The 70537-nt window shown below is 33.6% G+C and overlaps 8 protein-coding genes across 22 annotated transcripts in view; 5 read left to right on the top strand and 3 right to left on the bottom strand.

Annotated features, from left to right (window-relative positions):
* LOC128195988 (UDP-glycosyltransferase 92A1-like) overlaps nt 1–4102 on the top strand; it is a 4483-nt gene extending 381 nt beyond the window's left edge. Inside the window, exons 1-3 of one of the 4 annotated variants that reach the window (XR_008248017.1) lie at nt 1–1407; nt 1821–1888; nt 2026–4102. The exon at nt 1–1407 is cut by the window's left edge and continues 340 nt beyond it. Coding sequence is in view for 2 of the 4 variants with exons in the window: in XM_052875305.1 (XP_052731265.1) it covers nt 865–1407; nt 1821–1835 (558 nt within the window). In the remaining 2 variants the exon portion in view is untranslated. The other 3 variants (XR_008248016.1, XM_052875305.1, XM_052875304.1) reach the window with 3 other exon arrangements.
* Nucleotides 4103–4648: 546 nt separating this feature from the next.
* Nucleotides 4649–6771, top strand: LOC128195856 (pleiotropic drug resistance protein 1-like). The gene is made up of 4 exons (XM_052874549.1): nt 4649–4695; nt 5469–5753; nt 5845–5965; nt 6059–6771. The coding sequence occupies exons 1-4, from the start codon at nt 4649–4651 to the stop codon at nt 6296–6298; spliced, it is 693 nt and encodes a 230-aa protein (XP_052730509.1). The 3' UTR covers nt 6299–6771.
* Nucleotides 6772–18890: 12119 nt separating this feature from the next.
* On the bottom strand, nt 18891–21649 carry LOC108325079 (ribosome production factor 2 homolog). Its single transcript, XM_017558081.2, has 6 exons — nt 21472–21649; nt 21176–21379; nt 19874–20119; nt 19547–19789; nt 19391–19456; nt 18891–19238 (listed from the first exon to the last, which is right to left on the bottom strand). The coding sequence occupies exons 1-6, from the start codon at nt 21538–21540 to the stop codon at nt 19119–19121; spliced, it is 948 nt and encodes a 315-aa protein (XP_017413570.1). The 5' UTR covers nt 21541–21649; the 3' UTR covers nt 18891–19118.
* Nucleotides 21650–34409: 12760 nt separating this feature from the next.
* On the top strand, nt 34410–43398 carry LOC108325913 (polyadenylation and cleavage factor homolog 4). Of its 10 annotated transcripts, none has more exons than XR_008247528.1 (11): nt 34410–35241; nt 36767–36868; nt 37057–37311; nt 37808–37939; nt 38010–38468; nt 39218–39589; nt 39770–40954; nt 41252–41306; nt 41873–41928; nt 42424–42506; nt 43222–43398. XR_008247528.1 is itself a non-coding variant. In XM_052874072.1 (10 exons), the coding sequence occupies exons 1-9, from the start codon at nt 34846–34848 to the stop codon at nt 41261–41263; spliced, it is 2814 nt and encodes a 937-aa protein (XP_052730032.1). In that variant the 5' UTR covers nt 34410–34845; the 3' UTR covers nt 41264–41306; nt 41435–41796. The 10 variants fall into 10 exon arrangements, 6 of the variants coding, with proteins under 6 accessions (XP_052730032.1, XP_017414542.1, XP_017414539.1 ...); XR_008247530.1 differs by having other exon boundaries at nt 41831–41928; XR_001831912.2 differs by lacking the exon at nt 42424–42506.
* Nucleotides 43229–44017, bottom strand: LOC108325914 (putative phytosulfokines 6). The gene is made up of 3 exons (XM_017559054.2): nt 43861–44017; nt 43709–43782; nt 43229–43434 (listed from the first exon to the last, which is right to left on the bottom strand). The coding sequence occupies exons 1-3, from the start codon at nt 43994–43996 to the stop codon at nt 43327–43329; spliced, it is 318 nt and encodes a 105-aa protein (XP_017414543.1). The 5' UTR covers nt 43997–44017; the 3' UTR covers nt 43229–43326.
* Nucleotides 44018–53184: 9167 nt separating this feature from the next.
* On the bottom strand, nt 53185–54111 carry LOC108324538 (uncharacterized). Its single transcript, XM_052875350.1, has 2 exons — nt 53520–54111; nt 53185–53240 (listed from the first exon to the last, which is right to left on the bottom strand). The coding sequence occupies exons 1-2, from the start codon at nt 54090–54092 to the stop codon at nt 53199–53201; spliced, it is 615 nt and encodes a 204-aa protein (XP_052731310.1). The 5' UTR covers nt 54093–54111; the 3' UTR covers nt 53185–53198.
* Nucleotides 54112–55623: 1512 nt separating this feature from the next.
* Nucleotides 55624–58577, top strand: LOC108324974 (peptidyl-prolyl cis-trans isomerase FKBP17-1, chloroplastic). Of its 3 annotated transcripts, none has more exons than XM_017557937.2 (4): nt 55624–55981; nt 56292–56414; nt 56677–56793; nt 58391–58577. In XM_017557937.2, exons 1-4 carry the CDS (start codon nt 55655–55657, stop codon nt 58436–58438), a joined length of 615 nt encoding a protein of 204 aa, XP_017413426.1. In that variant the 5' UTR covers nt 55624–55654; the 3' UTR covers nt 58439–58577. The 3 variants fall into 3 exon arrangements, with proteins under 3 accessions (XP_017413426.1, XP_017413427.1, XP_017413425.1); XM_017557938.2 differs by having other exon boundaries at nt 57795–58577; XM_017557936.2 differs by having other exon boundaries at nt 55626–55981; nt 57784–58577.
* A 10405-nt stretch (nt 58578–68982) lies between these two features.
* Nucleotides 68983–70537, top strand: part of LOC108325605 (fructose-bisphosphate aldolase 6, cytosolic) — a 1710-nt gene continuing 155 nt past the window's right edge. Inside the window, exons 1-3 of the mRNA XM_017558699.2 lie at nt 68983–69085; nt 69241–69468; nt 69568–70537. The exon at nt 69568–70537 is cut by the window's right edge and continues 155 nt beyond it. Coding sequence (XP_017414188.1) covers nt 69058–69085; nt 69241–69468; nt 69568–70385 — 1074 coding nt within the window. The 5' untranslated portion in view covers nt 68983–69057 and the 3' untranslated portion in view covers nt 70386–70537. The remainder of the gene's footprint in view (nt 69086–69240; nt 69469–69567) is intronic.

Below are 70537 nucleotides of genomic sequence, written 5' to 3'. Positions count from 1 at the left end.
ATACCCTGTACTTAAACCAGTGCATTTACATAATGACATTTATTTTATATAACTAAAATGTACTGTTATATATTTTAAATAATTTTGCCATATAATTGCTTTTATATATTTACGTTAAATAATTTATATTATGTTAGAATTTTACCTATTTATTTTTATCAATTTGATAGTTTCTTCTATCAAATATTAAAATTGAAGTTTAAAATAAAGATGAAAAAAGATACGTCACAAGCAACGAAAGTAAATAATTATATCAGACGTGACAACTCTTGATTTTTAAAAACGCCCTTATTATTGGAGAAACTTATTCAAATTTTTTAGGGTTAAATATGTTTTTAGTTCCTAAACTATTGATCATTTCTGGTTTTAGTCTTTCTTTTAAAATAAGGTACAATTTGGTCCTTATTCTTTTCGAAACTTTGGTTTTAGTCCTCTAAAACTAACACCGTTAAAAATTAGCTGACGTGGCTAACGGTATACTGACACACTATTTTTTTTTAAGTGTTTCTCACCATTTCTCCCTTTCTCTCTCTCTTCCTTCCATCTTCCACCCAACTTCGTCTTTCACAGCATCTCCGATCACATCTCTAACGTAACCAACTTTCTTCCTCATGGCAATCCCTTTCTTTGTCTCCTCCATCACCAAAGCAATTTTTTCCAAGTCTGCATGTTGGTTGTTTCATCATCAACAGAAACAGAAACGAAATCACGTTATTATTTGTTGCCGTCAATTGTTAATATTGATTAATAGTAATGTTATTATTATACCCAGATTCATTGAATATATGAGGGCCATTTTGTTCATAGAAGTCTACAATTTGTGCAGGAGTTAGGCTGTAAGCTCTGGCCAACATTTGTTTAATAATGGTACATGCATGTATCCTGCAATCGGGTTGTGGAAAGAGTTTCATCTGGGTTGTGAGACCACCAATCGGGTTGGGCATAAATTCGGAGTTCAGAGAAGATAAATGGTTGCCGGAGGGTTTTGTCGAGAGGGTTCAAGAATCGGGGAAGGGTTTGGTGGTTCGCGATTGGGCGCCCCAGTTGGAGATTTTGTGGCATTCTGCGGTTTCGGTGTTTCTGAGTCACTGCGGGTGGAACTCGGTGCTGGAATCACTGAGTCAGGCGGTGCCTATTCTGGGATGGCCAACGGCGGCGAAGCAGTTTTACAACTGCAAGTTGTTGGAGAAAGAGGTTGGGATATGTGTGGAGGTTGCAAGAGGGAAGAGTTGTGAAGTTAAGTGTCATGATATTGGGGAAAAGATTGCTTTGGTGATGGAGGAGACAAAGAAAGGGATTGCCATTTCCATGAGAAAGAAAGTTGGTTACGTTAGAGATGTGACCAAGGATGTTGTGAAAGATGAAGTTGGGTGGAAGATGGAAGGAAGAGAGAGAAGGGGAGAAAAGGTGAGAAACACTTGAAAAAAAATCGTGTGTCAGTCTACCGTTAGCCACGTCAGCTAATTTTTAACGGTGTTAGTTTTAGAGAACTAAAATCAAAGTTTCTTTAAGGAAGAGGACTAAAATGTACCTTACTTTGAAAGAGGAACTAAAACCAGAAACGGCCAATAGTTTAGGGACTAAAAACATATTTAACCAAATTTTGTAAGGACCTTAAAAATGGGTCAAGAGCAGTTGGGCTTTATGTTGAGGTAGACATGCCCGTAAAACTAAGGACATCATGACTTTAGAAGGGACCTTTCAAAATCTAAGTTCATTAGTCAACTTTTCCTTCTCTCTCTAAAACTCTTATTTTCCCTAACCTTGCTCTGTCTTCTCTCTACCATTCCCTCACATTCAGCCGTTGCATTGTTGATTAGGTGGTGCTCAGGTGACCGCGGTGTTGAGACCTTCGCAACCATCCGAATAGATTTTTATTTTTCAGCGGGTAAGTAGCTTTTCACTGTTCTCCACTGTTTGGGACTTAAGGCAAGTTGCATGTGCCTAGTGTACCCTTCTTTACGTTTTTCCTCTGTTCGTTCTAGCTCTAAGAGCTGTTTCTATCGCCACTTGGGTGATTTGTAGAGTGGGGTTGTGCCCTTGCTGTGTGAGGTGCGGTAGAGAACAATACTGTAAGCTGTGTTGTGGAGTTTTCCAGGTAAGGGGAGCTAGATATTGTTTTCAATTTGCTTGCAATATTTGTATGTATGTTAAATTCCTTAATGGGTGTGTTGTTTGGTTTGCTTGTTTGAGCTCTAAAGTAAGTGAAATTATGGTGTTTTAGGTCACTTTGAGAGGAAGTGAGGTAGTGATTTTGGGCATTTGAGGTCTAAAGTGCAACTGGGCTGTTGGGGCAGTCTTAGCAAGTGGATTGTGACTTGTTTGAGTCACTAAATTGATCAAAATAGGTGCAAAGCAGTAGGATTGGGTTTTGGATCCCTAAGTTGGGAAAATTGGTGTTTTAGAGTTGAAATTGAGTCTTAATCACTTTAGAATGGTAGTAGGAATGTTTAGAATCATTTAGATGAGTTTAATTAAGTATAAAACAAGAATTAAGGGTGTTAGAAGTTAGTAAAAATGGTTAGGAATGGTTATGTTAGGTGCTGTTCATAATTCTGCAGAAATTCTGCAGAATTATGCAGTTTCGCCGAAAGCGAACTAATAACCGTTCGGTCATGCGCTGTTGAGTGTTCGGTCTTAGCGTTCGGTCGTAGAAGCGTTCGGTCTTAGTGGGTGGTCTTAAATAGCGTTCGGTCTTAGTGTTTGGTCTTAAGTAGAGTTTGGCCTTAGTGCTCGGTCTTAAATAGCATTCGATCTTAGTGCTTGGTCTTAAGTAGAGTTCGGCCTTAGTGCTCGGTCTTAAGTAGCGTTCGATCTTAGTGCTTGGTCTTAAGTAGAGTTCGGCCTTAATGCTCGGTCTTAAGTAGCGTTCGATCTTAGTGCTCGGTCTTAAGTAGCGTTCGATCTTAGTGCTCGGTCTTAGGTAGCGTTCAATCTTGATAGTGCTCGGTCTCAAGTAGCGTTTGGTATCTTAGGTAGCATTCGGTCTTAGGGAGCGTTCAGTCTTGATAGTGCTAGGTCTCAGGTAGCGTTCGGTATCTTAGGTAGCGTTCGATATCTTAGGTAGCGTTCGGTCTCTTAGGTAGCGTTCGGTCTCTATGGTAGCGTTTGGTCTTGATAGTGCTCGGTCTTGGGTAGCGTTCAGTCTTAGTGGGTGGTCTTAAGTAGCGTTCGATCTTAGTGGGTGGTCTTGGTAGCGTTCGGTCTTAGTGGATGGTCTTAAATAGTGTCCGACCACTTCTTCAGTCTTACCTTTTATGGACTGTTCGGTCCAGTCCTTTGGGAAGTGAGATACCAGTTCGGTCTCCACCATTCACAAGGTGTTCGGTCTTGCTCATTATGTGTTGATGTTTTCTGTTAGGCCTGTATTCCTATTTATTCCAATATGCTATTTTACTTAATTGTTCCAGTTGCTTTAAGGGCTTATGTGTGCATTATCATGTTGATGTTAAGGTGAAAAGTATCAGTATTGAACGTAATTCCATGATCCTCAAGGGGGATACATGGTGGTGCCCTTAGTGTTTAGAATGATTTGCATGGTAGCTTAGTCTTATGGGTTATCTTGAAACTACAATGGTCAATCATTCTCAAGTAGAGAGGATTGAATCATGTCGTGAGTAGTAGCAGGAGGTCCTAGTTTTGGGTGCTTCTAGTATGGCCCAAGGTGAGTGATAACGGACCAACCTCGTGAGTGTGGTAGGGTGAAACTCATTGGCAATGGCTTTGCAAAGCAGTAGAGGCCACCACGAGTGCATGACCCGCCATAGCTCGACAATCATTCTATGTCCGGACGAGTCAAGTGTAAAGTGTAACAAGTGGTGTTATATGGTTCATTGACTTTGAATTAAACTTGCATGTTGTATGTGATTGTTATAACATGATTTTCGTATATCTAACTTACCCTTGCTTGTGTGTTTGTGTTTGCTTGGGTATGCTTTCTTTTGCAATGATCATCACTTGGATGTGAGCAGAGATGGATGAGGTGCCTCTGGAGCAGACTTTGGAGGAAGATGATGCTGCTGCTTAGTCTCCTTAGGATTATATCAGTTATTCCTTATCTTTTGAAATACTTTAGTATGCTTAAGTTTTAAATTCTGACTCCTTATCGGATGACTGTAAGCTTAACAAACTTTATTTACAGTCTACTTTAACTGTTCTCTTTATTTAAATGTGGACTTACTATGTTATATGCTTCTATATGATCTGGGATGTTACATAATTTGATACTATATGTTAAAAATAAAATAGATGAAATTGAAAATACAATAGAAAAAAATCAATAATATTTAAAAATTGTCATACGAATTAATGAGTGAAAATAATATTTAAAATAAATTGTAAATCCTCAATTTTCGTTCTTTTATTATTGCTATTTTATCTTAATATTCACATTTTTTAGGATATACAATTATAAAAAATAGTTAAATATGTTTTTAGTCTCTAAACTATTAAACGAATTTGTTTTTAGTTCTTCTTTTTAAAGTAAGATAGATTTTAGTCTTCAAAACTTAATTTTTTTTTCCTTCAAAACTAAGATCGTTAAAAACACAGTGACACGTTGGAAGAGTCTTGCAAGCGAGATGGCGAAATTGTAGAACTTCTCCGGCTTGAGATTCGCGTCGGAAGTTATCTCCGATAGGTACCATCGATGAGTTTTCCAACGAGCATCAGCGCCGGCGACCTCACTGCTGCGGGGTCTTCGTTCGATGCGGCGTTTCTTGCCTCTAAGCTTTCCAGAAAATAACTCAAAATCCTCTCCACACACACGACGTCGTAAAGCGTTTCGTTCAGGTAGGAGTAACTCGGCACGAGAAGGTCGTCGAGCGTGGCTTCTTCGAGCAGCAGTCCTATCTTCTTTTCCAACGCGTCTCTGAGAAATGTCCTCCTCTTCTTTAGGGTAGAGAGATTGAAACTTTCCTTTCAGACTTGGAAATTTTCCAGTGCGTCATGTCTATCAGCTAACAACTTTTTATTATCATTATTATTAATTAAAAAAAAATTATTATAATTTTTTTCCTTTTATTTGAAGAATATATATTGTACAATATAATTTTTGTTTTTCCGCAGCTATAATTGTATATTGTTAATTTATTGCATTAATTTATTTTTACAAACTCAAGACAATGTTTTCTTACAAATTTTCTTTCTTTCTTTCTATATGGTTTTTCTTACATTAAACAAAAACAAAAGCAAAAACCAAAGCGTATGATTCTATATTTACGTTTGGCTCTTCAAGCTCCGCCTGCTTTTTTCTCATGCATGTATAAATACAGACATGTTTGTGAGGAAGAGAAACCCAAATACTCCTTCATTTTTTATACAAGCTTTTTCATTCTTTAGCATTTAGTTGCAGACGGAAAGAGTAGTGCTTTGATTGGTTTAGCTATATTAGCTTTTTCTACCTTCAAGTAGGAGAAGAAGAAGGGGAAACAAGGGATAAAGGAAAACATGTAGGGAGATATTTACAGAGCAAGTAAAAGTTTACGTGCCAGAAGTTCAACCGTTTGGAGGAACAACAAGTCTTCACGTGAAGAGGATGACGAAGAAGCTCTCAAATGGGCTGCTCTCGAGAAGCTCCCCACCTACAACCGTCTAAGGAAAGGGTTGTTGACAACATCACATGGAGCTGCAAACGAAATCGATGTCACTGATCTTGGTTTCCAACAGAAAGCAAATCTTCTTGAGAGGTTGGTCAAAGTAGCCGAAGAGGACAACGAGAGGTTCTTGTTGAAGTTCAGGGAGCGTCTTGACAGGTATATTATATTACCTCTTCTTCACTATACTGGTAGGATTTTTGTTGAGTCTCATGTTTTTCACCTCTCGCTTGGTTTGTTATTGTTATAGAGTTGGGCTTGATCTTCCAACCATTGAAGTTCGATACGAGCACTTGAATATTGACGCAGAGGCTTTTGCGGGAAGTAGAGCCCTGTCTTCTTTCATCAACTCTGTTACCAATGTCATAGAGGTAGGGAAGGGCTGAATCTACTGTATATGAGCTTGGTTTCTTTGTTTTCTTTTGTTTTTTCAATTAGTCTCATCATGGTATTTGGTCTTGCAGGGATTTCTTAACTTGCTACATATTGTCCCAAGCAAAAAGAAACACGTTACCATTCTTAAAGATGTCAGCGGGATTATTAAACCTTGCAGGATGACACTGCTTTTGGGTCCTCCCAGTTCAGGAAAGACCACACTCCTCTTGGCCTTGTCTGGAAAGCTTGATGAAAGTCTTAAGGTTAAACCACTTCTTAAGACCAAACTCCTCTTGCTAACACTTTTCACCAAAACAAGCTCTTTTTAATCTGTTTTTCAGTAAAATAGGAAAACCAAAACAAAATATATATATATATTCTATCTTTGGATTGTATTTGATTATATCGGAAGCGCTTAGAAGATTCGAAACCAGCGTCTCCAGAAGCTCCTTCTCAGCGACAGATCTTCAAACTAAGAATCGTCGTGATCGGCGCCGGCCTTTCTTTCCTACACCATCAATTCCATTCCAGAGGACCTGTTTGGAAGCAGTAGTGGCGTCACTCACCGGCCATCCGAACAATGCAGGATCCGCGGACGAAGTTCTGGAAACCATCTAATCAACGCACTTCTGCGTGATTTCGATCGTTTCCGACATAGGCATCAAGGAGTCACAAGATTTTAGGGTTTTGACGGAGTCCTTGAGGCTCTTAAGCACGTGCTACGAGAGGAACCTCTTGGTCTTGGAAACGAGGTTGTATTTGTTAGCAAAAATCAAAGATGAAGTTTTGATGATGAACAGATTTGCACAAGTCCAGATCCATAAACACAAATTGAAGATCTCTGTATTTTATAAAGCTTTTATAATAATCAAAGTTGATGTAATAGTGCTCAAATATGTATTAGAGTTGATTCTTGTAATTTATATTTGATTTATTTACTGTTGAGAATCATCCACAAGCTGTTTTAATCGATTAAACCCAGTTTTAATCGATTAAAACGAGGCTGGCACTGAAAACCCAATTGCCCCTGTAATAATCGATTAAAGCTAGTAATAATCGATTAGTTAATCGATTATTCCTGAGAATAATCGATTAACACTAGCCGTTGGGGGTTTCAGATTTGAAAAACTAGCCGTTGTACTCATTTTAATCGATTAATACTTGTGTTAATCGATTAAATGCGTTAGATGGCCCGTTTTCGAAGAATGGAAGGGTATTAGGCTGAGTCTATAAGATGACTCACTCTTCATCTCAATAACAACTCTTCCCTTGTGCTAAAGACCTCTGAACTCTTTGAGAACTCTGTTGAAGCTAAGGAAACTCTTGTCCGCAAAGTCCTGAAGTGCTACTGCGGTGACAGAGGAATAACTTGTTCATCCTTGGTGTATCCGAGGAAGTGCCTGGAAGAGAATCATCCTTCGTGAAGCATTCGAAGGAGGTGGTCATCCTTTGTGAAGATTCAAAGGAAGTGTAAGTTCGTCTCTTGTGGTTTCAAGAGAGGTGGTATTTCTAAACTCTTACAAATTGTTTTTCTTTGTAATTAATATTTGTAACTGTTTTGTGTTAGTGAAAAAGGTTTATCTTGTTTGAGATAAGCGACTGGACGTAGGATCCAAGTGATCTGAACCAGGATAAAATCACCTGTGCAATTTTTCTCTTTCCCTTACTCTGTCATTTATATTTAATTATCTGCTCAGTAAGAAAAATTAAGAGAAAAATAATAAAAGGCAAAATAAAAGTATATAACCAATTCACCCCCCCCCCTCTTGGTTTGTTCCACGCTAATAATTCCGTTGCAGCGATTCTAACAGTATTTGGAGTAATCTTCTGTCATTTCGAGAAACTCGCCGCCACATCGGAAGGCGACTACATTGGACGGGGGAGAGGTCAATCTTAATTTGGCGGCCATCGAAGGCCTCAGAGCCGCCGGAGAAGCGCGTGATCGTTCACTTTCTACCAGTGCCAAGAGTTAGAAAAAGCTCTAAAAATAGGTGGCCAAACCTCAGCCACATCAGCTGGTTTGTAAGCTGTTAGTTTTTGAGGACCAAAAATTAAGATTTTTCTAAGGAGGAGGAGTAAAATTGAGAGACTAAAAACATATTTAACCCTAATATTAACACATTTATCGAAACTGCAATATAAACAAGCAAAATTAAATATTTCACTAAATTATGATTTTTCTGAAATCTGAAAACTAAAGTCATGGAAAAAATAGAACTAAAATAATCGAATAGAAATGGTTCCGATAGGGATTAGTTCAGGACCGAGACTAACCTTTTTGACTTGTTCGTCTTGATTGTCTGGATCGCTCGCTTTCAGTCTGGATCGCTCGTTTGTCGACTGCTCTTCTCGATCGTCATCGGTTCCGATCGATTGTACTCTTGACCAGAGGGGGAGTTACCTGCAAAAGGCACTCTGATGCTCAAGTTAGGCATGTGATTTAAAGAGCTTCTACTCACGAATATTCAGTGAACTGTTATCACTATTGAGTAATTGGACGTAGTGGAGTGTGGGTAAAACGTAAGTAGAATGTAAGTGGAACGTACCTGGCTTTTGGATCTGTCATTGTACTTATAAATGTTTCATAGACTAAATAATAACAAACTTACCTGGAGATTCGGTTCGTTATTCATCAACGGCTTTATCAATATCTTCAATCAGATATCTTTGGTTATTTTAACCGTCTGCTGGACTTTTGGCCCAATAATGATTTAAACAGTAATAACTTAAACGTCGGCCCAATTATGGCCCAACATTGATGTAGTGGATGGACCGAACGATACTTAGTGTTAACCGTTCGGTGTTGAGTGTATACCATACATATGCGCCTCAAGTCTGAGTTAACCACAATTAACTATAGGACTTATGATAAGGTATTTGGGGAGGCTGTGTTCGGTGCTCCTTAAGCTTTCATTTATCCCTGTATCGGGAAGCAGACTCTAGGAGTTTACTTAGAACATTATGTAGGTCAATGAATCTTGGGTGAGAGTTCACAGAGAATGTTCCTCACTGAACAGTTTGCTTAAAGTTGGCGAAGTCGTTTGTCCTGCACACTAAATAGAAATCGAATTTGAACTGTTAAAAACAAGAATGGAGACAATTAGACTAACCCGTTTTATAAGGCCGGATTAGATTCCACAAAGAACGTTTGTAACCGTTTGGCTTTGACCTAGGAGTTCCTAGAGAATTTCCTAGTGAACGGGCTTTATCGTTCGGCTTTGTCGTAGGAGTTGCTGGAGAACTTCCTAATGAACGGGCTTTACTGTTCGGCTTTGACCTAGGAGTTCCTGGAGAACTTCCTAGTGAGAGGGCTTTACCTCTCGGCTTTGAGCTAGGAGTTCTTCTTAGTGAACGGACTTTACCGTTCAGCTTTGACCTAGGAGTTCCTAGAGAACTTCCTAGTGAGAGGGCTTTACCTCTCGGCTTTGAGCTAGGAGTTCTTCCTAGTGAACGAGTTTTACCATTCGACTTTGACTTAGGAGTTCCTGGAGAACTTCCTAGTGAGAAGGCTTTACCTCTCGGCTTTGTCCTAGGAGTTCCTAGAGAACTTCCTAATGAATGGGCTTTACCGTTCGGCTTTGACCTAGGAGTTCCTGGAGAACTTCCTAGTTGAGAGGGCTTTACCTCTCGGCTTTGACCTAGGAGTTCCTAGAGAAATTCCTAGTGAGAGGGCTTTACCTCTCGTCTTTGACCAAGGAGTTCTTGGAGAACTTCCTTGGGTTTTATGAGGTTGTCCGAACGGTATGCTCCTGATTGGCCAAGTGATTTCTGTGTAAGATCTTGTTATCTGCACTAAAGAAATAATAACAATTCGAATTTGAATGGTGAGAAAAATATAACCAATCAAACCAATGCATTTACAAGTTTAGACAATTAATATAAAAATATCTTATGCTATAGGGCCGGACGACCAAGCATGTAAGACCGAGCGGCCTTCGGTTGAATGTTTGGAGACAAAAACTGAAAATATTGTTAAGACCTCGGCAAGTGTACCGAATCATATCAAGTAATAATAAATGGTAAGACTAAGTATCATTTCCCAAGAGACTCACGGTACTAGACAATCATGTAATTACTTAACTAATTGAGACTATGAAGAATAATTTAGGGTTTTTGAATTCAAAAACAAGAAAGTAAATATGAATGCACTTTTGATCAAGTGAAGAAAAACATGAAGGTGAATGAATGATATTGAAATTATGAGATGAGTATTTTGTTGGGGTTTTGATTTCACATAGCTTACTCTCATGCATATACAAATTTGTCTTCTTCATTCAATTGTTAACGTCACTTTCTAAAGTACTTAAAATCCAATCCCTCGGCGAAGAAAGTCTATCCTTAATTACTAGACCACAACCCCTTGCATCCCTAATAATTAATTCTGCAGATTAAAAGCTTAAGACGACCAATCCTCCTATCCCCATCCCTAGGCAATATTGCTCTTGGGAGAAATTCTCCAGATCGTGGTTTCTAGGTATTTCCCAATAACAAAGAAGACCATAAAATCATGCCATGAACGATCAAAACATAACAAGCATAGAGCGAAGGAGAAAATCCCTAACAATTGATGAAAGAAGCATATATAATTAAAATCAAGTCAAATACATGAGAGTTCATAAGGTTACATCATTCCCCAATAACAAATTGAATTTAGTTCCCCCTTGTCATGGGGAAACTAGATGAGCAATGGAATGAGAATGAAAGATAAACCCTAAAACCTCTAGAGGAGAGCTTCCGCATCCACTTCTGCCTCTAGAGAGTTGAAGAAAATCTGAATTTGTGTCATTTATGTCAAAAGATACTCTCTCTAGGTCGAGCAAATCCTGAAATAGGGTTGAATTGGATCATGGGCCAACGTTGACACCGCTCAGCGCCTCTACGTAGGGCGCCCAGGCGAGCTTGGGAGAAGATGGCACTCAGCGCCCAGGCGTGAAACGTTACAGGAAGATTGGCGCTCAGCGCCCCTGATAGGGTCCTCAGGCGTGACTGCAAGACTGCTACGCTGAGGGCCCCAGAAAAGGGCGCCCAAGCCTCATGCGGCCTTTTGCACCTTCTGGTGCTCTTTCTGTCCTTTATGAGTTCCAACTTCTTGACAACTTAACTCCTCTTCCAATTCAGCTCATTTCCTGCAAAATCAAGGGAATTTAGTGATAAAATTTTCAAGTATAACCTCAACTCTCTTATTGACCAAAACAAGCTAAAACCATGAGAACAAGCAAGTTTCTAAGTCAAAAAGGGTTCATTTGGTATCAAAATTTACTCTCAAATAACGGTGAAATCAATCATTATCAGATGTATCACGGATGAGCCTGTGAGGCCGAATGGTCTAATAGTTGAGGACGAAGGGCCGAATACCTGTGAGACCGAATTGCCTGATGCCAAATTTGGCTAAGTACTTGAGGCCATGAAAGGCTGAGCAGTTGTGACCGAATGGTCGAATACCTGTGAGACCGAATGACCGAATAGTTGTGAGGCCAAATGACTTAATAGCTATGAGGCCGAATGGTCGAATATCTGTGAGGTCGAGTGGCCGAGTGGTTGAACATCTGATTCCAAATTTGGCTAAGTGGTGAGTGCGTCATTGGACCTATGTATGCTTCTTTAGTCAAAGTTCTTGAAGTTGTTTTGACGTTGTTGGTGAGTCTTTTACGAGGTGAGGCAACAGTCACAAAGGATGTTTTTATTCATCTTGCATTTTATAAAGTCTTTGGGTTGACAGTAATTGAAGCCATGGCTTTTGGATTGCCAACATTTGCCATATTCAATGATTGTCCTGCAGAGATCAGCGCGATTAGCATTGCGGGCGACCTCGATTTTAAAATTCTCTGGTTAAGTGCTTTCAATCGACTGGGAAAATCTTTTTCTTGATCTAGTTGATGATGAACAGGAATAGCTTTTGTGCGACTCGCCCATGTACCCAATTTGGAATCCATCTATGTGTCGGTTGCGTCTGCATCGCAAACATAGAGCTTCAAACACTATACAACGTCTAGGGTTGGAACCCTTCCGCCGTTTCTTTCAACGCCGAGGAAGTCACCTTTAGGTTAGTGTTTAAGAATCCCAAAATGGAAGATGTCCCCACTTGTGGTCCCATCATTGACAACATTGCCATTCAAAATCTTTTTACCTACCGCTTTATAAAGAAAAATGCATAAAGAATAAACCTTGAATAAATCTTGAATGATTCTTGTAGAACTGTCATAATTGGATTCACAGTATAAGATGAAACTGCTAAGAAGTTATTCAGAGCTGAGTAGGACCGAAAAAGTTTATTTTGGTTAATGGTTTTGGAAATTTCTTTCACATAAATTATAAATTATAGACTATGTACCAGTGATATGCAATCTTGTTCAGTTTTTCAATATTTAGATAGCGGAAAACATTTCTTTAACAACTATATTTTGCCAAATTTTTTACAACGCCACGAGGCGTTGTTTCATTGGTTGGTTTTAAAAGGTTTTTTTAAAAAGGTGGAATTTGTTTAGAAGGGCAATTTTGGAAAGAATTTGGATAGAAACTCCTTTTGGCGGTTTCTTTTTTTTTTCAGATTCACTCTTTTTCGCAGCTTAGTTTTCTCAACTCTCTCTCCACCATTGAAGCTTCCATCTCTCTCCACCATTGAAGCATCTATCTCTCTCCACCGTTTCGGTCTTCTTCGTTCCTTGCTTTTCTTCACTCTCTGTCCCCCATTGAAATGTTGTTTCTCTCTCCCCTTTGAGTTTGAGTTCGACTCTTCTTACTTCGTTTCTTGGGTCATTTGGTCACTGTCGAGGATTTCGTCTCTCTCTTTACCCATTTCCTCTTTTTTTGATGGTGTGACTATGGGCTCGTTGGTGGTATATATCCCCCGTTCTGGAATTTTGTTGATTTTGGCGTGCATTGTCGTTGGCGGCATTTCTGTGGTTGTGTAAGTCTTTGGCTTTTGTCTCCCATTGTGGTTGGGGGTATTTCTCCCAAGGTTTGGGCTTTTTCGCACACACCGTCGAGGTTGGTATCACCGAGGTTTGGGCTTTTTCGCACACACAATTGATTCATTACCAAACTTCACATTACAAGTTGTGGAAACCATCAACCATGACCAATAAAGGTCCTTCATTCATAAAATCTTAAAAACACACTCATAACAAACAAAAAAAACAATCACGGGTAGCGCGGTTGCCACACCTGGGTAGCACAGATCAACTTTCAGTACAAAACTACAAATTTAAACTGGTAATCGATTACAACCTTTTTGTAAGCGATTACAAGTGCATGTCTCTAGTGTGTATGGTCCAGGACCTGACCTACATTGCTAAGACCACCCTGGATGGGTCTTCCCTACACAGAAGACTTACCAAACTTCACACTACAAGTTGTGGAAACCATCAACCATGACCAACAAGGGTCCTCCATTGACAATATCTTAAAAAGACACTCATAACAAACAAAAAACAATCATGGGGAGCGTAGTTGCCACATTTGGGTAGCGCAGATAAACTTTCAGTACAAAACTGTAATTTTAACCTGGTAATCGATTACATCCTCTCTATAAGCGATTACAGGTGCATGTGTTCAGTGTATATGGTGCAGGAACATGTTAGGTCATTGAATTGTTGAGAAAAAATGTCATTTAGGTGCTTTCATGTAAGTTAGATGAGCTTCATAAGCATTTCTAGCCAATTTCTGCCTTGGTAATCGATTACAGGAGTCTTGTAATCGATTACCAGAGGAAAAATGGTCATTTGTACAGAAACTTGAACTATACTCCCCACCTGGATGAACAACACTCCCCAACTGTGTTTTTCTGACCTTTGCTGCTTGTTTTGTTCTTAACTTTCTTCCCTGAACTCTAAATAAGTTGATTCTTGTTTTGTTGGAATCTAGACTCAAAGAGCTTTCAAATGACCGCTAACTCATAATTTTTAGACTACTCTACTAGGTGCAGTTAATTTCACAAAAACAAAGTTTTTCTAAGCCTTATAAATTAGTTTACTTTCAAGTTATTGTTTCATGTTTGTTATTTTAGATGGGTAAGTGAGTTTAATGGGTCATGAGTGGTCTTTAGTGCACCAATGAACATGTTAAGTCATTGAATTGTTGAGAAAAAATGTCATTTAGGTGCTTTCATGTAAGTTAGATGAGCTCCATAAGCATTTCTGGCCATTCTCTGCCCTTGTAATCGATTAGAGGGGACTTGTAATCAATTATAAGAGGAAAAATGGTCATTTGTACAGAAACTTGAACTATACTCCCCACCTGGATGAACAACACTCCCCAACTTTGTTTTTCTGACCTTTGCTGCTTGTTTTGTTCTTAACTTTCTCCACCGAACTTCAAATTAGTTGATTGTTGTTTTGTTGGAATCTAGACTCAAAGAGATTTCAAATGACTTCAAACTCATAATTTTTAGACCATTGTACTAGATGCAGTTAATTTCCCAAAAACAAAGTTTTTCTAAGCTTTCTAAATTAGTTTACTTTCAAGGTATTGTTTCATGTTTGCTATTTTAGATGGGTGAGTGAGTTTAATGGTCATGAGTGGTCTTTAATGCACCAATGAACATGTTAGGTCATTGAATTGTTGAGAAAAAATGTCATTTAGGTGCTTTCATGTAAGTTAGATGAGCTCCATAAGCATTTCTGGCCATTCTCTACCCTTGTAATCGATTACAGGGGCTTTTAATCAATTATAAGAGGAAAAATGGTCATTTGTACAGAAACTTGAACTATACTCCCCACCTGGATGAAAAACACTCCCCAACTTTGTTTTTCTGACCTTTGTTGCTTGTTTTGTTTTTAACTTTCTTCACCGAACTCCAAATTAGTTGATTGTTGTTTTGTTGGAATCTAGACTCAAAGAGATTTCAAATGACTTCAAACTCATAATATTTAGACCACTGTACTAGATGCAGTTAATTTCCCAAAAACAAAGTTTTTTTAAGCTTTCTAAATTAGTTTACTTTCAAGTTATTGTTTCATGTTTGCTATTTTAGATGGATGAGTGAGTTTAATGGTCATGAGTGGTCTTTAATGCACCAATGAACATGTTAGGTCATTAAATTGTTGAGAAGAAATGTCATTTAGGTGCTTTCATGTAAGTTAGATGAGCTCCATAAGCATTTCTGGCCATTTTCTACCCTGGTAATCGATTGCAGGGGTCTTGTAATCGATTATCAAAGGAAAAATGGTCATTTGTACAGAAACTTTAACTATACTCCCTAGTTGGATGAACAATACTCCCTAACTCTGTTTTTCTGACCTTTGATGCTTGTTTAGCTCTAAACTTTCTCCACCGAAATCCAAATGAGTTGATTCTTATTTTGTTGGAATCTAAACTCAAAGAGTTTTCAAATGACTACTAACTCATAATTTTTAGACCACTCTACTAGGTGCAGTTAATTTCACAAAAACAAAGTTTTTCTAAGCTTTCTAAATGAGTTTACTTTCAAGTTTAACGGTCATGGATGCAAAAAAATGTTTTTCTAACCACTTCCCACCATCAATCATTACCAAGACATGTTACCCATTGAAAATATTCAAAAAATTCCCCCTTAATGTCAAAAAATATACCCTAGGGAGTGAGACTCTCATAGTTGGGTAGTGCGCACCAACTTTCTGTACAAAAAGTCATTTAGACTCTGGTAATCGATTACAAGGATAATGTAATTGATTACCAAGGCATGTCTTGCGTAAAAATGGACTTTCATGCACAATGGACATGGAAAATTTTGGTTATGAAAGACATTGAAATGGAATAAAAATTGTTCATAAAATCAAAACTTATGAATGATCAACAACGATGACCAACAACAATTCAAATGAAAATGACAATCAAAAAGGGAATAGCCTACATCTTTATTAACATTCAAAACATTTATTAGAATACATTTACATTTACATTTGCCTACATTGATCTCCTACTGCCAATAATCACTAAATACAAAATTCACTCATGTTTTAGACGATATCCAATGTACGGGGTTTTATAAGCTCTATTCTTGTAACGCTTTCGTCGTCATTCCTTCATAAGGTTATTTTTGACGTGTTGGTTTTTTTTCTTCCTTCATATCCTCTCTAATTGTATTAGCTTATGCTTTCACAGAGAAGTAACAAATTTCTTTGCTTGATGCACCCACATCATCAACGAACTGAAATTTAACAAAAATTATAATTGTATAAAACCATAAAAGGAAATTCTAACAATAAAGGAAAGGGCAAAAACCGAAACGAGATAGGGGAAAACCAAAGGTCATATGGCATATACCTTGCTCTCATCGGACAATTCCATTTTGCGCAATACAATCTACAGAACAAACCAAAAAGGTGAGGCCTTGAACAAACAAAAGAGAGCTTTCATTTACAAAAGCAAAAACGAGACCTTAAAAAAGAAAGGACACACCTTCAATAGAAAAATCAGACACCTTCAATAAAGAAAGGTCAAACCTTCAACAAAGAAGAAAAAGGACACACCTTGAACTGAGAGTGCAAAGAGAACAGAGGACTGGAGAGAGAACGGAGAGTCGAGAGAAAACAAAAAATTTAAATTGTAGAGAGAATGAACCCTCTTTTTCTGAATGAAAAAGGCAAGGGTATTTTGGGATTCATAAGTGTAATCTGATTACACTTTCCCACGTTACCTTTTTCAAATAAAAAAATCATTTTAACCTCCTCCAATACTGTGCTAACACATAACCATTGTCAAAAAGTTGTAAAAATAGACGTTGTTAACGTATCGCGATCCTTAGATATCATGGGTCGGACAACCCATGTGGCATAGTCATTATTGATAAGACTGATGCAAAAGGCATTTCTTCTGAATCTCTAAAACATGATAAACTATAATAAAATAGAAGAAAACAAATGCTAGGCGAGCTTTGAGCACTGTCGGATCATATGATTACAGAATCACGGGAGATTGAGATTATATATATATATATATATATATATATATATATATATATATATATATGTGTGTGTGTGTGTGTGTGTGTGTGTGTGTGTGTGTGTAAAATAGTTGCTGCAATATCTACTGTGAATTAGATATTTAAATTTTGTTGTGGCTTATTGTAGAACTCAAACACTGTTATAGAATAATATACGGGTAAATTTTTTATTATTTTATTTTGATATGAAATACTCATATTTCAAAAATACTTATCTTGTTGATAATATTTCATGTGGAGATAATGACCCATGTTGGGTAGTCTTTGCTTTGAAAATTCCCGGTGTTGAAAAGAAACATTGATGTCAAGATCGGGCGCTAGTCTTGGTTCCTTGCGGTTTCAGTGGGATGTCGTTCAGTTGTTCCTCCATATTTCTCGTGGTCATCATTGGGTTTCTTCTGCTTCTCTCGGCCCCACGGTGGGTGCCAAAATGTTTCGTAGGGATTAGTTCAGGACCGGGAGACTAACCTTTCTGACGTGTTCTCCTTGCTTCCGAACGCTTGGATCGTCTGGACCGCTCGCCTTGATTGTCAAAACCTCTCGTTTCCAATCTGGATTGCTCGCTTGTCGATTGCTCCGCTCGATCGTCACAGGCTCCGATCGATTGTACTATTGACCAGAGGGGGAGGTACCTGCAAAAGGCACTCTGACGTTCAAGTTAGGTGTGTGATTTGAAGAGCTTCTGCTAACTATTGAATATTCAATGAACTGTTATCACTATTGAGTAATTAGGCGTAGTGGAGTATGGGTAAAACGTAAGTAGAATGTGAGTGGAATGTATCTGACTTTTGATCATGTCATTATATTTATAAGTGTTTCATATACCTAGGGATTCGGTTAATTATTCATCAACGACTTTATCAATATCTCTAATCAAATATCTGATTATTTTAACCGTCTAATGGACTTTTGACCCAATAATGATTTAAACAGTAAGAAATTAAATGTCTACCAAATTATGACCCAACATTGATGTAACAGATGAACCAAACGGTACTTAGTGTTAACCGTTCAGTCCTGAATGTATACCATATAGAAACATTATAAATGAACTTTTAATTGAGACTAAAATTACAATTTAATCTAATTCTAAAAAACATTTATCATTTAATATGGTGATTCAAGTTAATAATTGAATGTTGGAAAATTTATTGTTTCGATGGGCACGATATATAAAAAAAAAAAAGGAATGCGAATGATATTAAAAGTGAATTTGAAAAGAAAAACTTATTTTTTTTCAAATAATAATAATGTTAATACTGAAATCACTTTTGAAGAAAAAATGTAACTAAAATTGAGAAAAAAAAAGCTTCTGATTGGATTTATTCTGGCCAATATGATATGAACGAAGAGATATTGTTTGTGACACGAATAATGGAAACTATAGAATATAGTACCACAAATTTAATTCGACCACCAAAAAAGACAGATTCATAGTTTCATACATAAAATTAATGTTATTCAACCCAAAAGAAAAATCTAATTTTCCCCAATCAATTTTATCTACCGCAACGTACTCTTATCCACTGCAACAGATTACTCAAATATAATTGTCATAATTAGAATTGATTTGTTCTGTTCGACACGTAACGCGTCATTTGAAAGTTCAGGTATAAGTGCTTATTATAATGCTTTTTAACTTTTTACTCTTCCACACTTGTAGAGAAAGAAGTAGGTGAAGAAAGAAGGTAAAAGATGGAAGAAAGGAAAAAGGAGTGCGTCAGTGAATGAAGAAAAAGATATAAAAGAAAAGATAAAGACAAATAGTTCATTCCACAACTTTTTTGCATATTGAAATGCATGAAATTGCAGAAAAAAACTGCCAACCTTCAACCTTCCAATAGGGGTAGAACGGGAGAATGAAAATAAGATCCAGTAACTCTGGGTTGCAATCACGACCACTTAAAAATAGCATCACTTGCAGAGAAGCGTGCAAGTGATTTCAAGACAGTATGAAATGCTTGAATGTGTATGACAGTATGGTTTCATAAGACAGTAGAAGCTCCAACGCATGATTTCATAAAACTTGATAATCAAGGGCAGCATTTCAATTAAGCAAAATATGAAGGGAAAAATACAGTGAATAAAAAGATGACAAAATCCCCCGTACAGGGGGAATCATGAATATTCATGACACCTAAAAAACATGCAGATTAATATAATATGACCTACAATTGATCACTTTATAATCAGATCCAGGGAAGGACAACAGGTGTAATTTATAAGTATTAAGAATCTTCCTTCTGCCGTTTTGGAGCATTTTCTCCGTCCTTGTCATTTTTTCGCTTGGCTTCTCGGCGCTCCCTCTTGACTCCTTTTGCTTTGTAAGGTAAAGCAGTTTCTCCAACCTAAGCCAAGCACAAATTGTTGCAGTTTGGTTAGACATCTTTCAGAAGACAGCATAGACAGCATGAAAAGTAACATGACAAGGCCACGTTCAAAAATTTTCCAAAAGGAGCTAATTTATAACAGTTGATGCAACAAAAATAGTCGATATTACCTTCTGATCTGGAATATAAATACTTCCGATCTTTCCCTTTAATTCATCCCTTTTAACATTTTTCTCCTGTGAGAGTGACAGAGAAAATACACAATTTAGGTACCCAGTTTCAATACAGTTACAGATAAAACAAATAAATCAGGACATGTAGCCAACCTTTTTCTTCGGCTTCTCCCTTGATGTTTTCATTGCTTCCTTCCTCAAACTTTCATTAGGAGGACGATGCCTACGAATAACAAAATCCATGGAAGGGCCAACTTCTACCAATTCCATCCTTGGCACAACAGTTCCAGACTTTTTCAGCCGCAATGCACAGTGTGTAAAAAGCACCCGATTTGGAGAAAGGGCGGCACATACATATGCCCGGTCTACTCCGGCAAGATTTAGATTTTCCACAACCTGCAGAATCCATCACATCATTTTGGTTAAAAAGAAAAAGGCAAAAGTGATGCTGCAAGACCACAAAAAACAATGGCAACGCACCTCACCACGAAGAAGATCAAGCAAAACTTCCTTCAAATGTTTTAGCTCGTCCACAGCCTCAAATCCTTCTCCAATAAATACGATAAAAGGCTTTGAGCCTTCCTTAGGAGCCAACTTCTTATCATAATTAAAAGACTCCATGGGCTTAAAATTTTCAATGCCAACCTCCACTAAATCATAGATGTGATGATCATAAGTTCTCCCTATAACAAGGTTATCAGGCCGCTTCTTTGAGTGAGATCCATACTGCAAAAAATACAACCAACAAATTAAAAAAACCTTAATGGAGTGTTTTGAAAGAGAATTTAAAGATAACAAATCAATTTTTAAGTAAACTTAAATCCCATACACATCAAATCAACTTGTTTGCAAATCAAATTGAAAGAATCTTTAAAACGATAGAAATTTTGGTAGGGTATTTTTCGAAGCAAGATGAACAGAAAGACAATTCTATTCAAACAACATCTCAAATGAAAGAATTATAGTGTTTGAATGTTGGATACATGCATTCTAAGCATTTTTACGTCAAATCTCAAGTTTATGCAGAAACTACAGTGTGTTGCATTGCTTTCCTAGTGGATCTACACTTTGTTGAACTCGAGAACCAGTAAGAAAATCTGCATCTTTACACGATCTCAATGAGAACACTCTTATCCCAAAACTAATGCAATATCTCTATCTTGAGCACCCTCTTTTTCCTCAATTTACACTTCTCTGAATTCTATAAACCGATAATATTTACTTATTTGTTTTGTTAAACAATAATTTCACAGATGCAAATATTATCAGAAATTAAAACACAACAAATTCAGAACAAATGTGAAGAATTGGAAATCTAAATCGCCTTATTCAAACAAAATATTTTAAAAAAGAAAGATTTCAACTAGACTAATTAAACGAATCCTAGATATACATGTCAAATATGCGCGACAGTTTCATCACACACAGTGGGTCTTATCCTGCTCGTGTAGAATTGCCTCCGGTGGAGGATACACGTGGTCTTATGAACCAAAATTCTTACCACTCAAAATTCATTTGAAATTTTGAAATCCCTACCCCTAAATACTACCTGAAGCCGCATTACCAAGCATGCAACATATTCAGACTCTCCATTACTATTATCCCATACAAACATTTTTTTCCAACAATTGTTTCTGAAAAAATAAATAAAAAACCATGTACTACCATAACACAAAAACTCAGACACGCCACTATCATCTCACTAATGAAGGCTATCCTCCACAAAACTAAAATCCAAGTCATTTACATATTCTTAATCCTAACGGAACGGAGGGTAATTACCACAAATATGCTGCAATCGGTTTTGAGAGAAAAAAACTCAAGAGAAGTCTCGCCACCGGCCTCGAAGGGCTTTACGTTCTCGTTCTTCCGGCTGTACTTGACGGCATCGTTCTTTTTGAGGTGATAAATCTGCGCCAGCACGGCGTTCAGCACGCCGCTGGTCTTCGTTCCATGCAAGATCAGCGTTTTCTTCCCGGATTCCACCTGCAAAAATATATTCCCGGAAAATGTAAGATTTTCTGGGAAAAGAAACGGAGAGAGAGAGGGAAAGAGAGGAAAAAGGGATGAATACTTACGAGCTTGGGGGCGCGCTTCTCGAGCTCCCGCTTGCCCTTGCGGGTCTTGGCGGTTTTAATTTCCAACATCGCAAGAAAAAGAGAGTATGCAGCTGTTGTCTACAACACTTTCACGTTTTAGGGTTTTGAAGAAGACCAGGGTTTTTGCCTTCCAATTTTATTTCTCTTCTACTAAACCCTCACCCAATTTTCTTTTCCTCCTCTTTTATCTTTTACTTTTTACTATTTGTTTTAAATTCCATGAGATTAATAAACATATTTATCAAATATTTTTAAAAAATTTATATATATATTTTTTAGGAGTTTATTTTTTGTAGGAGTGTTATAAAGATTAAATTATAAAAATAACGTAACTTTATTTTTTTTTTATATTTTAAATGAGACTCTTTATATCACAGTACTTTTAAATAATTAATGCTAAAGATTTACATGTTTTTTCTAATTTTCTTTTTATTTTTTACTTTTCGATAATTTAAAAACAATTATATTATTTTTATTTTTCTCCATTTTTCTTGTTGAATACAGGTTCGTCTAAAAGTAAGGTTAAACTCTTTACTCTTTTTTTATAGGTTTAATTCTTTTCGACATCCCTATTTATATACGAATGTCTCAATTGGGTCCTCATTTTTTAAAGTGTATCAAAATAGTCCCTAATTTTGAAAATTGATATCAATTGAGTCCTTTCGGTTAAGTTGGCTAGACGGCGTTAAAAAAATTGATGAGTGGATGCTGAGATGACGAACGAACGCTCGTCCACCAGCGGACGAACGCTCGTCCACCAGCGAACGAATGCTCGTCGACCACCGAACGAACGGTCGTCCAGTGTGGAACGAACGGTCGTCCAGCAGTAAGAGGACGACGAGCGTTCGTTCTCTGGTGGACGAGCGTTCGTTCTCTGGTGGACGAGCGTTCGTTCGCTGGTGGACGAGCGTTCGTTCGTCATCTCAGCATCCACTCATCAATTTTTTTAACGCCGTCCAGCCAACTTAACGGAAAGGACTCAATTGATATCAATTTTCAAAATTAGGGACCATTTTGATACACTTTAGAAAACGAGGACCCAATTAAGACATTCGTACATAAATAGGGATGTCGAAAAGGATTAAACCTTTTTTATACGACAGCTTTTCGTATAATGACTGTGGATTGAACATATGTTATTATTTATATATGATTGCAGTTAATTTTTAATTTAATTTGATCACAATTTTAAATTTTGTATTTCATACTTATGTATCCCTTATTTTAGAGGAGTAAATGGTTATATTAATTAATATTGCGGAATACTCTATTTTTTGTTAGAAAGTATTATATATATATATATATATATATATATATATATATATATATATTAGATAAAGATAAGTAATTTTTTTGTATAAAACTAATTTTAAACTTATGTATATGACGTGTTTATTTAAAAAATTTAAAAATTGAGAAAAGAAATAAGAAATATTTTTAAGTTTATAATTTGATTTATTAATAAATCAATATGAAAATTTATTTATAAATTTAGTATTTATAAATTTAGAAAGCCAACATGTTTGTGAAAATATAAATAATAAACTTTGTAAAAATACAAAGGATAAATTATGTGCAAAAATATAGTAGATCTAAAAATATAAATAATAGGTAGAGTAGATTAGCTAAAAATACAAATCAATGTATGAACAAACTCATCTAATGTATATTGTTAAACTTGTCTAATCAATGTACTGTGAGACTCATCTAATATGTGTTGTTAGACTCCTCTAATCAATATACGGGCACACTCATCTAATGAATATTGCTAGACTTGTCTAAAGTTTTTTACTACACTAGTCTAATTAGTGTATGAACAAACTCATATAATATATATTGCAAAATTCATCTAATCAGTAAATAAACAAACTTGTTTAATGAACTCGTGTATGGAAAGACTTGTCTAATATATGATGTTAAAATTGTCTAATCAATATAAGAATAACTTGTTTAATGTATATTGTTATACTCTAGTTAATATATCGACAAACTCATCTAATATATTTTGTTTTACTTATCTAATCAATGTATTCTTAGAAAGTCAACAAAATAAAGATGGATAATGAGATAAATTTTATAGTATCTTCTTTTCTTATATTATAATAGAATATTTTTGTCTAATGTTAGTCTAATTTATTGTTAAATTCATCTAATAAATATTTTTTAATAATTTATTAAATGATCAAGTGATTATAAATTATAAAAGCATAATATTAAGAATGAAAAAGAAAATAGTATAGAAATATATTTCTATTTTTAGGATAAATCAATTTAATAATAAAACCATTAAATAAAAGAGTGAATAACTTCTACACACGTGACACAAAAGTAAATATAAATAAAAAATCAATTTAGTAATATACTTAAAAAACCAACTTTTAGAACACGGTTAAACAAAATAGAATGGGTAATAAGATAAATTTCCTCGTATCTTTTTTTCATATTTTTTTTATTGTTTGTCTAATTTATGTTGTTAGACTTATCTAATAAATATTTTTTAACAATTTATTAAATGACAAAGTAATTAGAAATTATAAAAACATAAAATTAAAAATGGAAAAAATAATATAGAAATATTAATAATGAAAAAAATAGTACAAAAACTTATTTCTATTTTTTAGGATAAATCAATTTAAAAATAAAATAAATGAATAAAAGAGTCAATAACTTCGACTTTTTTGTCTCACAGAGCACATGTTAGATTTGAAATTATCAACATAGTATACTATGCCTTAAACTTACACAAATGACACGATTTTTCTTAGTTCAGAATTTGGTTTCCGAAAAACCAAATTCTAACTTTGTTATGCATTGTTTTTCATAAAAGTTTAAGTTAGAATTCAATTTCTGGAAAATCGAATTTTGACTTATATTTTAAATTTTTCTATAAATGGAAGGTTAGAATTCGATTTACGAAAAATCGATTTCTGACTTTTATTTTCTAAAGATTTTTACGAAAAGTAAATTAGAATTTGGTTTCCAGCCAGCCAACTGAATTTCCACTTATATTTGGAATTTCTTTTATGAATGTAGGTTTGAATTTGGTTTTTGAAAAACCAAATTCTGACTATTTTCTAAGAATTTTTATGAAAAGTATTTTGGAATTCGGTTTTCAGGAAATTGATTTCTAAGTTTTTTTTTGCTATATTTTTGTGAAAATGTATATTGTAATTCGTTTTACGATAAATTTGTGTTGAATGAATTTTACAAAAAAGTAGGTTCGAATTTGGTTATCACGAAACTGAATTTTGACTTTTGTTAGTAGTGATTCAGATAATCGATTTCAGAGGTAATTTATTATTTAATTTTTATTTTATTAAAATGAAGAAGGAGAAGGATTTTTTTTTGTAAGACAAATATAAGTTTTATTCATTGAATTACAGTTGAAATAAAAGTTCAATGAATTTAATGATGAGATGTGGACCCTCTAATGTCAGGATTGTGAGGACAATGATTTCTTGTGTGGCCTGGGGTTTGACAGTATGAGTAATTTTGTGGATGTGCTCGTTCCGTGATGTCCATTTCAGTCTTGATTTTGGATGATTTTGGACGTCTCTTTGCATTCCTTTTTGTGATTGGATAAGGCAAACTTTTTGTGTCTTGGTATGATGGCCAATATTCTTCATGTTGTAGCTCCCCAAACATATTGTTATACACTTTCATGATGACATCCAACCTATAGTAGGGACTGACGTAAATGTTAAAGTCGTGATAAACATGTTTGCAAGCTGCTAAGACATGTGAACACGGTACATGAGTCTTTTGAAAATTGCCAAAATCACACCATCGTTCATCCAATCTAACAACAAATTTTCCTGTAGGTCGTATTTGTCTTGAGTTTACCATCTCATCGACTTTGAATCTTGTTGTATTTCTATCAAATTCAACCACCCTGTGGGTGTTTGATTTTGAATCAACATCCTGTAGGACCTTTGTGGCATTTTCATAATAGACATGACCAACACTTATCATTGCAGTTATATGTTTCCTTCTTTCTGTGAAAAAGGTGTTGCATCTTGTGTATGTGGTCAATACTATGGAGGAGATTAATAAATTTCTTGTCTTCTTCAGGACTGAGTTAATTGCTTCGACTAGATTTGTTGTTAGGTGACCCCATCTTCTGCCTTCATCATACGCAAGTGTGAATTGTTGTCTCGGAATTTGGTCAATCTAAGTTGTTGCTTCAAGATTGTTTTCCCTAATGATATTGTAGTAATAGTTACATCACGGCTCAGTCATTGCGTATACTACAATATTTAAGAAAATATTAATGATTACGGATAACAAAGAATAATAAAGACGACATTTAATTGGTTAAAATTTGTAAAAATGAAGAAATTACCCATGTTGACAAGGTCCTTCTTCAAACTTGTATCCCTGAATCTTCAGGTGAAATTTTGTGCTATGTGTCGAATGCAATACACATGCGCACATTGTCCTTCTGTCCATCCACTGGTCAGTTTATTGAATGTTGCAATAATGGAGTTGTGGCGATCTAAAATTAAGCACAAGTTTTGTTGTGGTGTGACATGTCTCCTGAGGTTTTTTAGAAAAAACAACCAAGCGTCTGCTATTTCACCCTCAACTATAGCAAAAGCAATATGGAGTATGTTATTTCTCTCATCTTGTGCCACAACCACTAGAACAGTCTCCCTATATCTTCCATACAGGAATGTTCCGTTCACTTGCACCAACGATTTGCAATATGGGAATCCATCAACACAAGGTTTGAAGGTCCAAAAAAGTCTTTTGAAATATTGTTGGTTTTGGCGGGCCTCATGGCCATCAATTATTGGTTGTGTTTTCAATTTGTACACAAAGTCGGGAAGAAAAGTTTGCATGGCTTGCAGTACACATGGCAATTTGTTGAATGATTCTTCATAATTCCCATACACATGTTCAATTACATGTTGTTTAGTCAATCAAGCCTTTTAGTAGGATGTAGTGTACCCCATAGAGGTCTTGATGGAAGATTTAATTATTGTAATTGGTGTGAATGGGTCAAATTCGACCATCTCACGTATGTGATGGGAAATGATTTGTGATCCCAGCCTATTGTGATTTTGTGTGATGAGTTGCGAGGCACATGTGTGGGCACCATCAATTTTTCTTATTTCTCATACTTGATCTTGTGTACGAAGGATGGCTTGACAGTTCCATGGACAATGTTGATGTACACATTGCACCATCAACCTTGTTGTGTTAAAGTGTATCGTTTTGTATGTACAATGGTTTTGTATGTGAAATGTGTTTAGAGCATCAATGACTTATTCCTTGGTTTGGAATCTCATTCCTTGAGTCGATGTTCTAGGTTGATGGTCGAAAGTGTCATGCAAAACCGAATGGTGATCATATGCATGAGGATATTGTTGTAGATGCGAGGGAAATTCTTCATAGGATTGAAAGTGTTGGGGTGGGCTGTATGAAATAAATGTAAAAGGTTGTTGTTGTTGTTGGCTTATGGAGGGGATATCTAAGTTTTATTGTTCATCATGATTGTGTTGGCTTAGCATTTCATCATCATCTTCACTAAATGGATCTAATGACGATTAAGATAAGCCTAATATTTCATTTTCTTGTAAAGTAAGAGGCGATAAGGGTTTTGTGTTTTGATGTGGGAGATATTGGAAAAGTTGTGAGCTGGATGGACCGGTTAATAGTGCAATGTATAATTGTATGTCATTTTGCTATTCCCCTAAATATGTGTTGTTAAGGTCACAAGAGTAGGTCACAAGAGTGATGTGTGGGTTGGGTAGGTGAGGGTGGTTCATCTTGGTTAGATTGTGTTCCAAAATTCGGTACGAAAGATGGAATAGGTGGAACAAATTTGTATGCATGTTAAAATTGTGTTGGCCTCTATGATGTCGATTGCACCTTCCAAGTCATCATCATCTTGAATCTGAGTTGTTGTGAAGATGATATGTCTCCCAAATATTTGAGTTGAAAATCTAAAGTGAAGGATTAGAGGTGGATGTGTTAAATCTCTATTAGACTTTTGTAATAGTATTTGTATTAATCTGGACAACGTAAAACCTCTGTGAATGCGAATCATGATTTTGGTGTCCAATGTAAACAAAACACCACTTTTAGGATCAGGAACAATGTCACAATTATCGTAGATGCATGCATAGACGGAAGTTGTCATTTGAAGTTGTGGTAGAAGATGATTGCTTGGAAAATGCACATTAAAAAACCAATTAGATCATTATCCATGTTCCAGAACTCAGAACCGTTACTTCATTAACCGGGTTTCGAAAACCATTAGAGCATTAAACTAGGTTTCGAAAACCATTACAACATTAAACGAGTTTTGAAAATCGTTAGATGATTAAACAATTTTTTAAAAGTGCCAAATGGTTAAACAGTTTTGAAAATCGTCAATTGATTCAACGGTTTTTGAAAACTGTTAGAACGTTAATCGGGTTTCGAAAATCATTAAAACGTTAATCGGTTTTTGAAAAACCGTTAAAAGGTCCACTGAAGAAATACTTTCTCTTCTTAACCAAACTTCATCGTCTTCTTCCACTACCCCAAATTGTATCCCGTATTCACCAACAATAGTTTATTATGGCGGACCTCTAAAAAGGGCAACCATCACAGATAGTCTGTATGGTTATGGTTTATACTTTAGATCAGACACGCCTCTGACCATGTTAACCCCGCACAATTACACCTTCAATGACCTTCTAAAAAAAATAACCAAAAGAATACATTGTGGGGCACAAAATAGTAACTCAAGTTGACTACCTTCGTCCAACGAGAGTAGTTAATAACAAACTTATCTATGGCACTTTTCAAATCAAATCGGATAATGACATCACACAAATGATCAACCGATAGCAAAAAATTCAACATATAGATCCATCTATGTATCGTCCTCACACTTGGAAATATATCGAATTGTTTGTCCAAACCATAGACATACGTCCACCAACACCTGACGAAGAATGGGAAGATATGAAACCTTGGAGTTATGTGGATTCCAAAGAAGGAATAAGATTTAGGCCACCATTATTGTAATTTATTTTATTTAATTTCATTTTCAATTATGTCAATTGTGTTATGTGTAAGATTTAGGGCACTAGTATTGCAAATTACCCTGCGTTCACGGTGACAACAAAATTAATAATCATCGGTAAATAAACTTTAACACATAAATAATGAAGTAATACATACCAACACCCCAGTGTAAAATTCAACGTAAACTTGATTTTGACCAGCCATTTTCAAAATTTTTGAAAGAATATCAAAGCAAGCTCTGATACCAATTGTTGGTACTAGCGAGTTGCACAGCGGAGTAGTAAAAGCGATCAAAGAGCGTTAAGCGTGTAGCGATCAATAAACAAGATAAAATAACCCGTTTAAAAATCTTGATTTTCTTAGAGAACTTTTATCAAACAGTTAGTATGCTAAAAGTGTAGAGAGTGTAGGGTTCAAGAAAATCAACATAAAAATTTTTATCTTGGTTCGAATCAAAAGATTCTACGTCCAGTCGTTAATCACTATGAATAGTGATTAACCTTCTTCACTAAAAATATAGTTGTACAAATTACAAGATAATGAAATAATCAAAGAGTAGAAAACACCTTCCTTCGACAAATGAATAACCTTCCTTCGAAAAACGAACCTGAAGTAAACTACTCAACCAACTTGAAGAGAACCGCTCCGACCTTAGACACACTAAACGCGAGCTTCTCCTATTCATAAGACTTGAAAAGAGCATACTATCACTTGAGAACTTCCTCAGAAAAACTGTATTCTCAAATGACATAGGTTCCTTTTCACTCTCAGAGAGCTTCCCTTAGGCACAAAGCTCTAATACTCTCAAAATGAAAAGTTTTCTTCCTAGGAGCTGAGGAAAACACTATTTATAACCCAAGGTTCAGAAAATGAAAAGACAACTCCCAACTGCCAAATATAATCTATTATCATAAGTGATAATCGACTATTTGTGTTTGTTATGGAGTTTTCAAAAAATAATAATCGATTATCTTGAGTAAAAGTAAAAGTAAATTTTTCTAATTTAAAACCCCAAACCATTCACAAAATTCGCTTTCTTGACAAACGAGTTTCGAATTTTAATTTTTATAAAAACATTTCTAAAGATATTAAAAATTCGGTTTCCTAGAAACCAAATTCTTAACCTATTAAAAAATGTGTTATATATGTAAATATAACAAACATTATGCTATATATGAAATTAAAAACGTAATATGTGTTATTAATGAAAAAAAAATCAAATAACTTCTTTGTACACGTGGTGGAAAAATAAATATAAATAAAAAAGCAATTTAGTAATACACTAAAACAATCAACTTTCAAGATACTTGTCAACACAATAAAAATAGGTAATAAGGTAAATTTCTTAATATCTTATTTTCTTATATTATAATAAATAATAGATTATAATAAACTATTTTTGTCTAATGCTAGTCTAGTGTTTGTTGTTAGACTCATCTAATAAATATTTTATAATAATTTATTAAATTATCAAATAATTAAAAATTCTAAAAATAAATTAAGAATGAAAAAAATAGTATAGAAATATTAAAAATAAAAAAAATTGTATATAAATATTAAGAATAAAAAAAAGTATAGAAACATATTTCTATATTTAGGATAAATCAATTTAAATATAAAACAAATGGATAAAAGAGTATATAACTTTTATGCATTGGTGGCACAAAAATAAATATAAATGAAAACCAATTTAGTAATGTATCAAAAAATAAATTTTTAGTACATTTATCAACAAAATAAAGATGGATAATAAGGTAAATTTACTATTATCTTATTTTCTTATATTATAATAAATAGATTATAATAAATTACTTATGTCCAATGTTCATATATAATATATAATTTATGTTGTTAGACTCATTTAATAATTATTAATTATTTTTTAATAATTTATTAAATGTATAAAATTAAGAATAAAAAAATAGTATGAAAATATATTTCAGGATAAATCAATTTAAAAAAATACAAATGGATATAAGAGTAAATAACTTTTATGCACATGTGGAAAAAAATAAATATAAATAGAAAAACTAATTTAGTAATGTACTAAAAATACAATTTTAGGACACTTGTCAACAAAGTAAAGAGGGATAATAAGGTAAATTTTATAGTATCTTTTTTTATATTATAATAGATAAATTACTAGTGGTTTTTATTGATGTTTCATAATTCAATAATATGTTTTTTATGTACTTTTTTTTTTGTCTTTCGTAAATTGGAAAACATGGTTGCATTATCATGTTTATTAATATGATTATTTTTTTTCAGATGAAAGGTATTAATTTTTGGTTTTCAACTCTCCACTAATGTTGTGATTGAGAGATGGATGATGTTGATATTTGTAGATGTCAACAAATGTCTAAATTCAGTATGATAAATACAATTTTTCATTCGTTGGAATTTATCCATGAACTTTGAAGACAACAAAAGGCAAAAAAGAAGGATAATGTAAGGAAAATGAGAAACATATGAGGTTTGATGGATAGTGTATACAAGATGTGTTTGTAACCTACATATATGAAAATTATTTTTGTAAGATGACTTAAGTGTGTACACCAAGCACTTGCTTCTCCTTTGCAAGTAGGAAGCTAATGTATGTACTCTCTTTTTCACTTCACATTCATGTCCTTCAACACTACTTTGGTTCATGCATTTTGATGGTGGTCAAGGACGTCAGGATTCTCTACCAAGTCTTCCTTCACCTCGATTAAATCTACCAATGAAGTCCACAAATGCATGCTCGTGGATTAAAGCAATCCCTACTTTGAATTCATGCTCTCTATATGTGAATTAATGCAATCCTTGAATTAGTGATTATAAGTTCTAGTGCATCTGATAACATTTATGGATAAACTCTTTTTACAACATATTTTTTCCAATGGATAAGCTCTTTTTACAACATATTTTTTGTAAACACTAGTGCAAAAATAACTTTTTATAACGAGTAAAAATAACCTATTATGATAGGTATACTGACGTCATAGTTCTGGTCGTCATAATAGGTCCTGCGTTTTTTATGACGTAGCATAAAAGTACGTTATAATAAATTCAACATATTATGACGTACTTTTTGTCCCTGTTATAATATGTTTAGTCTATTATGACAGATTTTCACTTAACAGTTATAATATGACGATTTTATTATGACTTAGCTAGATTTACCTGTCATAATATGTGGTCTTTTATGATGTAGATATTTTTAGGTGTTATAATATATGTTTTTCAGAATTAACCTATTATGACACACATTGTCATATACGTCATAAAAACTTGTTTTAAAAAAAATCGTTATTACATTTGAGATCCAATCAATTTCCTGTATTATCATCTCATCCAATCAATTTATAATCAATAGTCTGAAATGAACAAACATTAAATTGTCTAATAATATTTAATAAATAATTTGTACATTAAACTATATATTAAAACCAAATATTACACTAACCTACCTACATTACTAAATTGTAGTCAAGTTTCTACAATTTACTAACACTTAAAATAAAAGAAGCCGACCTGGTTCTAATGTCTTCTGGAGCTTCAATTGGAGATAAATCATTAAAGATCTACAAATAAAATAATGGAGTTAAAACAATATTGTAAAGAACAGTTAAAACAATATTGCAATGCTCTAACTCATATAGAAGAAATACCCAATGTATTAAGATCCAACACTAAAAGAAACTCAGAGTTCTATCTCAGATCCTATCAATCTAACAGACTTTAAACACAAAGCTTAACTATACTTCCCTACCTAGAACTAGTCTAATACTAACACTGTCACAACTACACCTATTATGACAAATTTCCTAAAGTACGTCATAATATCTCTTAGTTTTATTACGAAATTGTCATCGGTCAATGTATTATGACAAGTGAATTTCACTTGTCATAATAAGCCGTCATGGAAATTTCTTTTTCCACTAGTGAAAATAGGATACCACTAACAAAATACTAACAACTAACATTAACCGATAAAAAAAAGAAAATAGGATATCACATAAGAAAATTGGTAAAACTCCATAATCTTAAATACCTAATAGTGTGAGGGTGGCTTGATAAGATAATGTTATCTGATCCTAAGAAAATAAAATATGTTCTAAAACTTCTGATTGTATGTTTTTAGGCCATCAAAACATAGTGCTACTTATAGGTTTTTTGCTCTTATAAGATAATGTTATCTGATCCTAAGAAAATAAAATATGTTCTAAAACTCCTGATTGTATGTTTTTAGGCCATGCAAAACATAGTGCTCCTTATAGGTTTTTTGCTTAAAAGTGTTGTAATAGAAAATAATACCACAATGGAGACAAAAAATGTTGAGTTCTTTGAACATATTTTTTCTTTAAAGGTCAGTGAGACATTGAAACTTATATATACTAATAATGATGTCATGTGTGAGGAATTGAGGAGAAGTAAAAGACAAAGGAAGAAAACCTCATTTAGAGATATTTTTACTCTTATTTAGCAAAAAATAATCCAATAAGATTTTGTAGAAGCTATTGGTGTTTCTAAATTGAAATTCATTTATGTCGTTGTGATTCCTTTTGTTTCACCCTATTCCTTCCTTGGTCCATATGAGGTATGCGATTACTCATGGAAATAATGTAGTCTTCTTTTCTTTTCGTGAGTCGTGTGGTCTATAATTCCTTTTTTTCACCTATAAATAGATAACTTCTCTCTCCTCTAAATCACACACAATTTCACACATATTCTCTATTTTTCTTTGTTCTCTTTTATCTTAAGTTATTTATTATTTTAAGAGTTTGTCTTGCTAGTTCTTAGTTCTTCGAAAAATCTATGGAGTTCGTGTTGTATTTTGAAAACTTACAAACACATTTTGGATATGTTTTTAAAGATAGTAAAATATATATGCATGAGAAAGTCCACTTCATTTGTGTTTTCATCATCATTTACAATACTTATTATATATGAAAAAAAAATCACAAAAAACGTCTTTTATGTTTACGTTTTTGCTAAGTACATGATAGTTATATATTAACTAATGTCGTAATCGATAAGAATGACTTTTTTCATGGATAATTTTCTAAGAAAAGTTGTAGAACTATAATATAACTTAGTAAAGTCATATTTAACTAACATAACTTTTAGAGTTAACGATGTTTTTGGTCTTTAAACTATAACAAGATTTTATTTTTTATTTCTATCTTAAATTTTGATCTTGTTAGGTTTTTATACTTAAAAAATACATAGATGCAATCATTTTCATCCAGCGTGTTAACGTATATTTTAGAAAGAAAATCATGATATATGCCACCTTGGTAATCTTATCTGGATATAGATTTAACAAGTAAACACATGCTAGTATATTTTAGTTTTGTATCTACTTCTATCCCAAGATTTCTTTTTGAAGAAAAATATCTCAAACAATTTTAAAATTTACAAATAAGTAAAGTTAAAAGAATTTTAAAATTAGTAGCAATCTGGTTGCTCTTGTTGATATTTTCTTCCATCACGCACAATGTCTCATGTAGTTAAAGCTCAAAACTCCCACCATTTTTCACCATATTTGGAAGATGGTTTCACTCACGTACCTATTGATAAGTGTCCCCATCAAACATAAAATAAATAAAAAAACAGATTTTGGAGTCAAACTATGGACACAAGCAAAGTTTATTAAAGAAAGACTTAAATACTTGTTTCGTCCTCATATTAAGAGGTGAATTTCTGTTTAGTACCCAGTTTTAAAAAATGAAGAATAAGTTCAACAAATCATCAAAACAAAAAATTGAACAAAAAAAAACCTTAAACTTAACGAACGTGACCTTATTTATACACTTTTTATAACATAAAAACTCAATGTCTTCATTTTTAAAACCGAATACTAACCGAAAATTCCTTAATCATTTAAACCTTAAGGAAATCCATCCATTTAAAATAGTCTCCTCCTTGAAAAACATGAGACGAGGCCTTGTCTGAAAAACCAGCTTTACTCTTGCACTGTTATTTCATCTCTTCCCTATCGAATTCCAACCCTTCTTTTCCTCTTTACGCACACAAGAACAAATTTTCAAGGCTCCTCAACCCTCTCTGTTCTACCCTCCTCCTCTTCTTCTTCTTATTGTACGAACTGAAATTAGGGTTTTATTTCTATTATCGTTGTACAATTTAGAATTGTTTTTGTTTTTGTTTCAGTTTTATAGTATTTCCTGCTTATTTCAATTGTTCTGATTTGATGTAAATAATACAATAACAGCGAAGCTATTTTCATCTTGTAATCTAGTTTATACTTCTTTGTCGCCCAATTGTATGTAAGTTAGGGTTCGGATTGGGAGTTTATTTTTGTTTAGTTTTTGGGCGTTTGATTTGGCTGGCATGGAGAACTCGCGTAGACCGTTCGATAGATCGCGAGAGCCTGGACCGAAGAAGCCCAGATTGATGGAAGAGCTGGACCGGGCTCCGAATTCTGGTGCGAGACAGTTTCCTCAGCTACAAGTGATTTCTGGGGTTTCGACGTTACCGTCTGCAAGGTTTAGAACAACCGAAAGAGACGTTGAAAGCAATGATTTTGGTCGCCGGGGTGGTGCTGGAGGTGGCGGTTATCAGCCCCAGCCACTGCCATTTCAGGAGCTTGTTACTCAGTATAAGGCAGCTCTTGCAGAACTTACTTTCAACTCGAAACCGATAATTACCAACTTGACTATCATTGCAGGGGAGAACCAAGCTGCGGAGAAGGCCATTGCAGCAACTGTTTGTGCTAACATTTTAGAGGTGAACTTAGTTTATAGTACTGTGCAGCTGTTTCTCTGTTCAATTGTTGTTTTGTTAGGGATATGTAGCCAATTGCTGATTGAATTGAACGGATAGAAAAGGAAAGGAATTTTTATTATGTTGGTGATCCTGATAGAAAATTGTTGTAACATACTTGGAATAGAAAAGGAAAACGGGATCCTGATATTATGATAAATTGTGTCATTTCTTATGTTTTGTGGTGTGATACAGTGTCTTTCCGAGAAAGTGACAGTATTGTAATGTTTGCTATTAATGGAATGTGGTTCTTTAGTGTTGTTACTGTTGTAGAAGTTGTCTGGTGATTGGGGAAAGAGTTGCAGTTGCCATGGGAAGAGAAAAACATGTATGGAGATATGGGCTTTATTATAATTTTCCAATTTCATTTCATTGGTCCACTCAACGCTTGGCGTATATAAAGCTCTGCAATCTAAATAAAAATAAACTTGAAAAGGCTATCATTCTTCAATCTGCAAGATTATGGCGGTTTGGTAATCATTTGCAACAGACAAGCAGCATCACTAGAGAGTGGTACACCACACTTGACCTGGTATTTTCTTAACTAAGTATGCACAAGGGGAGATGAATCTTTAAAATAATTTAAGTGAACACATTATGTGAGGAAAAACATTACCATTTCACTGTTGCCAATCTCATAAATGTTCTCTCTCTCCAGCTCCCTGTCTCCATTTCCAATATTTGTAATATACATTGTACTTTTACAGTATTTTGTCACTTTGTAGATCAGGAGCCAATGCATTACCTCTCTGGTTGTTTCTTTTTAGGTGTGGGGGAGGAGGGGTTATATTTTAGACAGAATTTGTATAGCCTAGTTGTACAAAGACATTGTAATTTTATCATTTCATTTTTCTACTTGTAGATTTGCTTTGATTGAGGGAGTTACATGTAGCATGTAATTTATGATAACAGAGATGTATCCCTCTAAAATCGATTTGAATCAAATAGTGGAAGGAACCATTGGTATTTATTTTGATCTAAAGGTTGAATCATATTCTTTTTATAGGAATGGAGATTGTGGCTAAGACGTTTCATATTTCCTGAGTTTCCAAAGACCGCTCTAATACATCTTGTACATTGTTAAGACTTTTGTTATCTGTTGCACTTGTTCCATGAAGGGCAACATATGATCAAAATGACCAATAAAAATTTATACTGTTTTTTCTGTTTGTTTACTTTTGTTAGTTGTCTCCCTACTATGAGACCTTGACTGTTAGAGGCAACTAGAACTAAGGAATGAAATAACTAACAATTTTGAACAGTCGTGACATTTTAGTGAAACTTCTATGTAATTTTAGATCCAATTGCTGTTGATATACTATTTCTGAATTTTCATTTTATTTACTGGTATTTTCCAAGTGCGAGCAGTATATTATTGGTTTCTGTTACTTTACACACGCAGGCTGTCTTTTCTTGTTCTTTGGTCATTAATCTTTTTGTAATACTAAAAGAGGTCCTTCTTTTACAAGTTGTGTTAATGAATTTCCAGGTTCCTAGTGATCAAAAGCTGCCATCACTTTATCTCTTAGACAGTATTGTTAAGAATATTGGGCGGGATTATATAAAATACTTCGCTGCCAGGCTACCTGAGGTCAGACATTTATTCTTCTTTTAGCTCATTGTTGATTTCGTTTTTCCTCTCTTGTAATCATCATCTTGTAATTGTCTATAAATACGTTAAGTAGTTATGTCATGCAAGTACTCAAGTGCTGCATGTATTTGTGATTTTAGGTGTCTATTTTTATGTTGATAGTTTCTAATTACTCCTTTACATATTAGGTATTCTGCAAAGCATACAGACAGGTTGATCCTTCTGTCCATCAAAGTATGAGGCATCTTTTTGGAACTTGGAAAGGAGTCTTTCCTCCTCAGACCCTTCAGATTATTGAGAAAGAACTGGGCTTCACTTCTGCAGTCAATGGCTCATCTGCTTCTTCTACTCTCAGGAGTGATTCACAGTCACAACGTCCACCTCATAGTATTCATGTTAATCCCAAGTATTTAGAAAGACAACGTCTACAGCAGTCCAGCAGGGTGGGTGAAATGATTGCACCTCCATTTATCCTTTAAAGTTTTAGAACATTGATTTGGTTATAGGTCAATATATAAAATACAGAATTTATGTTGTGATGAATTGGATTATGAATTCATTCCATGGTGAAAATGGATTTGGATATATTGTATGGATTAATTGAAACACTAACTCTTTTTATCATTAACACTTTTTTGATTGACAATATGTCTTGTGAGATATCGTAGACAACTCCACTTTATAGATCTAGTCAACCAACTCTAGCTTGGATGCATTAACTTGGAAACATTAAACTCTTTGCCCTGGTTGGGATGGGTTTGTTAGAGCTAACTGTCACTGTTCTATAGATATTATCCATACAATGATTGCCTTGCAGAGCTGATAATTTAACTGTTATAGCAAAAGACATTTTACATGTTACTTTAAGTTGCCATATCCTTTCTTTTTTCACATCTCTAGTGCTTAATTCTTTTGGCATATACTTTTTCTGTCTTGAAGACTAAAGGAGTTGATGATATGACTGGAGCAATTTCAAACTCAAATGATGACCAAGAGATGCCTGGTAGAACTTTAGGTGTTTTACGATCATGGGTGGATCATAATGTTACTGTTAGCGTCCATTCACGTGAAGTAAAGTTTCTTTCCCCTTATTCCATTCACTGTCAGTTGTCATGATTTAATGTGATAATCTACGTTGCAGAATGATCATCGTGCTCGAAGAGATGCATTCAATGATTCTGTTCCAGAAAAGAGCACTGGTGCATCCTATGGGAGCAATGAACTTGGTTCCAATATTTCAAGGAATTTAGGCTTGGGTATCAGCCGACCTGGTGGTAGGGTGACCGAGTCAGGACATGACAAAGGTTGGTACAACAAATCTGGTGTTGTTGCAGGGACCATGCCTGGGCAAAGAAATGGTTTGAGTAACAAGTATAGTTTTTCAAGTACTGAAGCATCAAAGTCCATGGTTTTGGATGCACATCATCAACCGGCACATAATATAACTAGCACACAGAGCAGTGTGATCTCAAATAGCTGGAAAAATTCCGAGGAAGAGGAGTACACATGGGATGAGATGAACTCTGGCTTGACTGGTCACGGTACATCTATTGTTAGCAGCTTGAGCAAAGATACTTGGACTGCTGATGATGAGAATTTGGTAAGCTTGGTAGTAGTTGGTGATTTGGATATAAAAATGATGCAAAATATGTTCAGAAAAGGCCAAGTCCTACGTTGGTTAGAGATAAAGCCTGAAGAGAGTATAAATGAGGAACAATCTGCATCTCACAAGCTTATTGAGTAGGCTCAACTCTATTTTCTAAAATGTTATTAGAGTCTATCCTGGATTCATTAAAAAATTAGGATTACTTACCATATTATCTATGCACCAAGTCCAGTAGTGGTGGGCATTAGGGGTCATACTAGGAAAAACCCAATTCTTATTCTGACCAGTGATAAAGCCTGAAAAAGTATATATTGGGAGACAACTGTCACTCACCTCAAGCTGATTTGAGTTAGATCTATAGGGATGGTATTGGAAACCAATATTTGGTTGAGAAATTCTTCATAAAGTTCTGTTTTAGGATGAAATAATATGCTAACTGCAGGTGGCTAGGACACTAGTTGATACACAACCCAAGCTTATAGGACTCTTAAAATTTAATAAAAAGAAGAAAAATAAATGAAGTTGTTCCTAGAATTGGAATCACATATCCAGGACTCTGGGACCCAAATAACCTGATCCTAATTTTCTAATTATTGTCAGTTAAACTCCAAATCCCTAGAAACACAGATCCTTCAATTACTGACCAGTTAATACAATAATCCTGGTTTTTTCCTGGTCATTTTGCATTGTTAAATTATGTAGCTATGCACATTAATTGTTGTGTATATATATATTGTGTGCAGGAAGTTGAAGATCGCATCCAAGTCAAAAATCCTTTTGTGGTAAATGCTGATAGAGAAATAGTTATTGAATCTCAAGCCAATGAAAAGAAACAATTTCCTGCATCTCAACATCATTCATCACTATCATGGCAATTGCAGGAGCAGCATTCTATTAATGAGTTGAATCGAAAAGCTGGTCACTCCAGCAGATTTGTGTCCGCACTTGGTGCCATACCGTCCAATACAAATGCCTCTACTGCCAGAATGGGGAGTCGGCCATTCCTTTCAAGTGCAACCATAGGATTGCCAGGAATTGCAGGACCCTTTCATTCTTTGGGAGCTGAAAACCCTTCAGGGCAGTCACCTTTGCAGCGGAGGTCTCCATCACCACCAGTAAGTGTGCACTATTCTCATCCTGTGCAAAATTTGGCTGAGCAAGACCTTCCCCAGACATATAAGGCATCTGGATTTCTGGGAGGTCTTCAGAGCCCCTATATTAAAGATTCTTCAACTGCTCTTCCCCCTAATATTCAGGATGGTCACTTACAAAGATCACAACTGAAAAATTTGCAGGGTCCATTCTCTTCAATGACTTTTCAGGCAAGGCATCAGCAGCAGCAATTGGGCACTTCTCTTGAGGTTACTGTTAAGACTGAGAAGCCACCTGTGTCCAAGGTTCCTTTAGTCAGAGAAACTAAAAGTAGCATGAGTACAGGGAATCTTCCAACTCGATTAGGTGTTCGGCCTTCACGAACAGGTGGTCCTTCCCCTGCCACATTAATTTCTTCATTGTCCACAAGTGCATTACCATCTTCATTAGGTCCTTCTGGTGATAATTCATCTGCTCTCTCAAAAATGCCTCAAAGAAAGGCTGGACAACCACCTAGGTTATCTACTCTACCATCTACTGCCTCTAATGTCAGCAGTGCCTCTGCCCAGACAAGTGATACCAATCATAACTTGAATCCAATTGCCAACCTTTTAAGCTCTTTAGTTGCAAAAGGCTTGATATCTGCAGAAACAGAATCAACATCTAAGGAGCCCTCTGAGTTGCTGACTCGACTGGAAGAAGAAAGCGATAGCATTACCACCGGTAACTCTTTGCCTGTGGCCTCAATTTCTGGTTCTGCAGCTGTACCAGTCCCTTCAATCAAAGATGAGGTTGATGACACTGCAAGAACGCCCATATCCTTGTCTGAATCAACCAGTCCAGGAGTAGTAAATCTCATTGGCTTTGAGTTTAAGCATGATGTATTACGAGAATTCCATTCATCTGTAATTAGTGGATTATTTGATGATCTTCCACATCATTGCAGCATTTGTGGCTTTAGACTTAGATTCCAAAAACAGTTCAATAGACACTTGGAGTGGCATGCCACAAGGGATAGAGAAGAGAATGGTTTAACTAAGGCAGTGAGATGGTATCTTAAGTCAAGTGACTGGATTGTTGGCAAGGCTGAATATGTATCAGAGAATGATGCTGATTCTGTAGATACTTATGGCAATGAAGCAGACAGAAGTCAAGAGGATGCTATGGTTGTAGCAGATGAAAACCAATGCTTGTGTGTGTTGTGCGGTGAGCTATTTGAAGATTTTTACTGTGAGGAAAGTGGGGAATGGATGTTCAAAGGAGCTGTTTACTTTGCTAACTCTAATAGCAACAGTGAGATGGGAACTGGAGATATGAGTACTGGAAGGGGTCCCATCATTCATGCAAATTGCTTATCAGATAACTTGATTTCAAGTGTCCATGAGATGGTAAGACTTATTACTTGATATTCGTGGACACAAACGAGGTTTTGTTTAAGTTCAATGTAACACACCTTTCCTATTTGAAAGAGGGTGTCTGCTTAAATTTTTGGTTTCTATGCTCTTGTATATCAGTGGCAGTTGAGCATTGAAAGTTAACTAGACAATGTCAAATGATTGCCCTAGGCTCTCTGTTTCTCAAGTTTAAAAAACCTGTTTTGTTATTTTGTTTTCCCCCACTATTTGCTTACTTCAAATCGAAGGACTTTTATTGCTGATAATGTCTGGACCTGTTACATTTTGCAGGGACAGGATTAAATCAAGTTAACATTGGAGCTCTGTTGTAACAAGAACTTTGTAGGTGAGGGAACTAAGGTTTACTTTGAATTAATCAAATCTTATGGCTTTTAATGCTAAATTGTTTTCTAATTGGTTTCAAGAGTTGTCAAACGAATTTTGTGCACTTCATTTTTCTTTTGTTTTCTTTAGTTTCTTTTGCACTCAGGAAGGAAGAGGATATTCCTTAGTGTTCAGAGTATGTAAAGTGCGTTAGCTTTTCCACCTCAACTTTTGCTCATTGATGTGGTTGGTTGCATTACTTCATTTTGGTTATTGAAGTGGGTTTTTGCCTTTTAAACAACATCTGGTTGTAATATGGGGCAAAGCACTGTGGTCGTTGTAGTTATCCCAAATGTTGGATGGCATTCTCTGTATCATATGAATTCTAACTATTCTGATTACCTTTTATGTGTTTTCCTTGCACACTGTCCTTCGCAAGGGGTTTCGGAATTGCAGTGTTACTTTCTACCGGGACATTGCTTTCCTAATGTTATAAATTTCATTTCTATGAACAATAGCGAATGTTGATTTGTATTTTTCTTGCAGAGTACTGACTGAGTTTTTCATTTTTTTTGGCTTTGAATAAAGATGAAAGATGTACATTTCCTATTCAGATGCGGAGCCTTTATTGTTTATTCTGCTAGGTAAATACGCCTTTTCACCCCTAGCATTTAGTTGGTGAATTATGTACTTAATGAATGATATTCGCACAACATCTGTACGTTTTTGTGCAAGAAATTTCTGCAACGCATTTTAGTCTGCGTTTTGCTTTTCTTGTCATTTATTTTTGTCACTGTCAAATTTCTACCTGTTCCTTGTTGCTCAAGAGTTGATATTAAGTTTTCTTTTTTCGCATTACTTTCTGCACACTTTCTAATTGTGATCGACTGGCATGTGAGCTGATGTGTTTCTTTGTGAAAACATTCAATGACACATCAAAATGTTTGTTGGAGAGGATTCATTGGTCATCCAGGTGCCAATCTTGTTATTTATCAGTTAATGAAACTACATCAACTATGTCGTGTCATAAATACATTCATTAACTGATACCTTATTGGTACTTTATGTTATTTTTCGAACCTATCGGCTGCATATTTCAACTGTTCCCCTTAACATTGGACTAGTGGTGCTTCTGTCAGATGGAACATCAACTGGTTATCGGTCACGGCAACTAAACTCCCTTAGGTCCAACAATTATAATTTGGGCTTCTGGAGGGATAAGGTATCCTAATTGTATACCTTCCTTAAAAGGAAGAAAAAGTTTAGTGTTCTAATTTCGTGACAAGTTACATCAAGGGCTATTGCAAATCATTTTATAAAAACAACACGAGTAAATAGACTTGTCACTGAATTCGATTCACTCATGGTCACGAGAGTGCTGACATCGAAAATACTTTATATTAATTGTATTTTCGGTATCTGAGTATCCTACTTGTGCAATTTTAATTCTTAACAATTTTAACTTTTCCATTTTGAACTAATTTTACAATATCAGTTTACTTGTATTTTCTTTCTTGTTTTTAGACTTTTTATGTGGTGACACGTGATTAATGAAAATTTAAGATGTCAACATTTTGTAGTGATGTCTAACATGGAATAAAAAAAAAATGCTAATGTACTGTGTGCAAGAGACGTAAATTGCATAATTACTAAATTTGAGAAACTTAGTATGCAGACTTGCAACTGAGAGGCTACTGAGAAATTAAAATTACACAAAGTGATTCAAAGACTAAAAGGCATTTGTTTGGGCAATGTTACCAAGGTGGTCCTGTCCAGTAACAGTTATGTAGGAATAATTATATAAATAATATTAGACTTATGATTTGTGAATAAACATATACACCATGGAAAAAGTATATCCCGAAAAATTATGTGATGACTCACCATCTATCCTTAGCTAATGTAATTAATTATTTCTTTTTAATTTTCAATCACAGGCACAACTTGAATCCCGGAAAAAACAGAAGACGGTTTTATTGGTTTTATATTAGGGACTCGTACTTAATACTCTGCCTTTGAACCAAAGTTCAAGTCCAATTAATTCAAGGCTTGTGGCGTTGCGTGTAGATGTAATCCAAGTGCGCCTCCACCATCATCCTTCTGCTATTGCACCCTTCATCATTCTCAAAGCACTCCTCCGAACCCATTAACTGTATGAAATAACATCCAATCAGAGAAACATTTCCTGTTTTCAATCTCTTTAAAAACTCTGTACAAAACAGTGAACAGAAAGTGAAAACAGAAGACATAATTGTTTTCACTAGTTTTTGTTAAAAGAAAACAATACATTGTTACATTTAAAAGTGAGAATAGAAATATAAACAGAAAATATTTTAAACAAGTTCATTTTAGTTTTAAACTGTGTATGAGAAAGCAACATGCAAATGGAGATGGAGATAGATTAAACATGAGACGTATTCTTACTTGTTCCATATTGTCATTTAGCTGAAAGGACGACCGAGAAACAGATTTATGATTGAGCTGCACTTCCTTCTCACCTATATGAAGTTCTGAGGTGAAGAAAGATATAATATATAATTAATATAGAATATAATATAGGATGTGATGTGATTTACCTTTGGGTGGTTGAAGGAGACGGGGAGAAACTAGGAAGGAGGAAAGAAGGAGAAGAAAGAAAAGAAAAGCAAGGTGTTGCTTCATTGGTTGAATATTAAGGGAGAGAGAGAGAGAGAGCAACAGAGATGAAAGCATGGTTGAAAGTAGGTGGAAGAAGGAATAAATAAATAAGTGAAAGAAGAGGTGTAGAAGGGGTTGAGTCACGTGGTGAACCCCCCTAATAGTCCAGAAAATAGAAGCAGCTTCATGGGACCCTACCCATTTACCATCTTTGTCTTTAACTCAAAACCATCAATGGCACCAACGTTAGTAGTCTCTTCATTCTTCATGTGATAACAGCATCGCATCATTTCGGTGTACAGCATGAACACACAGCAGAACAAGGATTGTCATTTTCATTGTGGTCCAAAATCCAGCTACAAAACAAAACCAATTAAACTCAACAATCACTTCCTTCTCATCTTTTAAATACTATTTACCATCTTTTAGAGGATGACATCACCAATACGTATTTATTTTCCATCTTCATACACCATCAATCTCTCATCTTCCTGTGCCGACAGCTGTTTCCCTTTTCATTCACCTTTTTTTTTTTAATTTAATATTCCTTTTCCTAAAGTTTCTTTATAAACTTTTTGTTGAGAATTATCCATTCTTTATTACCTTAATTTTAATTCTCATAAACACGTCTTTGTTACTTAAAAGTAATTTTTCTCTAAACTCAATATTGCAAACCGTCTCAATAATAATTAATTATGAGCCAATTCCATAGAAAAAATAATCATACCATTTTCAACCATATAAATTTATGGGTTGCTCCGTAATTTTCTTATTTACATTTTGAAATTTGTCACACAACATTAACTTGTTTTCCTTTCTTACGCATATATCACTGCACTACAGAAATAACATATTTTATCAGGATTTTTTTTCTGACGGTTTTATAAACTTCAAATAATTTTTAGTCATTTTATATAGAAATCGCAAATATATTTTTTATTATCTTTCTATTGTTTTTCTTTTAGATTTTTTTTGGCAATTCTAAGCTAAACTAAAGCTAACATTAATTTTTAATACACGGTTTGTTTATCAAATCGTCGATAAGTATGTTAATATTTCATAGTTCTACGTCGCATCTTCATCAATTGTTTTTCATCTTCTTTTTGCTGTTGGTAATAAAAAAAAGCCACTGGAAACGTAGAAAAAAACCTCTTGTATAATCTGTTATTTTTGTAGTGACGGTGGTGTTAAGTTGTTAAGTTAAATATATGAGTTAGTTAGACTGATAATGGTTAAAGTCCGATTGAATTATAAAACTATAAATATTTTAAACGTTGATTAAATTAAATTTGATTCATTTAAGTTGAGTTAACCAAATTTGAATTGAATTAATAATTCATTATTAATATTTTTTATAATTATTTATTAATTTTAATTATGTAGATTAACATTTTAGTTTTTTTTTAAAACTAAAGTACAGTTTGATTATTTAAATGTATAATTTATTTGTTTGATCTAATTATATAAATTAATATTTCAATATTTAATTACTATCTTTATAATACTATTTCTTAACTTTGGTTAGTGTTTAGTGAAATAGACAAATATCCTCGTTGTATTGCTATGAACTCACGAATTGAATTAGTCTGCTTTAATATTTGATTCTACCATAATAAATATTTGAAAAAACTTGGAAAAAGAAAATATGTTTAAATGAATCTATTTCCTTAAATAAGTTAGATTACAAAACTTTTAATTCATAAAAAAGTGAATGAAAATGAGTTAACTTACTTTAGTTAAACTCATAATAAACTTTTCACACTTGTAAATTATAATAGTGTTATACAAAATATATGATTTATTTTTTTCTGTAAGGAATCCTTGTCATGGTCGACATACATTACATTATTATGTTGTATACCAACCAAGTCTTGAGCAGACAGGCTCTACCCAATGACGTGAAGATTTGTGATGAAACTAGAAGCAGTAAGAAAAGGACAAAGTTAAAAAAACTGAGTAGAAATGTTGGATCACTGATGAATCGTTGAATTAGTGAGAGTGTTAAAGTTATATTCTTATCTGCTCATAAAACCACTCTAAACTTTACTTTTCATATCTATTGAATAACATGAATCATCATGTGCAATGCACATTTCATAAAAAACATGTTTGCAAAAGGATTAATTCTTATACTTCAAATGAAAGTTATGCAAACCAGCAGAATAATTTCTCACATACTCTTTCTAACATTTTATGTGATTGGAAGAAATTACATTGATTAATTAAATCACCTTTTTCAACTCTTTATTTAAAGATCTCACTTCTTAGCGGAATTCACTTACAAGTTATAAAAGAGAAAATATAAAAGAGAAAATTCCAACCATATCTCTTTTGCAATTATTCATTCCATGAGTTGAATTCACCACCCTAATTTAAATTGGTCCACAAATTCGACTGATTGTCAAAATTTAAATTATTTTAAAAGTAATATATTTACAATAATGTTTTAAGTAAAACTAGTATTGATAATGATTAAAACTTTCAGTTTATGATTTTTACTTTTACTTATTATTGAATCAATATTTATGATAAAATGTAAATATATGGATTTAGGCAAATAATTATTGTATTTAAATTAATATAAACAATTTGATTTTGAACTAGACATAAAAATACAAAACTCATTTTAATAATTTTTAACTCTTTATGACATGAAAAGCCTCTAACTTTATGTAATGAACATACTAATTTTGATGATAAACACTTCGCATAATAGAATTAACAAAAACAAATAGTAACAAGAGAGAGTTATGTGTATTATTTTCTTAATATTCAAAGAGTTTATGATGTATCTCTCCCATTGCATTATAGACTTTGTTTTCATTAAGACATCTTAATAAAATACATCGAAGGGATGATCGGTTGAAGCCTTGTCACAAGTCTTATGGTCTTACCATTTAATCAAGCAAACAACCACGGAGGAAACACCCTTTTCACTAGTTTATGGAGTGGATGCAATGTTTCAAGTAGAAATGGCGTTTTCATCTCCACAAGTGGAACATTTTTCTAATTAAATTAATGAAGAAGGATAACTGGTGTCACTAGTAAAAAAATGAGATTAAGAAGCGCAATATACGCTTCGGTTTAAGCGAACCCGAAGCGTATAATAATGTAGTGGCAGAATCGTAATAATAACTTAAATATATGCCTCAGTTGTTCCATAACCGGTGCCTAAAGCACGCTACTAACTCGGTTTTATGTAAAACCGAGGCATAAAACTCTGCCCAAACCTGCTCCCCTGACAGCTGTTGGGTCTGATAAGAGCTACTAACTCGGTTGCCTAGCAACCGATGCCTAAAGGACACTACTAACTCGGTTTTAGGCGAAACCGAGGCATAACTCCTGCCACCTAACACGGTTCTGACATTAACTCTTCATTTTCACTTCTCTCTACCCGTGGCTCCCATTCTTCTTCTCTTCTTCGTGCTCACTCCCCTCGTGCTCTCACTTCCCTCGTGCTCTCACTCTTCTCTGTCCGTGCCTCCGCCGCTGTACGTCCTCCGCCGCTGCCTCCGCTGCCTCCGCCGCTCTAGATCCACCGCTCCAGATCGCCATGGCCAAGCCGCTCCAGATTGGCGAGCCTCCGTCGTTGTTGCCTGCCTCCGCCGCTCTCGATCCACCTCTCCAGATCGCCGCTGCCTCCGCCTCTCCAGATCGGCGAGCCTCCGTCGTTGCTGCCTGCCTCCGCCGCTCTCCATCCACCGCTCTAGATCGCTGCTGCCTCCGCCTCTCCAGATCGGCGAGCCCTCCGTCGTTGCTGCCTGCCTCCGCCGCTCTCGATCCACCGCTCCAGATCGCTGCTGCCTCCGCCTCTCCCGATCGGCGAGCCTCCGTCGTTGCTACCTGCCTCCGCCGCTCTCCATCCACCGCTCCAGATCGCCGCTGCCTTCGCTTCTCCAGATCGGTGAGCCTTCCGTCGTTGCTGCCTGCCTATGCCGCTTGCAGCCCTGTGTGATGGGAAACCCTAAGGGAGCTTCCTGGTTTGTTGCAGAAGGTGTTCATCTACTCTTGTTCTTCTGCTTTTGAGGCCAGGCCAGTGAAGACTCACAATCACAAGCACTTTGGGTTTCTGAAATTGTAAAATGTTAGGTCTGTTTTGATCTGGGATTGGGATTGGGATTTTCCGGTTGTGTGAAAAACATTGACTTGTTGAAACAGTTTCTTGTTGCTGAAAATTTTTTTGCTGAAACAATTTCTAGTTTCTGAAACCATTTCTGGTTGCCTACTGTAAACAGGTTGCAGGTTGCATCTGAAAAAAAAAAAGGATACTGCCTCGGTTATGTAAGAACCGAGGCATATTTCTGTCTACTTTTTATCTTAGTCCATGACCCGAGGCATAAAATCGGTCCTTTTTACCTCGCTCACGTATGCTTCGGTTGCAAAACCGATGCCAATAATAAAAAATAACTGGTGCCTTTTCTTTTTAATGTACTAGTGTGTTGTTAGACATAATCGAGAGATTAGAGAAAGGAGCAATTACAATTCTAAGGTGTAAAAGGGAGCATATAGTCTCCTAAAATTTGACGAAGCAATTAGACCCCTAAGGTGTAAAAATGAGCAATTAGTCTCCTAAAATCCAATGAAAATAATTAGACTTCTAAGGTATAAGAAGGAGCAAATAGTCTCCTAAAATCTGATAAGAGCAATTAGACTCCTAAGGTTTAAAAATGAGTAAATAGTCTCCTAAATTACGATGAGAGCAATTAGACTCCTAAGGTATAAAAAGGAGCAAGTAGTCTCTTAAAATTCGATGGGAGAAATTAGACTCCTACTATATAAAAAGGAGGAAATAGTCTCCTAAAATCTAATAGGAGCAATTAGACTCCTAAGGTTTAAAAATGAGTAAACAGTCTCCTAAATTACAATGAAAGCAATTAAACTCCTAAGGTATATAAAGGAGCAAGTAGTCTCTTAAATTTCGATGGGAGAAATTAGACTCCTACTATATAAAAAGGAGGAAATAGTCTCCTAAAATTCAATGAGAGCAATTAGACTCCTAAGGTATAAAAAGAAATCTGATGGGAACTATTCGACTCCTAAGGTGTAAAAAGGAGAAGTTAGTCTTCTAAAATCCTATTGGAGCAATTAGACTCCTAAGGTATAAAAAGGAGAATTTAATCTCTACAATTAGTTTCCTAAGCCTATTTTTAAAAGTGTTTTGGAGTTTTCTTGTATAGTTTACTTTCACTGTTTAGGCTATGTTTGTCAAACTTTGATATTACATAAGTCTTGGTATAACGTGAATTAATATAAATTTTATTGTGTTAATCTCTCTTTCTCCCTCTCCCTCTCCCTCTCTCTTCCTCTCTCTCTCCCTCCTTTCTCTCCCTCCCTCTCCTTTCTCTCCCTCCCTCTCCTTTCTCTCCCTCCCTCTCCTTTCTCTCTCTCTCTCTCTCTCTCTCTCTCTCTCTATATATATATATATATATATATATATATATATATATATATATATATATATATATATATATATTATAGCATGGCTAAAAACATCATAACATCTGCTATGAATCTTAATGAATTCTTTAAAGTGTCTTTGTACAATTAATTAAAAGAAATATGTGGCATACTTGAAGTCACATATGAAACAACAAATGATGTCAAAAGAGCTAGGAAACACATTGATTTCACAATATGAACTCTTTAGAGTACAATAGGAAGCAACATCGCAAATATATAGAAACGGTTTACACATTGTGAATCATTTGATTAGATTAGAAAAAGTATTTGAAAAAGAAGAGTTGAACATTAAATTAATGTAATGTTTAGACACTACATAAAAGATATTATTTGGTGAAGTTTTTTTTTTCCGATTTGTGGGGATTTTTATCCTTCTCAAATTAATTTGTGGGGGTTTTTCAAACCTCCGTAGTTAGAGTCGACACAACCTATCTGCATGAGTTTTCTATGACCCTTGATATCATATTCAATTTACAGAGGTTAAAAACTTCCTCTATTACTGACTATTATTTTGTGGGGGGTTTTTAATCTCCTTTATTTTCAACTATTTTATTACAAATATTAAATGCATTTTTGCACTTTTTTTATGGGATCAATATTACCCTATTCATTTTGACAATTATACGGTAGAGATTTTAACTTTCCTCATTTGTATTATTTAGTGTGAGGGTTTACTACTTTATTTTGTTTGCATTATTTAATTTATGTCACCATTTGAGGTATTTATATTTTTGTATCAATAATATTTATTTGTAACAAGATTAAAATATATTAATGTAACAAAAGACATGACAAATACATATAATTCCATTGTCAAAATCACCATAGTAACATAAAACTTATTTATAATGAAACGTAATTACAACTTAATCCATAATTACTCAAAATTCATAATGGACTAGATATAGTTTCATCCTAAAAAACATTATAAACTCCTTAAATGTTACTACCGCTAAATGATTGTATTGTACCCAAAGGAGACTCAGGCTCATTTGCATCACCAACTTGCTAAAATGATAAAAAAAGTATTAGTGAAATAAACAATGACATAAGTGTATGAATTTCTACAACACCATGAAAACCACAAAACAACCTACATATTCATCCAAAGCCACAAAGAGTTTAGGCCAAAACACAACAACACTTCAACCTTAATCAACAAAGCAAAAACATATTCTTAACATCAAAATTTAAAATTTATAAGCAACATGATTCATACACATAATAAGACAAATTGAACTTAAATAAAAATCCAGAACAACTTTAAACTTTAACACCATATATATATATATATATATATATATATATATATATATATATATATATATATATATATATATATATATATATATATATATATATATATATATATATATATATATATCCATAAACCACTCAGCCCATAATAAAATTTACCACTCAATACATTTCACAACATATTCCACTAATCCTTAAACACCCCAAAATACTTAAACGGTTCAATAACAATTATTTCTCAACACCAAATGGATGCTATGTAGTTAAGACAAGGAGAGTAGATTGTAAGTGAATATTTTACAAAAATGAGAATTATTTGAGACGCTCTCGAGAACTTTCATCTAGATCCTTTTTGTAGCTTAAAGGTTCTTGCAAGGTTTCAAATTTGATCGCTGAAAGGAAAGTAGAAGACCGTGCAATGAAATTCTTGATAGGCTTAAATGAACAATGTTGTAATATCAAGTCACATGTCTTCCTAAGGGATCCTTTACCTCCTATCTTGACAATATTTTCTTATGTTTTACAACATGAAAGACAATTAAATAGGAATAATGTGATTGCCAATTTAGAAAATAAGGTTATAGTTATTGCCATTGTATCAACATGTTCCTTTTGTGGGAAGAATGGGCATGTTGAATCTATGTGTTATAGGAAGAATGACCTCCTAAATAAGAAGGAAAAACATGTATGCATTCACTATGGCAAAAGTGGTCACACAATGGATGTATGCTATAGAAAACACAAATTTCCACCTGATAATAAGACTTTCAATGCCAAGATTAGATTAGAAATGTTGATGCCAAGAATGATGAAGATGAGTAAGAAGTTAAACTCATACACCAATAATACCAAACATTGATGGCCTTAATCAAACCTAGAGGTGAATTTGATACGAGTGACAAAGAAAATCACAATACCAACATTACATCAAGAGTTATTGATCCAAGTAATATCTCACATTGCGTTAATCTTCTACACATTAAAGGAAAATGGATCCTGGACTCATGAGCCACTAATCACATTGTCATAAGTCTTGAATATTTTGTCACATATGATAAAATTAAGAATATCAAAGTCAACCTTCCTAATAATGTTTGTGTTAATGACACTCATAAAGGAGAAATCAGATTTACTAATGAAATTCTTATGCACGATGTTCTCTTTATACCTGATTTCAACTACAATTTGATATCCATCTCCAAATTAGTTAAAGACTTTCAAGTATAAGATCAAATGAATAAAAAGATGATTTGATTCAATTAGCTTTCATGAGGGATTATACATTCTTTCTGATTTTGAGAAATTTGTCAATTCTGTTAGTAGTAAGATTTGGCATAGAAGACTTGACGACTTATTTGATAAGAGATTGCATCTGTTACGAAAAAAATGACTATATAAAATCTGGAATTGAACATGTAATGTATGTGATATGGAAAAGCAATATAAACTTTCTTTTCCTAATAGTAATTCACGTCGATATTTGAGGCCTTTCTCTTACTCTTTCTTTGCATGTCCATCGATATTTCTTGACAATCATTAATGATTTTAGTAGATTTTCCTTAATCTATCTTATGCATAATAAATTTGCAACTAGGATGCATCTTACTAGTTTTGTTAATCTTGTTGAAAATTCATAATTTCTTAAACTCAACCACATATGCTCACGATAATTACAATATATGAAGCATAATACTTCTACTTGTTTAGTAACTTACTTGTGGTTGAGGATCAGAGAAGGTGGCCAATTCATATGAATCTTTCCTTCCTTCATTATCATGTATGCTTTTAGTGCACCCAAGGTGGTTTGAACCTAAGATTCTTAATTGGTGTACTTCTGATGCCACTGATTAGAAGATGTTGATGATGTGGCAATGTTAGATGAAGTAATGCTTAAATTTGAAAGTCAAAGTCTTATATTTATGAATGAGTCAGTAGGAGTTGCTCCCAAACCTATGCATCACATTCTCCTAGAATGCTCTAAGTCTAACACTCCACCAACAACATCATTAGGGGAAACCTCTGATTCATCAGTAATGCTTTGAGTCAAACCCACTTCAATTTGTTCCTATAGACATATAACATTTTGTAGTTAAAACTCTAAATATTGAAGGAAAATATTTGAAAATATCATATTATAGTAGAACTAACCGCTATAGCTTTTGTCGCATCATTTACAAATGATCTATCCTTTTTTTTATGAGTTTCAATATATAACTTTTCACGACTAGGCAACTGTCCAGTTTCCAAAAAGTAAATAAAAAGATAAATTAAAATAAATAGTAAATTGTAAAATATAATACAAGTCATCATATTTTTCATAATATTACTACCATCTCATGCCTTCTTCTTGAGATAGGTTTAAAACCACTAGTATGAGGAATTACTTTCGAGGCTTAGCAATCCAAGATTAAAAAATATTCCTAAAAAAAATATCAATATGATATTTCATAAAATACATTGAAAAAGAAATCAATAATCATGGAACATACAAACAAAGATTTAATTAAAAAATAAAATACTTGTTTCCCAATTAACTTAAATCTACTCACCTTGAAAACTTCTATTTCATAGATATGTATGACTGTTGAAGTGAAACTTTGTCCTATAATGACACACATAATACATTAGTTTGAGTAAGGGATCTCCCATGTTTAAGCGATAATCAGTCTTAAAGGCAAGTTTAGCAAATGCCATTGAATGATGCAATTGGGTTAGGGCCAATGCCTGATCCATAAACAAGTCATTTAGCATTGAAACAATTTCAATTGCATTGACGAAAGGTACTGTTGAACCATTTAAAGGAATGAATGTGATAGTTATGGTATCAAAGGTAACATTGATGGCATACTCAGTGAAAATAGAGGTAAGGAATGATACATACCCTTTGTATGATGCTGCCCCTTGGTGATTCGTCGAATACACATAAGTAGTACTTCTCATAGATAGAGAAAATCTTCAGGGAATGATCAAAATAAAGAAAATTTTGCAGGGAATACTCAAAATAAAGAAATACCATGAAGGCCCTGAAGATTGTTGGGGCAGGAGACGATGTAATGCGATGACAAACGATGACGATGACCGAAACTAAGGACTTAGCGACAATTGAAACTAAGGACGCAACGACAACCGGAACTGAGGACTCAATGGCCATTACAACGGAGGACAAAACAACGACACACATGAACCTTAGCTGACGACGGAGACCACATGCGATGATGACTTGAAGACAATGATGACTTGAGGAAGATGCTAACTTGAGGATGAGCGACGTTGTGGGGAAAAACTGAAATGGTTGTGAGAAAAATTTGAGAAAAACGAGGACGAGTTGCATTCGTTGCAGTAAGAAATCAGATGGTTGTGTGAAAAATTTTAGGAAAAACGAGGATGAGCTACGTCGTGGATTACGATTCGTGTAACAGGGTTGGGAAAGGGGGAAATGTGAAAAAAACGACATTTTCCTGTAAGAAGTTTGACAAAAGGGGAAATGTAAGTGTGTGAATGGATGAAAGGTTTATGAAAATTTTAGTGTAAGAGAAATTATAATAGTGAAAATTGTATTTTAATCTTGAAAGATCATAAACCTCTTCAGAAAACAATTAAAACTCTTCCTATTATCAACATTTAGATAATTCCTTTTAAACATATAAAAATATGCTAATTTGTGAAGGATTTTTATAACCACTACAAAAATAACTCTGCACAATAACAATTTTTTTATAATGAGAAAAAAGCTTGAGAATCCAAGGTAATTACAAACTCTAAATCAAAGGATCTATCTACAATGGTTACCATATCTTTGTTTAGAAAGTTGAGGGATCATAAGCTAGAGATGAATAGGCTTACATGAAAAATAGAATTTTGATAAGAAGAAAAATAATATTGCATTGAAAATAATTATACAAAGAAGAGAAGAGAGTAAAGAGGAACAAATAAGTATAGTGGTTCAGAAAATCTAACATTATTGCTGAGGAAGTTAGGAAGACTTATGAAGAAAATAAATAAGGATAGAAACCTTTAAAAAAATGTTAAAAACCTAAGTACTCATATATATATATATATATATATATATATATATATATATATATATATATATATATATATATATATATATATATATATATAATTTTGTGCTCCCATTTCCACATCTAGTTAAAAATATTGAGTATATTTAAACCTATACTCATACTTAGTTAAGGAGTGATTCTCTATCAAAACGAGAATTGGTTCGGAGCATATTTACAGGTTTATTTTCCTTCCCTAGCTTGATAGCTATTTACTTATTAAGGCTTACTTCTATTTTTTAATCAATAAAATTTAAGATAATTCTACTTTTATCTTTCAAAATTTTAAAAATAATTATATAAGTTTTTCGAAATTAAGAAAATATATCTTTAATCCTTAAACAATAAATTGGAGATACTAAAATGAGTATTTTAAAACTGTTTTTTATCTTTCAAATTTGATGATTGGAAACTAAATTAGTGTACTGAATTTCAAGGACTAGAATGATTGCTTTTTAAATTTGAGAGACTAAAAATAAATTTAGTTAAGAACTAAAAACATAGTTAAATCAATTATTAACTTATGAACTCATTAATTTACTAATACATTAGTTAATGGATTGATTTAAGTGATGGACTAATTCATTAATTATTTTTGAAGTGTTATCTACAAATGGTAATTTGAAGTTATTAAAAATTCCAAATAGCTAATTCAAATCCAGAGGGCAGAACAATCTAAAACGGACAATTTGAGTATTAATAAAAAATGGGAACAATATTGAGAATATTTAGTAAAGTTATTTTCTTTGAAAAAGCTGAAATCTTGAATGAGATAAGTAATTTATTTTTATTTTCTTAATTATATTTCTCAGAAAGAGTTCAACGGTATGTCTCATTTCCAGGTCAAGAAAATTAAGAAGAAAAAAAAATGGAAAAGAAAAGAGTAGTATAGAAATACGATTTACCACGAGACAACCTTTTAAAGAACTTGTTCTTTGTTTTAAGAACTAAGAAAATGAAGACGATAATAGAATGCTGTGTCTCTGCAAGTGCCACACGTGTCTGTGGCCTTTTGCCATACAGAAATTATTCATGTAATAGCATGCTTGCAACTTGTTCAGCATCATCCTCAACAACAAGAAGAACTTTATCTCTTTCTCTCATCTCCACCACTTTCTCTGCATTCATCTTCTCACTTTCTCCTCCTTCTTCCTCTTCTTCTTCTTCTTCTTCTTCTTCAAAATTACCCTTTTCAAAGTTCTTTGAGATCCCTGATTCCGGTGGAGTTAAGGCTTTGGACCTCCTTGATGGTTCAGGTGAAGTTCCCTCAGATGGGGACCAGGTATTATCCCCTTTTCACCTCTATAATACTAACACTACTCAATCTTTCATATTTGCAATTCATATTCTCATCTAATTAAGTAATTTTCAAGTTTTAGGTTGAGATAATCGTATGAAAACCCTATTCTACTGATAATATTTATTTGTTATTTTATATGCTGGTTTTATGCCATGAAACATTTACTTTATTGGTAGTGTAAGATAACTCGTAACATTATATGTATAGAATAATCAACGCATAAACATGTAAATCTTTAAATTTAATGTGTTTATTATGGCTAGGTTAACATTGTAAACATGTTATTTTGAAGGTTGCAATTCACTACTATGGCAGGCTGGCAGCAAAACAGGGATGGCGTTTTGACTCAACCTATGACCACAAAGATGACAATGGCGAACCCAATCCATTTGTCTTTGTCCTTGGCTCTGGCAAGGTATAGAAGGGAAATACTAACACTTCCCAATCTTTCTTAGTGTTCATGAATTAATGTTTTGTTTCTCATGTTTTTGTTGAGTATAAGGAAAATATTTTCACTACCTAAATTTATGATAATGATCTGTTTGTGAAGCTGCCACTCAAGTTTTTTGTGGATGGATTGTAAAACTACCTTTTATATGAATGTTCTCCAAAGATTGTTATTAAATTATATATTTATATCCTGTTCATGTCACATCTGAATCAAATGTTATGTTCAGGTTATAGCTGGAATTGATGTGGCAGTGAGATCGATGAAAGTAGGAGGTATTCGTAGAGTCATCATACCTCCATCACTTGGGTATCAAAACACATCACAAGAGCCAATCCCACCGAACGTAAGAAACTTTTTCTGCTCCAAACTTATTGCATGTTTATGCCTTTATACCATGTCTTCAAAGTAATCTTTTCACAATACTCTCTTCTGCTGCTGGACCAAGGATTGCAGAGAAAACCAGTAATCATCTATCTCCAACATTTTCTTTTAACTAATTGCTGATGATGCCATGTTTTCTTTACCCCCCTTCTAGAATGTAAGCACTGAGAACAGCACCCTGAAACGTATGCAGGACACACAATGCACCCTATAATGTTTTATAATGTTGGACTGTGATTCGAGGTCAAAGCAGCCTACTACAAAAACAAAAGAAAGAAATAGAAATAGGCTTAAGTCTCATTCTTATATGCTGGATAATTACAATTTACAATTAATATATATAAATAATGATGAACACTTGTTTGTTGTTATGCACAAAACAGAAACAACAACAAATTTTTAACAATTTCCTTTCACAACCTAGCTAGCTCATACTTCTTATTACTGATAAAAGATAAAATATGCATCTAATAGTCCTTTGGGTCTAATAGAAAGAGTGAGTTGGGCCATATCAGGCTGTCAGAAGAATTATAAGGAGAACCGAAACAACAAAAAAGGGGACACTAGACTGATGTTGTAAGGACTTTATCTAACACAGAGCATGGAATTTACTGTTATGAGTCTCAAATGAATTACTTGAAGTCAGGGTCATAGACTAGTATTTTGAGTTAGATTCTTCTCCTGAGCCTAAGTCCCAATATGTGACATGGCATGTTATATCTTGTGTTTATTTTTCCTGACACTGCGAAGGTGTACACATTAAATGAATTACTAGTTGCTGTATAAAGTATAAATGTTATCCAAATTGGTAGTTCTTAATGACTGGAAAAAATAATGGTCAACTTTTCTTTTGTCCCTTTTTGTGTGGTGAACAACTTAATTGAGTGTTGTATTGTTGATCTCTTTACTTTGATCTTAGAGTAATTTGTGTCGTATTCCTCCAAAACAAAAGTTCTTTGACAGGCAGAGGTTGTTCACTACCATTTTTAATCCAACTCGCCGTGCAAATGGAGAAGGCTCCACTTTAGGAACAGTTATATTTGATATTGAGCTGGTTAGCGTGAGGCATCCGTGAAGTCAACAAATATGATCCAACGTGGAAACCAGATATATACTGTTATCATTATTGGCAAAGATAATGCATAAGCATATTGGTTTTGGTCTATTATAGTTTATGGAGTTATATCATGATGTCTGCTGTGTAATTATTAGTTTTGAAGTGATGGACCTATAATATTCCTCGAACTCCTCATACTTCGTAAGAGTGAAAATGGAAAAGGTGGAAAATAGATGGGTAAAAATGAGATGTTATTTAGACTTATGATCATGGTGACCAACATGTCAAATTCACAGCAATATATGGCTGACTGTTTTGGAAGATTTTCTGCGTTATATGACTGACATGTGGCTGTTGAAGAAAGCTGGAACAAATCCTTTGCATTTGATAACTTGAACTTGATTTGTAAAAGTTGCATTGCACTTCAATTGAGTGATTGCTTGTAGTCCCTACTGGTAAACTTTGTATAATTAAACATAAGCAATGTGTCGATATTTTTCAGAAACAACGTTGTGTATTTCATCCAAGGGAGGTCTTCTTCGTGGTCTGATTTGATTTCTAAGTTGTTAGAAGCTCTCCCGCAGGCTGCAGAAGGTTGTATGGTGGTGTACTCCTGGAGTAGTTAATTTTTAACCTTGATATGTTGAAATATTCTTGATATCCTCAATTTATGTCGCATTTGAGTAGTAGATTCTAAGGATGGATCAGGTGAAGGAAGACACTTTCCAAAATTTCAACTTCATAGTGAAATGTGCAATCAAAACTCAATAAGAAAAGTATAAGGTTTTATGTTTCATATGAAAGATATCTGACTTATTAATTTAATGAATCAATATCTAAGTAAACTAATAATAAAAGATAAAATGATAATAGGGTTGAAGTGTAAAACTCAAAATCCATGGAAAAAAAACCTTTCAATGGCCCAAGCATGGAAAACAAGAAAGATGCCTTGTGACATTCATGGTTATGGAAGGAAAAACAAAAACAGAAAACAAGTAAATGAAAGTAAAAATGGATCAAGACATGAGATGGAAGTAAGAAGACGCCATGTTCAATGGAAAATGAAAGGATAAGCTTCTCACGATTAAAATTAAATTAAGAGAATTCGACAAGGAAGTTTTTGTTCAATATTCAAGTGTATGTTTACAAAGAGTGAAGGACTCGTTATATATATATGATGTAACTTAACCAAGAAGAGGAAAAGACAAGAAAATTAAGTTAACTTTGTTTATCAGTTAAATCCCTTAAACATGATTAGTGCATCAATTTTTCTTTGAAATTAGGGAGTTCACATATGTAATCCATTAAATTTAGGAAAATACTTATGATGACTCTACCAAGAGTTACATGGATGAAGCCAACTACTCTCTTAAAGACAAAAAAATGGTTTTTGATGGTTTGAAGAATCACTTGAAAGAGTCCAATTATCCATGTCCGTTTAAAAGTGACATGTTGAAGTTAGAAATTCTTTAAAAAACAAACTCTCTTAAATTTGGGCAAACTCTATAAAGTTCCTTTGAATTCTAGAATGCTCCAAGCAGATAAGGAACATATTTAAATCTAAAAATTCTACAAATGTACATGTCTTCTTATCTCCTCTTCCATAAATTGGAGTCTCCCTCTTATAACTTTATTAGAATCTTATTTTGTTTCTTCTTCTTTATTTCTTCTGCTTCTTATATTTATTCCTATTATCTTCTCTTTTCTATTTTCCATAAGGTCTTCTTCATTCTTATTTATATCATCCTCCAAGTTTAAGAGAGAATTCGTCCACAAATTTTGAAGTTGGCATCACATAGAGACACATAAGAAACATTGAAGTTATGATTTGTACCATAATGCTCAAGGAGATCTAATTGGTGTGCATTATTGTTTGTTGAGCCTCCAATGAAGTTGTTTTGATGATGATTTTGGAAGATGAAGATGTTAAATATGTTTTTGAGAGATTTTAGCTTTCATTACATATTATTAAGTATTTCACAAATGTATTCACAAGGTTTTTGATCCAACACAACCTGTGATAGAACTGTAGGACTCTAAAAGGGGAGAGGGTTGAATATAGTTTGTAAACTCTTTTTCACATAACACTATACTAGATCGTTCAATTCATAAAGATTAAGCATACACAAAAAATTTTACACTAGTTCTCCCAAACTCACATGTTATATCTAATTCTCCTTAAGCACATAACTTAAGAGGTTCCACCAATAAACAAATTATTACAATGAGTACACGACCTCTCTAAGTTACAATAAGAGCATAGACCTCTCCAAGTTACAATGACTATTTACACCTCTCCAAGTTACAACTTAATCTCTACTAAGATTGAGAACCTCGAGAATAAAAAGAAACACACTCAGCATATAACACAATTTAAAATGTTTCACAACATGAAGAATATTACTGTTTCGGTTGAATTGGTTTGAGGTCGGTCATCCTTCCTTGCTATGCTTTCTTTTGATCTTCATCCTCTCCGAGAACGCGATCCACTCCAATGGGTTTTGTTGACTTGCAGAAGACACTCCGACGCTCAAGTCAGATATGTTTCATAAAAAGGTCTGACCTATTAGTACCTGCTTAATGACAATCAATTCCGATCAATATACTTCATATAGTACAATTACAATTGCTTTCACACTTCCATTTATGAACACATTAAACGACTAGATGATAACTTTGTAAGTCATTATATGAACTTTGTTTTACTGTTTCATCCTTTTCTTTCTCTTCAACCTATATAATCTTTATATAACTTCTGAAAAATAATTGTTGAAGCTTTAAAATAAATATCTATTGACTTTGTCAATATGTGTATCAACTTCAAAACACATCTTCATCTCATGATAAACATTGAAAAAGAGAAAGTAAGATTTTCAAAGCATTCATCAAAGCTTCTCACCTTTGTTTTTGCTAAAGGAAACAATTCAAAAATTTATGGAGATATATTGCATTTAAGTGTAATCAACCAAAGTTAAGAGCACATAATAGTATAATTTGATTATAGATAACATGTTTCCATATTTAGGTATAAAGAGATAGTTGATTATTAAAAGTTATTCAAATTGCAAATTACGGGTTGATTAGAATTCATTAGAATTGAATTTAAATGAAATTGTGAGTACTAGACGTCATTTGATAACATGTTAGATGAACTATTTTGGGAGAAAACAAATGAATTTTTCTAAGAGATCTTTAGTTGTATGAACAAACATGTTAGAGAGATTATATATAAAGTGTTGTTATAATCAAGATCTTTAAGAGATCTTGTATGAATAAGGTCGTCTGATAAGGTGTATTGGATCATCTGATCTTAACAATATTTGATCATCTAATCTTAACAAAGTTGGAACATTTGATCTTAATAACCTATACTAAAATCAATTAAAATAAGTTTTCTTTTGTAAAGTTAAAAATGTGATAATTCATGTAATCTACTAAACAATTCATGAAAGTTTTCAGTACAAGGTAATTGATTATATTAATCGATTAAGTTTTCATATAATCTACTAAACAATTCATGAAAGTTTTCAGTATAAGGTAATTGATTATTATTTCAGTTAACATATTAAACCATAAATCACTTTTAAGCGTTTTCAATGTTATAAAAAATTTACCGACTAAATCTTGTATAATCAATTAACTTATTTTCTAAATTAAATTCAAATGTGAAATAATCAATTAACATGTGCTATAATTGGGTAAAACAGACAACATCAACAAAGAATAATCAATTAAATGTTTGAAATTATTGATTAAATATGTTTGAATTTTCTTTAAATCAACATTAATCACTTTTAAGCGTTTTCAATGTTAAAAAAAATTTACCGACTAAGTCTTGTATAATCAATTAACTTATTTTCTAAATAAAATTCAAATGTGAAATAATCAATTAACATGTGTGGTTAAAACAGAAAACATCAACTAGAATAATCAACTAAATGTTTGTAAATGTTGTTAGATTCTTTAATTTTCTCTCCTGTTAGAAGTGTACAATGTATATTTTGTGTAGTCAAGAGTTGATATGGTTTGTATCCTCTTAGAGTCTTTCAATGGTTTGAACATATCTTATTGAGTGTGATAAAGAGTTGACATAATTTTTCCTTTTCGTCTTGAATTTGCAAGTTGCCATTGTGAGTGTTTTGTAAAAAATTTGAAGATAATGAAATCCAATTATTCTAAGGTTAAATAAAGGAGACTATATGTGTGATCACTTGTGTTCTGAACCAACATAACTTTTTTGTGTAATTTTTTTATTTTTTTATTTCTTTATCTTCTTTATATTGATGTTCCAAAATTAATCTTTATTTTCAAATTAGTTGCATTCTATTTCTCAAATTGAATAAGATCTTAAAAAGAACCGGAACTAAGGAAAAATAGGTTGAAAAGATTTCAAAATCAATTTACCTCTTTTTTGGTTTAACTAAGCCATATATTGTTTTTCAACATTGTTTATTCTTTTTTAAGACTTGAAAAGGGTCACCTCCTCTATTCTAGATCTTGGATTTCTTTGATTTGAAAATCTCTCTTTTCTTAGCGAAACCCAAACCCAATTTCCAAGTTGGAAGACAACCTCTTTTCTCTTTATTTTAGTTTAAACTTTTATAAATAGATTTATTTACCTAATAAGAGCCCACATTTGGGCCTATGTTTACTTTAGATTTTAAAAAAAATATATATATAGTGTAAATGTGCTCTAATCATGTAGATATAATTCAATTTGTTTAGTATTTTAGTTTTAGAAATTATCTTTTCATCTCCTTTTCTCTCAATTGTCATTTAGATTCTTCCTCTTCTTCTCTTAATTTAATTTCATTTTGTCTTAATTCACGAAGAATTCATTCTTAATGACCAATTCATGAAATTAAGATCAAATACACCGAATTGAGTTTATTTGCACCAATGGTTTAATGTTCTATGATTTTTCTTTTTTTTCTCTAATTTCATTTTCCTCTAATTGATTACAATTTTCATTTCTAATATTTGAAATAAAATTAAGAATCAATTCAATCTTAATTTGACAATTAGATACATATTAGATTGAATGATAATTTGATTTGATTCATATAATTTGTTTAATTTATTAATGTAATTGATCAATTGCTCAAATTTAAATGTTAATCTTTAGAGAAATGTGTAAGATGAATTGTTTGATTCTGGAATATGTGAATTGAACTTGTATCTCTTCTTAACTTTTGTTTTTAATTTTTGTTCCATTTTAATTTCAACTTCTATTTTGCTTAAAAAAAATCCCAAATTAATTTGTGTAGGAAGAATATTAAATATTTAATACAATATACACATGTCTTTTGAGAATGATCTAGGATGTGTTTTATGGAAAACTGATGAGAAAATTTGGAATCTTTGATTCAAAAATAACATTAAAAATAAAAATGTGGGCTCATTCTTTCTTTAACCCATCATTTTTTCTATGCATCCTTTACTAAGTATTTTTTAGTCTCTTTTGTCTCTTTAGGATTGCTCTTTTGTGCAAGCCTATTAGATAATGATGATCCAAGAATGAGGTCTATTTGATATTCAATTATGCTTAAAAGAGGAAGTCTCTTTGGAGGATATGAAAATATATCACTATATTTCTCTAAAAGTGTTTCCATGCCTAAAAGAGGTGAATGGGGAAGTTGAGAAGACAAAGAAAAATTAGTAGGTAAAAGAAGATACAAGTATGAGTTAGTTTTGCCTTTTTTACTCCTATGGATGAAGCCATAAGTGTCTTCTTGCCTTCTTCTCCTTTTGACTTGCTTTTGGAGGGTTTCTTTTCATTCTCCCTTGCTTGCCTAATCACCATTCAATCTCTTCTCACTTCTTCAAAGTGATAGGCTTAAGGGAATACTTCTTACCTTCAATTTCAAACAAGAACTTGTCGGTTCGGCCACCATGATGTACCTATCTATCATATTATAATGACCTTTTCATTTAGATTCTTCATTTTCTTCTGTCAATTTAATTTTCATTTTGTGTTATTCATCCATGAAAAACTTATTCTTGATGATCAATTCATGAAATTAAGATCAAACAAGCTGAATCTTCTGTTGATAAGATATTTTATCTTATATCTAATATCTTCCAAATATTCAACAAATTTAATCGGTTTTTGAGAATATTTGATAATATCATTTCTAGATTCAAAAAGATTTGACAACTATTATCTTTTGATATTTATTGATATAGTTAAATAAGATAATTATTTAACAATATCAAATAAAATATATTAAGATATATTTTCTCTAAATTATCTTTTAAAATATCTAATAGATTTGAACTTGCCCAAAATTACAATTCAACCTTTTTTATTTTATTCAAAATTGCAATTTAAGTTCAGAAATTTTCTCTAATTACACTTTAGCTTTTTCTTTCTTTTCAAAATTGCAATTCAAACTTTAATTCCAATTTTATCAACAAACATTAGACTCTTGTAAACTTAATTTTTTTACTACTATTCCTTAAACTTAACCTTTACTATATCATTTTAATGAAATTTAATAAAACAAATTTAATATTTTGGAGACTATAAAATGATGATACTGGTTATGATTACAAACAAAAAACTAAGTAGGACTCATCTAACATTAATTTGAATTTCTAACAGTGTGACTTAAGTGACAAACTCATTTTTTTTCCCAAATAGGCAATAAATTACAGCTTTGAGGAATAAAATAATTTTTTTATTGTTGGTGTAATAGTAGTTTAAAATATATTTATAGAGTTGTCAAAACAGGTCATTCGGCCCGGCCCACCACGGATTGATCACTTAGTGAGCCAACCCAACCCGACTCATTTATTAGCGAGTCAGAAAAATTCGAACCCGGCTCGATCCACCACGGGTTGACTCACTAATTCACTTAATTACAATTACAATTTTTTTAAATAAAAAAATTACAAACTTTCTATAATACAAATTTAAACAAATTTCACTCCCAAATTTCACTCAAAACATGAGTGTTTAATTAATTTTGAAAATAAGGATCTTAAATCAATTTTTCAAGGAAAAAAAAATAATAAATATTTTTTTATAAAATTAAAATTAAATTTTAATAAAATAAAATTAGGTAGGTAGGTTGGTGGGCCAACTCGGCCCACAACGGTTCAACCCGCATGAGCCAGGTTTAAACGAGCTGGGTTGAAATTTGACCCACATAAAAAAAATACAATTTTTTCTAACCCAACCTGGCTCAAATCCGTGGTGGGCCGGGTTGGCTTGCGGGTTGTGATCCATTTTGACAACTCTATATATTTATTTAATTAATATGATTGAATGATAAATTATAAATGTAAATTACATAATTGAATCTATCTCCTACGTATTTGAGCATTTGGTTGTCATCACTGAAAGCTATACGAAAACTAACTATTACAACGCTAAGCATGTCTTCGTTGTTATATATTTAGGCGTGTTTTAGGCCGTTATCAGCACTCAATAAATTACATATATATTTTAAGTCAATGGTTCACGTTGTTATATTAAAGCTAAAATAATAGAAAAAAAATTGTTTGAGACCACCTTTACGTCCATTTGACATTAGGTTTTAATAACAATTAAAATAAATATAAATAAAATATTAAATAAAATAATAATAGTTCAAAGAATAAGTTGGAAAGTAAGAAAAAATTTGCATTGTAAAGTACCACTGTCCAAAATAATGTGATAAAAGGATGTAGAAAAAAAAATCTCCTTAATATTAGGAAAATATTTTTTGACACCACTTAATTCATAATTTACTTTTAGGATATTTTCATTACTGAAAAAAAAATAACTTATTTACAATGAAAAAGAAAGATTGAAAAATAAAATAATAAATATAAAGTGTGTAAAAATTTGTTAGCTATCAAGATAATAACATATCAGTGGGATAATAGGGATATATTGTAGATATAGATGGAAAATCATGAATATTTTTTAAATATCTATTTTATATTGTTTTAAATAAAATTGTTTAAAAACCATTCTAAAAATATAAACTCAAATAAGTTGCTTTTTGAAAGTATAAATTTAAATAAAACTATACTCTAAAATATAAGTTCAAATAAAATTTAAATTTAAACAAATGACCAAATATAAATCCAAATAAAATCAACGTTTTACATAAGTGTCTCCCACAAATATGTAGAGAAACTGTCTGTAATATTCTACTTCTATATTTTTATGTTGACCTTTTTACCAATTGACGTAAAATATGTGACGTAATTTCTTTAGTATATATTTTCATTAAAAATTTATTTAAAGATTAAGATATTTTATAATAGAGATATATGATTAAAGAGAATTCAACTTTTATATATATATATATATATATATATATATATATATATATATATATATATATAAATTAAAGTACAGTAAATTTTTTTATATTGGTTTGAGAAAATTTTTTATAATAATTTTGGAATTAACATAAATATAGTGAATATAGAAAGTTTTTACTTTCATGTCGGTTCTACTATAGAAAATTTATATTATATGTTAGTTCTGGATTCGTCATAGCAAGTTCACTTGAGAATAAAAAAAATCTGTAATAAAAATTATTTTATGTATTGATTGTTGTCATAACTAACCTAAAAAATTCATTTTTTATGTTAATTTCATTTATAAATAACATAAAATGTGTAATTTTCTATGTTGGTTATAATCACAATAATTAAAGAAAGTGAATTTTTATGTTGATACCCGATATACAAAATAATATTTTTAATATTTAATGCGTTTAAGAAACACTTGTTTAGACTTGACATGAGGAAGAATTACTTGTAGAAGAAATATTTTGACAAAATTAACATAATTTTAATGAAATTGAGAGACATGGAAGATAAAATTTAGAGGTGATTCTTTTACTGATTCTTTTCTTTTATTTGAGAAATTTGTTTAAGCATATTTAAAGACTACATCAATAAGAGATTCAAGACAAATTATTTTTTAAAAGTTCTCCCTCCAATTAAAAAATTATCTGCGAGGAAAATTGATTGATATTCTTTAAAAGCATTATTCCATAGCCAAAGAAAAACACATTTTACCTCCGACACCTTCAACATATGGCTCCTAAAACTGGTAGACCATTTGTAGTATGAAAAATATATATAGAACGAAGAATTTTATTCTCGGAACGCTAAAATCACGTTTTAAAAGCTTTTAGCAATAAGCACTTATCCAAGGTTGCATGAAATTATAGAAAACAATAGAAGCATTAGGAGGTAAAACACATACACAATTACCCATAGATCTCCATATTATTAAGATATTGTCCGCTTTAGATCAAGTCCTCACGAATTTGCTTTTGGTACCACTAAAAAATGTTTCTCACCAATGGAAGTATATTATGTATATATAAACTTATGTCCATCTCTTATTTTATTCGATGTGAGACTTTGTTTGTACTCAACAAAATTAACCAAACCTATAGAAGCAAAATTATAGGTCGTAGCTCTGGTTCAAAGGTTAAAAGGGATTAAAGAACCCGAGTGGGCACACATGAACTAAAATCTAGAAACCTATATCACTTATTGGAGCATGCCGTCATTTGACAAACTTATCATCATTCTTGTCTCTTTCTCCAACATGATGCAACTTAACATGTTTGTGCAACCACGAAGAACAATATATTACAAAAGGAGTGGTTGATGATGGGAAAATTAAGAAGAAAACAAAGGTAAAGCCTTAATTAAAATGATGACGTTTTGGTAGGATGGTGCAAATTCAACTACTCTATTCAGTGAATTAACTATAATAACGACCCGTAGGACCCACACAGAATATTTTTGTTATATTACAACGTGAAAATAAAAAGAAAAGAATATAAGTGATATAAAATAAAGTTAAAGGACTGAAGTGAGTTAAGAAAGTTATTATGGGGGTAAAATCTACCTAGAGGATGAAAATAATTAACATATTGTAATATTTAATCTTGTAAAGTATCACATATATTAGTTGGTATTTGTGATATTTTCAATGGTTAAACTTAAATATTGAGTCCTTGAAAATATTTAAGATTTCATTTAAGTGTTTAAAATTTTTATTTTGGTTCCTACTTGCGATAACATCTAGGAATTAAAATAAAAGAAAAAGAAATTTCAATGGAGTCTTTACAATTTAAAATTTATTGAATATGTTTTAGTTTTAAGGATAAATATGACAAAGATATATAAACACTAAAACTCAGATTTAACAAATAAAAACTACATAGTTCAAATTTAATTTAAACCATATGACTAATTTTTCTAAGAAAATATTTTTCGGTACAAGAGTAGATTTGGAATATTGAGACTTTATTCGATTGCCAGCTATTATAGAAGACTTGAACCATAGAAACCATTAAAGATTAAAAATCCATCAACTCTTTAAAAAACTTTTAATATTCATTCATATTCATATTTTATAGAACTTTTAGTTCATTTTTTTCAATTTTTGTGAAAGTAAATGTTAACGTTACACTGTATGGGTCTTAGGAAACTGTAGTTTTCGGCAGCAATTCGGAAAAACCAGAAAACAGTCTAAGGACACTTCAGTCCTCTTCTATATTTCGTAAAGTCAAAGAAAAAGACAACAATTATTTTTATCTAGTAATTATTTTTATTTAGTGATTCTTAAATCCAAGTATATAGAGATGAGACAAAAAGTTTAAGAAGTAAAATTTTGCCTCAATTTAATTGTAACCAAATAGGGTTTTTGCTTCTTTTTTGTTTTATTTTTTTTCCTCTTAGAGTAATATCATTGTTCTTCCGATAAACTAATCAAACAATTTTATAATTAATTTAATTAATAATAAAAAATAAAATGTAAAATGGTCCCAGAGAGAGTGTTTATTATGATCATTAACCAATGATTTATTTTGGGAAATAAGAAAAAAATTATTCCTTAATTAAGGAAGATGAAAAAGTCCAACTTGTTTTAAGCTTCAACATAACTCTTCAAAGATTACATCCAAAGCCCCCAGTTTATAGCGATTGTTTGGTCCTTTCTTTTTCAGTTTTCCCTTTTTAAGTTCGTCCACATCTATGGTCCAAATTTGCCATTGGTTTTGACTTTTTCATTTCCTTATTTATTAATCTCCAAACAAGTGCCTATAAAAGTAAACCTTGACACTGCACCCTTTGCAATTGTCTTCTCTGCTTTTCAATCAACACACTAGTCAAACCCTTCTCACAAGTCCCAAAAAAGCAACCATGTCTTGCTTCAAGAGCAAATACCAAGGTTAATAGTGTTCACTGTTTTTCTTTTTATGTCTGTGTTTTTTTTTCTCTGTACTCTTCTTCTTACGTTAGACACTGTAATATTGTTATCCCATTACTCCTTACAGTGTGTATGATGGTAAGTTATTTAAGAAGAATTATTGGAATGAAATGCAGATGAGCTGATTGCCAATGCTGCATACATTGGGACCCCTGGAAAGGGTATCCTTGCAGCTGATGAATCAACAGGCACCATTGGAAAGCGTCTATCGAGCATCAATGTGGAGAATGTTGAAACAAACAGACGCATTCTTCGTGAGCTTCTGTTCACCGCCCCTGGTTGTGCTGAATGTCTCAGCGGTGTCATCTTGTTTGAGGAAACCCTCTACCAAAAGACAGCTGCAGGTACTCATACCAGGATAAGATTCCTACCATGATCCACACCAAATGCAAACACGTCAAGTGATGCAAAAATTTATCATTTTTGTTTTCTCTCTGTGATAGGAGTACCCTTCGTGGACGTGATGAAGAAAGGAGGAATGCTTCCGGGTATAAAGGTGGACAAGGGCACCGTGGAGCTAGCCGGAACAAACGGCGAAACCACCACCCAAGGCTTGGACGACCTCGCCCAGCGCTGCAAGAAGTACTACGAAGCGGGCGCGAGGTTCGCGAAGTGGAGGGCAGTTCTCAAGATTGGCCCAACCGAGCCCTCACCACTGGCCATCCACGAGAACGCGTACGGGCTGGCCCGTTACGCCGCCATTTGCCAGGAGAACGGCCTGGTCCCCATTGTGGAGCCCGAGATCCTATCGGATGGGCCGCACGACATCGAGAAGTGCGCGGACGTGACCGAGCGCGTGCTGGCGGCGTGCTACAAGGCACTGAGCGACCACCACGTGCTTCTGGAGGGGACGCTGCTTAAGCCCAACATGGTGACTCCTGGGTCGGACGGTAAGCGCGTGGGGGCGGAGGTGATAGCGGAGCACACGGTGAGGGCGTTGTTGCGGACTGTCCCACCGGCGGTCCCGGCTATCGTGTTCCTGTCGGGGGGTCAGAGCGAGGAGGAGGCGACGGTGAACCTGAACGCGATGAACATGCTGAAGGGTAAGAAGCCATGGTCGTTGACTTTCTCGTACGGAAGGGCTCTGCAACAGAGCACGCTGAAAGCGTGGGGTGGGAAGGACGAGAACATTCCGAAGGCACAGGAAGCGTTGCTGGTGAGGTGCAAGGCGAATTCTCAGGCAACGCTGGGCACTTACAAGGGTGATGCCAAGAGCGATGGCGCCGCTGAGTCTCTTCACGTTAAGGATTATAAGTACTGAGAGAGATGGAGCGTTTCTTTCTTCTCTTCCATGCACTGTTAGATGGTGCTGTTTTGTAGGGTTTTGTGTGGACCAGTCGGAATAATCATGGCTTCCTATGTATTTGGCCTTGTCGCCGTTTACTTTTTCATTTTATCTGTAAACTTTTTTTT

This window comes from Vigna angularis, chromosome 3 (assembly GCF_016808095.1).
Source record: "Vigna angularis cultivar LongXiaoDou No.4 chromosome 3, ASM1680809v1, whole genome shotgun sequence".
NCBI classification, from domain to species: Eukaryota; Viridiplantae; Streptophyta; class Magnoliopsida; order Fabales; family Fabaceae; genus Vigna; species Vigna angularis.
The sequence above is the reverse complement of the archived record's forward strand: the minus strand, read 5'-3'. Positions and strand labels throughout refer to the sequence as shown.

Bases quoted from the DNA above. Each gene is read 5' to 3' on its own strand.
- LOC108324538 (XM_052875350.1), bottom strand. From the start codon at position 54,092: ATGTCGTTTTTTTCACATTTCCCCCTTTCCCAACCCTGTTACACGAAT. The intron at 53,241-53,519 runs GTATGTATCATT...GTGTCATTATAG, and splicing joins GGGGCAGCATCATACAAAGG to GACAAAGTTTCACTTCAACA.
- LOC108325914 (XM_017559054.2), bottom strand. From the start codon at position 43,996: ATGCTTTCATCTCTGTTGCTCTCTCTCTCTCTCTCCCTTAATATTCAA. The intron at 43,783-43,860 runs GTAAATCACATC...AACTTCATATAG, and splicing joins TCTCCTTCAACCACCCAAAG to GTGAGAAGGAAGTGCAGCTC. The intron at 43,435-43,708 runs GTAAGAATACGT...TATTTCATACAG, and splicing joins TAAATGACAATATGGAACAA to TTAATGGGTTCGGAGGAGTG.
- LOC108325079 (XM_017558081.2), bottom strand. From the start codon at position 21,540: ATGTTGGAAATTAAAACCGCCAAGACCCGCAAGGGCAAGCGGGAGCTC. The intron at 20,120-21,175 runs GTAATTACCCTC...TATTTTTTGCAG, and splicing joins CCGATTGCAGCATATTTGTG to TATGGATCTCACTCAAAGAA. The intron at 19,457-19,546 runs GTTGGCTACATG...TCACTCTCACAG, and splicing joins GGGAGAAGCCGAAGAAAAAG to GAGAAAAATGTTAAAAGGGA.
- LOC108324974 (XM_017557936.2), top strand. From the start codon at position 55,655: ATGAAGACGATAATAGAATGCTGTGTCTCTGCAAGTGCCACACGTGTC. The intron at 55,982-56,291 runs GTATTATCCCCT...GTTATTTTGAAG, and splicing joins TTCCCTCAGATGGGGACCAG to GTTGCAATTCACTACTATGG. The intron at 56,794-57,783 runs GTAAGAAACTTT...CCAAAACAAAAG, and splicing joins AAGAGCCAATCCCACCGAAC to TTCTTTGACAGGCAGAGGTT.
- LOC128195856 (XM_052874549.1), top strand. From the start codon at position 4,649: ATGAGTTTTCCAACGAGCATCAGCGCCGGCGACCTCACTGCTGCGGG. The intron at 4,696-5,468 runs GTCTTCGTTCGA...AGATATTTACAG, and splicing joins GGCGACCTCACTGCTGCGGG to AGCAAGTAAAAGTTTACGTG. The intron at 5,966-6,058 runs GTAGGGAAGGGC...TTGGTCTTGCAG, and splicing joins CTGTTACCAATGTCATAGAG to GGATTTCTTAACTTGCTACA.
- LOC108325913 (XM_017559050.2), top strand. From the start codon at position 34,846: ATGGAGAACTCGCGTAGACCGTTCGATAGATCGCGAGAGCCTGGACCG. The intron at 35,242-36,766 runs GTGAACTTAGTT...ATGAATTTCCAG, and splicing joins TTTGTGCTAACATTTTAGAG to GTTCCTAGTGATCAAAAGCT. The intron at 37,312-37,807 runs GTGGGTGAAATG...TCTGTCTTGAAG, and splicing joins GTCTACAGCAGTCCAGCAGG to ACTAAAGGAGTTGATGATAT.